At 46.8% G+C, this 72089-nt stretch overlaps 1 protein-coding gene and 1 long non-coding RNA gene across 2 annotated transcripts; both read right to left on the bottom strand.

Annotated features, from left to right (window-relative positions):
* Nucleotides 1-28292: 28292 nt before the first annotated feature.
* On the bottom strand, nucleotides 28293-65172 carry PGS1 (phosphatidylglycerophosphate synthase 1). Its single transcript, XM_073559935.1, has 10 exons — nucleotides 64917-65172; nucleotides 48167-48365; nucleotides 47857-47934; nucleotides 35810-35900; nucleotides 35485-35674; nucleotides 35077-35255; nucleotides 34352-34846; nucleotides 33511-33659; nucleotides 31482-31608; nucleotides 28293-28554 (listed from the first exon to the last, which is right to left on the bottom strand). The coding sequence occupies exons 1-9, from the start codon at nucleotides 65006-65008 to the stop codon at nucleotides 31489-31491; spliced, it is 1593 nt and encodes a 530-aa protein (XP_073416036.1). The 5' UTR covers nucleotides 65009-65172; the 3' UTR covers nucleotides 28293-28554; nucleotides 31482-31488.
* Nucleotides 39095-45626, bottom strand: LOC141072647 (uncharacterized). Its single transcript, XR_012226724.1, has 3 exons — nucleotides 39743-45626; nucleotides 39597-39671; nucleotides 39095-39461 (listed from the first exon to the last, which is right to left on the bottom strand). It is a non-coding gene; the product is annotated as an uncharacterized lncRNA (long non-coding RNA).
* Nucleotides 65173-72089: the final 6917 nt, after the last annotated feature.

The following is a 72089-nucleotide window of genomic DNA, read 5'->3' as shown; positions in this document are numbered from 1 at the left end:
GAGCTCTTTAAAGGAATATGATCAGCAGATTTTAAGACCCCAAAGTAGCTAGAATGTCAATCTGCATGAGACGCGCCCCCAGGACTGGAGCAAGACTTTGCATCGGCCGCAGGGAGCAGGTCACACGGACTGACATCTCGTGCTGGCGTCATTCCTCCTGGGGGCAGCGCATGTGTAGATGAATATTCCGGCTCTCGCAACATCACTAAAATTAGATGCCTTACCTTCAGCAGTCAGGTCATGCTGGGAGATGTAGTTTTGTCAACAGCTGAAAAGTTAAGGTAGAGAGAGATAGGGTCTGGAACCCCCAGCAATCGGCTATTATCGCTAAGCTACTGGATGAGTGAATTTTTTTTTTTTTTTTTTAGGACTTGGTCGAGCCGAAACCGAATCAAAAATCTCCAAATCCTCAAAAAAAAAAAAAAAAAAAAAGTAAAAAAAAGACTGCAACAGCCTAAAACAATGTGGCACAGAGTCCAGCACGAGATCTACCACTGCCTGCAAATCTACCCAGACACCTTGTAGGAGAAGTATGGCCTGTGGCCACCCAGACATCAGCTGAGCAGAAAAACAGAACTGAATCCGCAGTAAGATCTTACAGGCAGATCACAAATGTGACAATGTGGAATCCATAGAACAGACATATCTGCCATCTGCACCGCAGGTCAATGCTTTACACAAATTGTGGGTGAGATTTAGTTTGTCCGCACGGGACATGAATCACAAAGGAAAAGAAAATTTGTTGCAGAATTTGCAACCAAATCCTCTGCCTCTTCTGCATGTTTTACATGTGGATTTTGATGTAAAATCCACCACATATCCATCCTGTGGATATACCCTGGTAGTATAATCAAGGCTTGGCCTGTCTGTCACATACTCAGTGCCGTACAGGGAAAGTGGCAACATCAGTCCAAACCCCACAACCACCCCACCTCAGTGACGGGAAGTGGTGACAACGGAGGAAGGCTGCCTCGCCTTTACTTTCAGGTAACAGAAAAATCTGAAAACCGCAGCATTATGTATAAGATCAGACAGGACATAACCCCGGGGTTGTGCACTGGCCACAGGAGCAGTCACCCAGCTTTTCCAGACATCTGACAGCCATATTCACACACACAGCCATTGCTCCTGTCTGTCAGGGCCTGATGGGAGCAGCTCTTAGTTTTGGCAAGAAACAGACAGAATACCCCATTACCTGCCCGAGATCCAAGCCCCCAATTCCGCATCCTTTTTGCATTTTCCTAGTTAAAGTTTGGATTATATTTTTCCGCCAAATTCAGTATACCATAGTTTTTGCTCCATTTTAACACGCCTCGTTTTTTGGTTTTTTTTGCTTGATGTTTTCAGCTAACTCGTCTTCTGCAAAACTTTTATTTTTTATTATTTGCAGTTGTACAAAGTGTTTTTTTAAGCAGTTTAAGTTGGGGTATGTTTACGTGTGGCGTTTTTACAGCGTACTTTACACATTTCAGTAAAATACGCATCACTTCACAGCACCAACAAAATCCATGACATTTCTGAAATCCAGACACTGGGGTTTTTCTGTGCATATTTTGAACCCTGCTGCTTCTTTTATGCCATGTCAATTCTTTCAGCAATTTTGCTGCACTTTTCACCATTCTGGTGCAGAAATTTAAAAAAAAAAAAACACAAAAAAAAAATTGCAATGTGTGAACATACCCTGGTATGTAACTGGGCCCCATAGCTATTATCCCCACTATGACACAAGCCCCCCAAGCATTGTAAAGGTAAGAAGCCGCGGCCCCTCCTTTCTGGAATCGTACTATAAAAACCTTTTCAGAAATAACATGTCGCTGCCATAATAAAATCTGACAACAGGGGGTCCTGGAGATTACTGCCAAAATAGTAACTGCAGAGTAGAGGGTGCTTAAAATAAGAATCGTCCCCTGCAAAGTGAGCAAGAAAAAACCCTCCCCATACAAGCAATCTATAGAAATATTACGTTTGGGAATTGCAAAAAAAAAAAAAAAAAGTTTCTGGTAAGCTTGGTGTCAACCAGTTTGGGCACCACAGGGACTCCCCTCCTGCATGAGAAATGTGCCAACCTGTGCCGGAGAGAGGGGAGCGTTTCCCCTTAATAACTAGGCCCAATCATCAATGCTGAAGGACCCGACCAAGAATGTATTCCCCCAGAGCATTAGCGCTGACAGGTCCCCATGAGCACCAGTCAATTCTGGTAAAGCAGAACAGAAGGGGAAGTGGGGTTAGCACACAGCCTGTAATGTAATCGGTGAGTGTGAGTGGGCAGTCATTGGCACAGTAATGGGCCCTGGTTGCAGAAGAGGAGACCCGAGAGGTCGTCATACATTTCTTCACTGAGCTGGTTTCCACACGGGAAGTGCGCACAAAGTGTTGTCTTTCTGCGTGACTACGACTCCCATTGTAATTTTTATGTTTATGTTGCTCAGTGCTCAATATTTTGTAAGTGAAGATTGCTTCAAAGTTGCATCTAATCTCATAATCTCTCCTTAGGAGGCGTCTAAAATATTTAAAATCGACAGGTCCATGACTAGCACTTGATTAGTTTCCAAAGGTACTATTTTTTTGAAACACAGCGCCAAACCCCCTGCATAGGCAAAAAAATAAAAAACTGCCTACAGCCACCACTAGGAGGTTCTCACTGTTTACTGCCCATGTCTGCCATCCTGCAGCCACCACTAGGGAGAACTTGCTGTATACAGCTTCATACTGCTCCATGTCTGCCTTCCTGCAGCCACCACTAGTGGGAACTCACTGTATACAGCTCCATGCCTGCCTTCCTGCAGCCACCACTAGGGGAAACTCGCTGTATACCACTTCATATTGCTCCATGTCTGCCTTCCTGCAGCCACCACTAGGGGGAACTTGCTGTATACAGCTTCATACTGCTCCATGTCTGCCTTCCTGCAGCCACCACTAGGGGGAACTCGCTGTATACAGCGTCATACTGCTCCACACCTGCCTTCCTGCAGCCACCACTAGGGAGAACTTGCTGTATACAGCTTCATACTGCTCCATGCCTGCCTTCCTGCAGTCACCACCAGGGAGAACTCGCTGTATACAGCTTCATACTGCTCCATGCCTGCCTTCCTGCAGCCACCACTAGGGAGAACTTGCTGTATACAGCTTCATACTGCTCCATGCCTGCCTTCCTGCAGTCACCACCAGGGGGAACTCGCTGTATACAGCTTCATACTGCTCCATGCCTGCCTTCCTGCAGCCACCACTAGGGAGAACTTGCTGTATACAGCTTCATACTGCTCCATGCCTGCAGTCACCACCAGGGGGAACTCGCTGTATACAGCTTCATACTGCTCCACGCCTGCCTTCCTGCAGCCACCATTAGTGGGATCTCACTGTATACAGATTCATACTGCTCCATGCCTGCCTTCCTGCAGTCACCACCAGGGGGGAACTCGCTGTATACAGCTTCATACTGCTCCATGCCTGCCTTCCTGCAGCCACCACTAGGGAGAACTTGCTGTATACAGCTTCATACTGCTCCATGCCTGCCTTCCTGCAGCCACCACTAGGGAGAACTTGCTGTATACAGCTTCATACTGCTCCATGCCTGCCTTCCTGCAGTCACCACCAGGGGGGAACTCGCTGTATACAGCTTCATACTGCTCCATGCCTGCCTTCCTGCAGCCACCACTAGGGAGAACTTGCTGTATACAGCTTCATACTGCTCCATGCCTGCCTTCCTGCAGTCACCACCAGGGGGAACTCGCTGTATACAGCTTCATACTGCTCCATGCCTGCCTTCCTGCAGCCACCACTAGGGAGAACTTGCTGTATACAGCTTCATACTGCTCCATGCCTGCCTTCCTGCAGTCACCACCAGGGGGAACTCGCTGTATACAGCTTCATACTGCTCCACGCCTGCCTTCCTGCAGCCACCACTAGGGAGAACTTGCTGTATACAGCTTCATACTGCTCCATGCCTGCCTTCCTGCAGTCACCACCAGGGGGAACTCGCTGTATACAGCTTCATACTGCTCCACGCCTGCCTTCCTGCAGCCACCACTAGGGAGAACTTGCTGTATACAGCTTCATACTGCTCCATGCCTGCCTTCCTGCAGTCACCACCAGGGGGAACTCGCTGTATACAGCTTCATACTGCTCCACGTCTGCCTTCCTGCAGCCACCACTAGGGAGAACTTGCTGTATACAGCTTCATACTGCTCCATGCCCGCCTTCCTGCAGCCACCACTAGGGAGAACTCGCTGTATACAGCTTCATACTGCTCCATGCCTGCCTTCCTGCAGTCACCACCAGGGGGAACTCGCTGTATACAGCTTCATACTGCTCCATGCCTGCCTTCCTGCAGTCACCACCAGGGGGAACTCGCTGTATACAGCTTCATACTGCTGCATGCCTGCCTTCCTGCAGTCCCCACCAGGGGGAACTCGCTGTATACAGCTTCATACTGCTCCATGCCTGCCTTCCTGCAGCCACCACTAGGGAGAACTCACTGTATACAGCTTCATACTGCTCCATGCCTGCCTTCCTGCAGAAACCACTAGGGAGAACTCACTGTATACAGCTTCATACTGCTCCATGCCTGCCTTCCTGCAGTCACCATTAGTGGGAACTCACTGTATACAGCTTCATACTGCTCCATGCCTGCCTTCCTGCAGTCACCATTAGTGGGAACTCACTGTATACAGCTTCATACTGCTCCATGCCTGCCTTCCTGCAGTCACCATTAGTGGGAACTCACTGTATACAGATTCATACTGCTCCATGCCTGCCTTCCTGCAGTCACCATTAGTGGGAACTCACTGTATACAGATTCATACTGCTCCATGTCTGCCTTCCTGCACCCAATGTGTGTTCTCTGTGTGCAGGACCTTTTGCCGTTCATGCTGACGACAAAAAAAAACAAAAAACCACAGACATGTCAGCGTGTTTTGCCCACAGATGCACGGTCCAAGGAAAAAACACTGACACGTGCACAGACCCTTTCATTTGAATGGGTCTACGCGAGTACGTGTCTCCGGTACGTGTTGAAACTGCCACCACACGGACATGTGAAAGAGGCCTTAAACTGCACACAATGAACCTGACTAAATCTGGGGGTTAGAATCCACTGGCCTAGACGATAACTAGTCACACAGAGTGGGCAGTGGGGCTGGAAGTCGTGTTTCAGATTAACATACCTGCCTAAATTTGTAGAAAATCTATTCCCATGCATGGGAAGCAAACTGTCCCCATGCAACTGAAAAAAAATTGCAAAAGCTGAATGATCACTGTGGAAAAAGCATGAAGAATTTTAATAGAAAGGTAGTTTTTTGGTGCTTCAATAAAGTATTTCATATTTGAGATGAAAGACATCATCCATGTACCTGCATCAGGAGAAACAATACAAAGCTATTCATCCGATGGTGGAAACCATCAGCAAGCAGCCATTACCCTATTTTTGCATGTCCAGAAGAGAAAAAAAAAAAACTCAGGAACGGATTTGTTCTTGACAGAAAGAAGGCTGAGTCTTTGGTATATTCAAGGTCCCAAGAACAGGATGCAGCAACAAGGGGGTGTTTATTATGACCTTTTCTTTCACCTTGACTTTAGCAAGGGCACATGGGGAAAGGTTTTTTCTTTGTAATCTCAGGGCCAGATTATTTATTGCTGGATGCAAAATCTCAAATATATGTAATGTATAATCCAGTGTAACCAGAGGTAAAAAAGAGCAGCAGAGACCAACACTTCCCACCAATCTGCTCTGCAATCTCCTCTTCCCACACACAGAGCATTGCCTTCATCTCGGTTTCCCAAGTAAGGTTAAACTGTGTCTAAGAGGAAATTCAGCAGTGGTGGCTTGGCGTTCACAGGTAAGTGACTCATGTCACTTTAGTTTCCCTTTAATAAGTAAAGGGAAGATGCAGAGTTCAGTGTGAAACTAGAGGGTGGGATGAGGTGCAGCACTACAGAAAACCATCATTTCACAGAAGAGCCGCACCGCAGAATAAAGAAACTAAAAGTGGCCAGAGATGACGGCGCCGGCTTACAAATAGAGGCGAAAAACACCTGGAAACCCAAATATGTATTACACACACTCGTCTGCACTGTGCAGAAGCATTCACACCTCAGCCTGAAAGGGAGACTAAGGCTGTGTGTACACGCAAGTGGGTTTTTTTCGCGTTTAAGCGTTTTTACCGGCAAAAACGCTTACAAGAAGCATCCCATTCATTTTAATGAATTCTGCACTTTTTGTGCAAATTGTTGCATTTTTTTCCCGAGGGAAAAAAAAAACGCATTGCGCTAAAAAAAAACACAGCATGCTCATTAATTTCACAGAAAAATCCGCATTTCTAACTATATTCTATGAGACTGGGGACGCTCTGGAAAAAAATGCATAGAAAACGTGCAAAAAAACGCACGTTTTCTGGGAAGGAGTCCGGTTTTCAGTCAGGAATTTTCTGCATACGTAGGTACATAGCCTAAGACTACAACTCTCAGCCTGCACTGGACCAATGATCTCCAGCATTCCTCATCCTTTTCATAGCTGGATAGGGAGGTACCTAAAACAAGGCTGTGGAGTATGTAGAGGTAGTCTACTATGTAGTATCACTGTACAATATGGCAATCACAGAGTAAACTGCTGCTACATTAGACGGCCCGGGTGACAGCATACTGCGGCCCGTGTAGCCCAGTTTACAGCCATGAAGTTTTATATGATGACATGTCTTAGTAGGTAGGTGAAATATCAGAAATCATCACAATGTCCATGACACATCAAGTTCTGCAGTGGCAGAGGAGTGCAGAACAAGGCTGTGTGACAGGAAAGGTGTTTTGTGAGCCTCTGCGGCAGCCGAGGAGGGCGGACAAAATCAACGTACGAAACTTTGTTACATTTGACGCAAAAAAGTTCTCTCTTAGAAATGCTGGGTGTAGAAGCTCTGCGCTTCCTGCCATCAACACCTACTGTAATCCTTCTGCACCACTGCTCTCTCAGGAGGCGGCTGGATGCCTACATGACGACAATGACAGAAGCGAGAGCGGTCCTCAGGGGACAGCACACTGTGTATATTCTCGTAAGACCAAGATGTCATTAGTCTTCTGGCCACAGTCTGTTCTGGGAAGTGGGAGTTCTGCACCCTGGGGAACGACAAGATGATGAGCACTGACTGGCACTGAACCCCTGGTGTACAGGCGAGGCGCATCTGTGCTCGCACCCGGGAGCTTTCATACCACTTATTCACAGTACAGAAAAAGGAAACTATCAACAAGCAGCCAACACATCTTCTAACCTTAATAATGAGAGCAGCTGAGAGTTAAACTTTAATAAGGGATGACTTACTGATCTCTGGGGGTCCCAGTGGAGAGATTCCTACCGACCCTGGAAACAAAAGATTTGATGTGGCTCAGTGGTGGCCTATGCCATTGATTATGCACCTCTGCTATGGCGAGCAGAGTACAGCACTCGGACATATCTGGCAGGGCCATAGACCATGCTGCACTTGGGATCGGGGCCCAGCGGTTAGACACCCAACGACCAGTAAATTATTACGGATTATATATCTAGATGACGTCTTGGAGCGCTAGGAACAACCGTTTAAGGACACAGAGCTTGTTTTGGAAATTAAACAGGAGGGGTTTCTCCCACAAGCACCAGCGCTCATTTGCCGCTGCAGACAGTCAAGGTCTCGTGGCACTTGTAGGACCCCCAACCTTATGATACAGGTGTCAGTGTAACTTCTGTTATTTTGCACAGTTGGGGGATCACAAATTTTTTTATACATCCTGGTCTTTGCTGCTCAACCCTTACCACTCAAGGACATCACGGTTACCAGCAGTAACAAATGGGACAACGTTAATAGCGTGCCCCCTCAGCTATCTGCTGACACTTGTCTGCACATTCCCCATGAAAGCTGATGCTCCTTCATCTAGATCAAGGAATTTGAGAGTTTACAACTTTCACCCTTTGGCATAGAAAGAGAATGATTACCGCTCAGAGTGGACAAACTTGTCCGGCATCTTCCAGAAAAGGCGTTCTATAAAAAGCTACAGCGTGCTGGCAGGACTTACAGTAACAGCCGATTACACGGCCGCCACATTCCTGCCCGGGTTGTCCTCCTAATATGCAGCTGTGCTGTGCTATTACATAAATACACAACTACAGGAGGCGGCCTCTCAGGTTATTCCAGGCCAATGGTGAAAGCCAGCAAATAAGGAATTAGTGGAAAGAAACTCCCAGGAGTTGTCCTCTTCTTTCCCGTAGAAATATTCTCTAGGACCTGCCATCACATTTAGAGTAATCAAGATGTGACATCTGGCCACAGCCAAAGACGGTCTACTGCACTGGGGTAACACCACGTCCCTCTAAATTAATCCCTGTTAAGCAGGAAAACAGCTGTAGCACTGTGGGGGTCTTCAGTCCCAGGTTGAAGGAGAAAGTCTTAGTTACTCACCGGTTAACGGTATTTTTCTGAGTCCATGACAGCACCACCTGAGAGAGGGGATCCGCCCTTTAGGAACAGGAAACCTACAGATACAAAAAGGGTGGCACCTCTCCCACACATCAGTTGGATTACAGAGCACAAGAGGACTTTCAAGGTTAATGCATGGTTTATGTACAGTATTCTTTACAATTATAAACTTTTATCACCAGTGAGCATATACAAGAGAAGGACGTGCACACCCAAATTAAACTAAAGGGAGGGAATATACGGGTGCTGTCATGGACTCCGAAAAATACCGTTAACCGGTGAGTAACTAAGACTTTATTCGGTCGTCCATGACAGCACCACCTGAGAGATTTACAGAGAGTAATATCAGCTTTAGGGAGGGACTACAGCCTGCAGCACCCTTATACCAAAAGAGAGGTCTGTGGAAGCACCCAGGTCTAGCCTATAATGACTATAAAATGTGCTCGGAGAGGACCAAGTAGCCGCCTTACATATCTGGTCAATGGAGACTTCTGATCTTTCGGCCCATGAGGTCACCATGGCCCTGGTGGAATGCGCCCTCAGCTTCCCGGGTGGCGACCTGCCCTTTGAGGTGTATGCTATTGAAATCGCCTCTCTAATCCATCTGGCTAGTGTATTTTTCGATGCCCTACAACCTTTCCTGGGGCCTTGATGAGAGATAAATAGGGCATTATCTTTTTTCCAGGGATCGGTGACTGTCAGATATTCTATGAGGCCTCTCCTAACATCCAGGGTGTGTAGTTTCTTTTCTTTCTCGTTAGTTGGATTAGGGAGGAAGGATGGGAGAACTATTTCCTGTGTCCTATGAAAACTAGAAACTACCTTCGGCAAGTACGCTGGATCAGGTCTAAGTATTACCCTATCCTCTTTGAACTGTAAATAAGGAGGATGCCTAGATAAAGCCTGGATATCGCTTATTCTGCGGGCTGATGTTAGAGCTACCAGGAAGGCTACTTTGAGGGACAGGTTTTTTAGGGAAGCCGACGAGATAGGTTCGAATGGGGTTTCTGTCATAGCAGTGAGGACTAGGTTCAAGTCCCACGGCATGAATCTATCCTTCATTATTGGCCTGGATCTACCTGCCGCCTTAATGAACCTGCTTACCCAATAATTACCAGCGATGTTGCAGCTAAAAAGGGCCCCCAAAGCTGACACTTGTACTTTAAGGGTACTGGTAGAAAGCCCCATGTCCAGACCTTTTTGTAGGAACTCTAATATCTGAATTATAGGTGCTGAATCCCCAGCGACTACTCCTGAGTTTTGAAGGAATTTTTTCCAAATTCTAACAAATTTTCGTGGTAATGATTTTCCTACTCTTAAGTAGGGTGTTAATTAGGTCTGAGGAGAAGCCCTTCTCTTCTAATAATGACCGTTCAAACTCCACGCCGTCAGATGTAGGCCAGCCACCTGAGGATGGAAGACTGGGCCCTGGGACAGGAGATCCGGGATGTCCGGCAGAACCCAAGGATCGGACACCGACATGGTCCTGAGGTATGAGAACCATGCTCTCCTGGGCCAAAAAGGAGCGATAACTATAACCCTCGCTCTGTTCTTTCCTGATTTTCCTCATCACCAGGGGTAGAAGAGATAGGGGAGGGAAGGCGTAGGCTAGTCTGAAGTCCCACTTTATCAGGAAGGCATCTACCGCCAGAGGATTCTCTCTGGGGTTTAGGGAGCAGAATTGTTTCAATTTCCTGTTGTCTCTGGTGGCGAAGAGGTCTACCTCTGGACATCCCCACTTTTGTACAATCAGATTGAATATGGAGGTGTTTAGGGACCATTCCCCTTGCTTTAGCTGATTGCGGCTTAAAAAGTCTGCCGTGATGTTGTCTCTTCCTTTTATATGCAACGCTGTTAAAGATAGAAAGTATTGTTCTGCTAGTTGGAACAACCGCTCTGCTACAATCATCAGGGGTCTGGAACGGGTCCCGCCTTGGTGATTGATATATGCCACGGTGACCTGATTGTCGGAGAACACTCGCACGTGATGGCCCTGTAGATACACAAGGAGCTTTTTAGCCGCCTGCTCCACTGCTGTCAATTCTTTTAGGTTAGACGACATTCCTAACTGATGATGTTGCCATTGGTCCTGGACTAGTATTTCACCCATATGAGCTCCCCAACCGGAAGGACTAGCATCCGTGGTGACTATGCGGGTTACGTTATACTCCCAGGGCACCCCTTTAGACAAATTATCCTTATCTAACCACCACTCTAGGGACTCCCTTGTGTTACGGGACAAGGTTAGCTGTCCCTCCAAGTAACCCCCAAGGACTTTTTGATGTAATAAGACCTCGCTCTGTAGTTTCCTCACATGAAACTGGGCCCACTGGACTGCCGGGATACAGGCCGAGAGAGAGCCTAGAAGGGACATGGCTTTCCTGAGGGACATGGTGGGGTTATTGGAGGCGTTCAGGATCTGATAATGGAGGCGAACAAGCTTCTCCGGAGGCAGACGGCATTCCTGTTTCTCAGAATCTAGGGTTAGGCCCAAGAAATGTTGGACTCTCATTGGTTGCAACCGAGATTTTTTGACGTTCAGCAACCATCCTAACTGTTCTAGGGCAGACATTGCCTTTTGTAGCTGCTGTAAACAATGATTCGCCGTTTTGCCTACAATAAGAAAATCGTCCAGGTAGAGGATCACCAGAATGTCTGATTCACGTAGATGGGCCATGACCTCCGCTATCACTTTAGTAAATACTCGGGGAGCGACTGCCACTCCAAAGGGGAGGGCCGCTTTTTGGAAATGTCGAATTGACCCATTCAACTGAACCGCCACTCTGAGAAACCGCTGATGGCCTGCATGGATGGGTATATGGTAGTATGCGTCTTTTAAATCTAACACCACCATAAAGCAGTTTTGGAACAGCAATTTTATTGTAGATTTAATTGTTTCCATTTTAAACGGACGTATGACCAGAAACTTGTTGAGGGCCTTAAGGTTTATTATCGTCCTAAAGGAGCCGTCTGGTTTGCGGACCAGGAACAGAGGTGAGTAGAATCCCTTCCCCCATTCTCTCACTGGACCTCCATTAGGACTTTCTTGGCGCACAGGTCATGAACCTCGGCCTCCAGGGCAGCTTGTTCTGAAGTAGAAGACCTGAGTGGGGTGATTTTAAATTGATCAAGGGGGACCCTAGAAAACTCTAGTCGTAGTCCCACGGCTATTATCCCCAATATCCAGCTGCTACTAGAGATCAGAGACCAGGATGGGTAGAAGGCAGCTAGTCTCCCTCCTACCGGGGCAACTAGTCATTGGGGCAGCTTTTTCGTATCCCGAGCTAGACCTTCCTGGCGCCCCCCTCCAAACATGAATCCTGTACCTTTCCTTTTTTTCTCATCCCATCTGCTCTGATCTCTGGACGGCCTTCTCCGGAAAAAACCTTTTCTAGTAAAGGGACGTCTGTAAGAGGGGTTCGGGAGACTGGGAAATTTCTTTTTGTCATCTCCAGCCTTTTCTAACAATTCGTCCAAGACGGGGCCGAATAGGTACTCCCCCTCGCAAGGAATAGAACAGAGACGGGACCGGGCTTGAATATCTCCCGGCCAGCATTTTAACCAGAGCGCTCTTCGCGCTGCATTAGATAGACCCGCGGCTTTAGCTGCCATTCTTGCAGAGTCTGCTGAAGCATCGGCTAAAAACGCTGCGGCATTCTGAATGATCGGCAAACTTTTCCGAATAGATGTTCTTGAAGCTCCGTCTTTTAGTTCGGAATCCAGCTGATCTAGCCAGACCATCATGGATCTGGCTGTACAGGTGGCAGCTACCGCTGGTCTTAATGCGCCGGCTGACATCTCCCATGTCCCTTTAAGAAAAGAATCTGCTTTTTTTATCTAGCGGATCTTTCAAGGAGGCCATATCGTCAAATGGTATGGCGGATTTTTTAGACGCTTTGGCTACTGCTGCGTCTAGTTTCGGGGCTTTATCCCATCTGTTTACTACCGGGTTATCAAAGGGGTATCTCCGCTTAAAGGCTGGTGGCATGGTGCCCCTTTTTTCCGGTCTCTTCCATTCTCTGTCAATTAGGCTCTGGACTTTATCGTTTAATGGAAAAGCTCTGCGTTTTTTGGGGTCTAGACCCCCGAACATTATGTCCTGTGCTGAGAGTTCCCGTTTTTTGTCCGCTACCCCCATGGTGGACCGTATTGCTTTCACTAATCTGTCCATCTGATCTAAGGGGAAGCAGAACCGGCTAGAGTCTACATCCGAGGAAGACGACGAGGAGGCCGAGGAGTTATCACCTTTCCTAGGGGTGACTGAGGCCTCCGAGCCTGAACCACTAGCCTCTCTTCTCCTAGAAGGTTCACCTTGAGGTAAGGCTTTCATTTCTGCCCTGATCATCTCTCTCAGGTTTGAAGTGAAGTCAGGTGTCTCTTCCGCTACCTGTATAAACGGGGGAGAGTATAAGGGCCTGACAATCTACCCCTGGACTCCCTGTCTTTCCTGCAAAAAAAAAAAAAAAAACATAAGGGAACACTGCATCAGGGTACATTCACGGAGATCTCTTACCCATGCAGATGAAGCAGGTACCGGATCACGGAGGGAGGCAGGGGGATCCTTTCTGGAGGAACTTTCGCGGCTTTGGTCACTTGTTCGTCTCTGCTTCTTCTGCTGGCCACTCGTATGCGGTTTTGTCGTGGCCTGTTTTGGCGGGCGCTCCTGCGCCTCGTCCTGCTGGTCTATGGGGGCTTCCGTCGTATCCATCGCTGGGGCCTTCGGAAGCACCCCAGCAGCGTCCCCATCTGCCTTATATGGCCTCCTGGTGTCCGGGTCAGCAGGTACCTGGCCATAGCACCACCCACCCGGGATCCTTTCGCGCACTCCCTCCCCCATGCCCCCCCCCCCCCCCCCTTACCCAGGCCGCCGCGCGACCCCCGGACAGGCGTGCACCCGCTGCGCGCATCGGAGGCCGGCCGGCACCCGACTTCCGGTATCGGCGTTTTCGGCTCCGCCCCTTCCGCCGCTCACCAGAGCCTTGCGGGAGCACGCGCGAAGGAGCCGCGCAGCGCCCCTGCTCGGGATGCCTCCTAGCCCCACGCGCACCCCGCCATGACCGCCGCCAGGGGCCAGCATCGACCGGGAGGACCGGGCCCGGGGGAGCGCAGCAGGAAGCCCGGGGGAGCGCAGCAGGAAACCCGGGGCATACATACCAGGTGCTGGCGTTCCGGAGACGGAATCCACCGGACCCCTGCTCCACCTGCTTCGTCCACTGCCGTGGTGACCTACCCGGCCCCACCGTGGTGCTTCCAGGGACCCCGCACTGACCAAAGTAGGAGACCCCCTCGCTACCTGGGTCAGTCAGCCGGCCTGTGTATTCATGACGACTCCATGACGGACGATCTGTAGAGAGTCCTGTCCTCTAGGAACAGGAAACCAACTGATGCGTGGGAGAGGTGCCACCCTTTTTGTATCTGTAGGTTTCCTGTTCCTAAAGGGCGGATCCCCTCTCTCAGGTGGTGCTGTCATGGACGACCGAATAAATCCCACCCATCGTAATCCTAACACTTAATATGAGAATACTCTAACCCCTTCCCGACACCGGGTGTCCATGTATGAAGCGACCTCTGGAGCAGTACACAGCCAGCATTCACCTATAAGGCTGTGTGCACACGCTGCGGATTATGTGATTATGTGCGGATTAGGGAGAAATGCAAAGTACTACATCTGGGCAATAAAAATGAAAAAAGCATATATAGAATGGGAGGAATAGGGCTAAGTGACAGCACATGTGAAAAAGACTTGGGTATACTAATAGATCACAGACTGAATATGAGTCAACAGTGTGATGCAGCAGCAAAAAAGGCAAATGCAATTCTAGGATGTATTAACAGAAGCATACAGTCTAGATCACGTGAAGTCATTATTTCCCTCTACTCCTCTTTGGTCAGACCTCATCTGGAATATTGTGTCCAGTTTTGGGCACCACATTTTAAAAAAGACATCAACAAACTGGAGCAAGTTCAGAAAAGAGCGACCAGAATGGTGACCGGTCTGCAAACCCTGTCTTATGAGGAAAGGTTGCAGGATTTGGGAATGTTTAGTTTGCAAAAGAGAAGACTGAGAGGAGACTTAATAGCTGTCTACAAATATCTAAAGGGCTGTCACATTGTAGAAGGATCAACTTTATTCTCATTTGCACAAGGAAAGACTAGAAGCAATGGGATGAAACTGAATGGGAAGAGACACAGATTAGATATTAGAAAAAACTTTTTGACAGTTAGAGTGATCAATGAGTGGAACAGGCTGCCACGAGAAGTGGTGAGTTCTCCTTCAATGGAAGTCTTCAAACAGAGGCTGGACAGACATCTGACTGGGATGATTTAGCGAATCCTGCTTTGAGCAGGGGGTTGGACCAGATGGCCCAGGAGGTCCCTTCCAACTCTACGATTCTATGTGCGGATTCATCCGCGGTTTTACCTGCGGATTGCTCTGCGGTTTTGCCCTGCGGGTTTTCATCTCCTCAATAGAGGAGATGGCAAACCGCAGGAGAATCCGCAGAAAGAATTGACCTGTCAATTCTTTCTGCGGATTGAAAACCGCAAATAATCCGCGCGGAAAATTCCGCACCATCTGCACTGCGGTTTTTGATTCCCATAGGGAATCATGGTACTGTACACCGCAGCAAAAACTGCTGCGGGTCCGCTACGGAACCGCAGCAAAATCCGCAGCGGCCAAAACCACTGCGGAACCGCAGCAAAATCCGCAGCGTGTGCACACAGCCTAACAGCAGCGAGCGGCGCTTGCACCGAACCCTGCTGTTTAACCACTTTAAAGCCGATCGTAATCACTGACAAGTAATTGCACGTTCAGGTCACCTGGGGAAGGGGCTAAGGAAAAAAAAAAAAAAAAAAAAATTATCTAGTCAAGCACAACAAAATACCCATATCTGGTGTGGCTGTATTACAAAATTTTACCAATAAACCTACAACGTGGTGCCCAAAAATATAAGCCCCCACACAGCTCCAGCAACTGGAAAGATAAAAATGTTACAGGTATCCAAGTAGAAATTTAAAAAGGAGAAAAAAAAACACGACAACACTATGAAAATCTGGAATTGTACCAACTTGGAGAATCACAATGCCAGTTCATTTTTAATGCACAATAAATGCCATAAAATAAAGACCCAAAAAACAATGATGGAGTTGCTTTAATTTATTCGCACTATTTCAGTGCACTTTGTCTGGTAAACTATATTCATTGTACTAAAAACAGTAAAAACAGGGGGAGGGGGGGGGAGGGACAACTTGTTTTTCTAAAAACAAGCCCTAAAAAAAAAAAAAAATAAAGTGAGGCCTGGCCTCGGCAGGATTAGAATAAACTTTTGTGTGCCAGATCTTTAAAAATATATATATATATATATATATATATATATATATATATATATATACACATACACACACATATATATATACACACACATCAGTCACTTTACAGTCCAAGAAGATGGTGCGATGTAGCCTCTAGTAGCCCTTGAGAGAACAACCAGCAATTCAGTGCCCTTCATGTAGCGCACAATGCAAACTTTCTGCAGCCACTCATCACACTGATCGCAGCAGTCTTGGAGCCGCTGCCCGAGAGATTGCGTCTGTAGAGTCATTCTATCAATAAAGATTTTAAGGCTCGCAGCAAGTAGCACAATATAATCCACGCGAGTCTCACTGCCCCCACCGTGTCATCCCTTCTGTATCTTTTACCACAATGGACCCCAATATTAGTGCATCCTAGTAGGATTGCTGGTAATGGATGTGGTTTCCAAACATCTCCAGACATTGTTTCGGGGTTATTATCCTGTTAGATGACCCATGACTCAGACCTAGCATTCTGACACTCGGCAGCACATTTCTCCAGAATGTCTTCATAGTCCTGAGATTTCATTGTACAGATTCAAGATCCCCACCATTTGTCAGATGAAGAAAAAAAGCCCCAGAACATACCTGAGCCTGCTCCATGTGTCACAGGAGGTACAATGTTCTGTTCTTTGCTTCATTTTTGTGTCTGTGAGCATAGGGCTGATGTCACTTGCCACGAAGCTCAAGTTTTATGTCATCCATCCAAAGGGCATTTTCCCATAAGCTTTGTAGCTTGTCAATATTCATTTTGACAAATTCCAGTCTCGCTTTCTTTTATTATTTACTTTCAACAGTGGCTTCCACTTCATTTGTCTTCGATGAAGTCCACTTTGGTCAATACAGCATTGCATGGTGCGATCTGACACTGATGGACCTTCACCTTGGAGTTCACCTTTGGAAATTGTTCTGAGTGCGTTTGGTAAACAAAGAGCCATCATTCTCTTCGATTTGTCATTAGGTTTCCACGTCCGGGGAGGTCAGGTCCAGTCCCACAGACCTTACACTTCTGAATAATATGTGCAACTGTATTAACAGGAACATCATGTTAGGAGATGGTCTTACAGCCTTTACCATGATGCTTTATAATTATTTTCTCTACTCTAAGACATCTCTTCTTAGCTTTCTTTGCTCTATGGCCAGTGTGGTGCACACCATGATACCAAACAGCACATTGCCCATTTATAGGGTGAAAAGTAGTCAAACTGACTGATTACAAGTTTGTGAACACCTCTGCTAATTACAAGACACACCTAAGCTTCACAAGTCACTACTGTCAAATTATTTTCTAGGGGAGCTATCATGCAGGCCATTTTCATTAGGTGTTTTTTTTCCTTGGTTGTACCACAAATCACAAGCAAGGTCTAATTTCCATTAAATGTACTGAATATCAACTAAATAACTTAAAGTGACAGTCATCTTCAGTGACCGTTGTAGGATTACTTGCTTTACCAGAAGGGCACCAACAATTATGGTCAAAAGAACCCAGATTTGCTTCAGAATTAAATGCATATTTTGCATGTATATTCTCATGGAATAAATTCATGTCAGCATAGGCCACAGAGAACAACGGACATAAATGTTCATACACTCAAACCTCTACCTGACATGACCAATTTGTTTTTTTCCTCCCCAGGAGCCATAACTTTATTTTTCTGTCTACAGACCTATGAGGCCTTGTTTTTTGGAGATAGAATTGTACTTAGAAATGATACTCATTTGACCACTGGAAAAAAATTCCAAGTGCAGTGAAACTGAAAAAAAAATCCAATTTTGACATTGTAAAAACAATTCCCAAAAACCAATGTGTCGTAAAAATGACCTGGCAATATGATACTCCTCATCAGTACAATTACTGTGATCTCAAAGAGCTCCAGCTTTTGTTGTGCCACCAGATTCGCAACATGTTCCTTTTTGGGCTGATGGAGCCGAGTAAGGGCTTTTTTGTGAGATTACTTTTTTTTCGTTTTGGGCTAGAAATTATTTTTACATGCTTCCTACAGCATTATTTTTGTATTATTGCGGGAATTAAAAAAAAAAAATTAAAAAAAAAAAAAAATGTAATATTGGTGTTTAACTCCTTTCCTACATCGGACGCAATACGCCGATGTTGGACACCCTTCCCTTTGATGTGGGCTCCGGCACTGAGCCCACATCTTTTCCGGCACATGCAGCTGTTTTGTGAACGCGGGTCACCGATGGGTTGGCATGACAACCAGAAGTCTCCAGCAGACCTCTATGGTTGTCACTGCCGGATTGCCATGTGCGCCGCCCAGTGGTCGGCGTTCATAGCAAGAGTAATTCTGCCACATAGAGGCGATCTGATCATCACCTGTATGTAGTAGAGCCGATCGGGTCATGGCAGTTTCTAGTCTCCCATGGAGACTATTGAAGCATGCCAAAAGTGGAAGAAAAAAAAAAAAAAAAGGATTAACCTGATTGCTAAACGGCAAAAAAAAAAAAAAAAAAAAAAAAAAGTAAAAAACACCACAATTACGTTTTTTGGGTTGCCGCGACATTGCATTAAAATGCAGTAACAGGCGATCAAAAGATCGTATCTGCACCAAAATTGGTATCATTAACCCCTTTACCCCCAAGGGTGGTTTGCATGTTAATGACCGGGCCAATTTTTACAATTCTGACCACTGTCCCTTTATGAGGTAATAACTCTGAAACGCTTCCATGGGTCCCGGTGATTCTGACATTGTTTTCTCGTGGAATATTGTACTTCATGTTAGTGGTAAAATTACATTCATATAACTTGCGTTTATTTGTGAAAAAAACGTAAATTTGGCGAAAATTTTGTAATTTTCCAACTTTGAATTTTTATGCCCTTAAATTACAGAGATACAGCACACAAAAAACTTAAAGTAAACATATGTGAAATGTTATTTATTACATCAGCACAACTTGGGAACCAACATTTTTTTTTGTTAGGAAGTTATAAGGGTTAAAAGTTGACCAGCGATTTCTCATTTTTGCAACACCATTTTATTTTTAGGGACCACATCACATTTGAAGCCACTTTGAGGGGTCTATATGATAGAAAATACCCAAAAGTGACACCATTCTAAAAACTGCACCCCTCATGGTGCTCAAAACCACATTCAAGAAGTTTATTAACCCTTCAGGTGCTTCACAGGAATTTGAGTGTTAAAAAAAAAAAAAAAAAAAAAAAAAAAAAAATGAACATTTAACTTTTCACAAAAAGAGTATTTCAGGTCCAATTTTTTTTATTTTACCAAGGGTAACAGGAGAAATTGGACTGCAAAAGTTATTGTGCCATTTGTCCTGAGTATGCTGATACCTGATATGTGGGGGGGGGACCACTGTTTCTGCGCATGGCAGAGCCCAGAAGGGAAGGAGCGCAGTTTGACTTTTTCAATGCAAAATTGGCTGGAATTCAGACCAGACGCCATGTCACGTTTGGAAAGCCCCTGATGTGCCTAAACAGTGGAAACCCCCCACAAGTGACCCCATTTTGGAAACTAGACCCCACAAGGAACATATCTAGATATGTGGTGAGAACTTTGAACCCACAAGGACTTCACAGAAGTTTACAACGTACAGCCGTACAATTAAAAAAAAATCATTTTTTTTCCACAAAAAACAGGATTTTTTGTTGCTTACCGTAAAATCTGTTTCTCTGAGCCTTCATTGGGGGACACAGAAACCATGGGTGTATGCTGCTGCCACTAGGAGGCTGACACTATGCAAATAAAAAAGTTAGCTCCTCCTCCGCAGTGTACACCCCACCGACAGGAAGTAGGATGCTCAGTTAGTGAGAAAGCAGTAGGAGAAGCAATCTGTAACGAGATAAAAACAGAAAACACAAATCCATACTGTAACAATATCATACAGTAAACGGTGCTGTTCAACTTGGGAGGGTGCTGTGTCCCCCAATGAAGGCTCAGAGAAACAGATTTTACGGTAAGCAACAAAAAATCCTGTTTTCTCTATCGCCTTATTGGGGGACACAGAAACCATGGGACGTCCCAAAGCAGTCCTCAAGGGGAGGGAACAGCAAATAACCCCATCAGGACGAGGGTGACAAGGTCACCTGCGAGGTCTTCTTTACCCCGACCGGCACTTGCCGAAGCTAGGCATGGGTTGTGAGAAACCTTATGGACCTGTGGAGGACCAATGACCGTACTGCAGAGGAGCCAGACGAAGGCCCAAAAAGTACCGCCAGGAGGACACGCACTGCCCGGGCAGTGTGCGTCGTACTGAAAAGAACGCAGTCCCTCCTGGGCCGGCAACCCTACTAATGTCGACCAGAATCCGCGAGCAGACGCTGACCTGAAGGCCAGAGGACCTCTATACCTCAAGCCCGAGCTTGATAAGTACCGTTGCTGTGGCCAGGTAGCCTGATGAGAGCACGCCACGAAGGGAAATTTCGAGGCGGATGAAAGAGAGAATTTAGAGAGATGTAGAGTGGACCCTTGACCTACAGGAAGTGTACCACAGCTGCTATAGAGTCTGAGGCGCCCTAGGAGGGGTGGAGAACCTGAAAGGGAAGGCTACCAACTGAAAAGGAAAATGAACCCGTACGTTGCAAAAGCAGATATCTCCAAAGCCCTGAAGAAATCAGGACCGGGATAAGAGCTTCATGGAAAAATCATGCGATTCGCAGGAGGCAAATGCTGAACAAAGAAAAATTTCCACCTGAGAAAAAGGATGGTCTCCATCCTAGATCCCGGAAAGGCACGCTGAGGAAAAAGCGCTGAAGTACGACGAGGTTCAGCCTGAGGAAGGAAAGCGCTCGTCCTTCCGGTGACCTCCCCAATAAGTAAGCGATTGGAGCTACCCGGAAGAAACGGGAAGCTGGTGAGGGACTTGTTTGGAAATAATTTCGCTCGTGAGATCGAAAGCCAAATGAACCCCTAGAAGGGAACGATGAGGCGAAAACCCATGTTTCCATGCAAGTGGAATTTTTTGGACAGTGAGGACGATCAAATCTTCTGACTGGTCCCCAGCAAGAATGCTCTGATGAGCAAGCTAGGCCACGTGTCTATAGAACTTTGCAACACGAGTGGAGACTAAGACAGGACACTATAAAGCGGCGGATGGTTTCAAGGTTGACCTTGCCAACTACTGTGTGAATCTGCCGTGGAATCTCTGAGGGATGCACTTCTGGGACAGGAAGGACCGTAGTAGTGGGAGACTTGGAACCGTAGGGTTCGTAGTCGCAGAAGTAGAGATATACTAAGGTGCCCTCTTGCTTGGAAACGGCTGAAGGCCGTTCTGTGAGAAAATGACGAGGCCTGAGAACAGGCCACTGAGAACCTGCGAAAGAGCCAAACACTGAAAACGTACTGAATAGAACCAGGGGATAATCTGGATCTCATCGCCGCGATGTAGGCTCAGGACGGCTATAAAGAGACAACTGATTGCTCCACTAAGGAGGTAGAACGGAGACTACTGGATGACTGAGATGCAAAGGGAGATAAATCCAGCACCCCGGGATGAGTGTGGATATGGACAAAAATAGTGTAGTTGGACTTAGAAAAGTGATTAGTCGAGTAAGGAAAGTTCAAGCAAAACATGGAGTATGATAACTGTAAGAAAAGTTGGCTCTAGGTAGATCAAATAGACACCAGAAGACAACTAGGCTGACGAAAGGCAGGTCAATTTTGTATGACGATGTAAACGACCGAAACCATCCTGGACCCTCTGGAGCAGGGAGGGGATTACGGTGTGTAGACCTGCTAGCCTAAGTCTAAGACAAAACGCGCCTGAGGATAACAGTGAAAAAATACAATACTAGCCGAAGGAAGAAACGCGTTATCACCAGACTCATTCTTGGATCCAGGACTGGAACAGCTTTTTACCCCGGTCGATGCTTGCGTAGAGTTAGATCCCACTCCTGTGAGGTGGGATACTTTTTCCCGGTCACGGTCAGAAGACCCATGTCTGAGCTGCTGAAGGCGTTACTCGGCGTCTGTAAGAAGGAATAGGTAAGTTTCGACAGATAAGGAGCGTATGGTAGTTTTGTTGCTCGAAGTCCCCTAAAGCAGGCTAGAACTTATAAACTACTATTTGCCAAACATTAAAGATAGGCGGACTACACCGGCAGTAAAGATAGCTTCTGGCAAAAACTCCTGTGGTGCAACTCACACTTAGGGTACAGAACATGCCGCAGTAAAACCGCGACCATCAGTACCTGACCCGAGAGAGTCTGACCCACCTGAAGGTGGAGTATCCAGATATGTTGCTACCAAGATCCGCACTGTGGGACAAAGATCCGTTCTGTTTGGACATGGTAGTGGTTACGTTCAACTGTTAAACTACAGATGTTATTGACAATGAACTATGTAGCCGAGAGGTGTCTGACTCACCTGAAAACGACTTGTAACCGCGGCTGTAGCCTGCTATGAGCAATAAATGCCGGCACCTCACCTCAAGTGGCTTTTAGACGGGAGCTTAGGTAAAGGCTGCAAACCACCGTGAGGAACGTGAGAGAGGACGCTTCTGACTCACCAGAAAACGGAACAGTATAGCCGGATCGGTATAGTTGATGGCCTCGGGTACGTTTGAGTTACTAGAGAGACGGCGTGTATTGACTAAACATGTCTGATAGAGGACTATTCAAGTGCTCAATAAGGGATAGAGTACTGCTGCAATAGAACACGAAGAACCTGAAGGCGAGAGTGTCTGACTCACCTGAATACGGTACAGAACACAAGTACCACTGAAGCAGTCAACCCCAGACGCGTCTCCACAGTAATACAACAGTTTGAACTACTGTACCTGGTAGGTGATGCCGCCGCAGGATCTCGGCTCCTGCTTACTCACGCCCGCCGCGTCTGAAGCCTGGATAGCGGATATAGCCTAGCTGCCAGGGCAGTCTAGGCCTAGATACCTGACGACATTAGGCAGAATAACGGCTTATGTGTTGCGGTCTAGGCCGGAATACCTGATGGCATTAGGCCGAATAACTGCTTCTGGCTGCGGTCTAGGTCTGAAAACCTGGCGGCATTAGGCAGAATAACGGCTTCTGTGATGCGGTCTAGGTCTGGATACCTGACGACATTAGGCAGAATAATGGCTTCACGCGTAGTAAGCCGTGCCACGAAGTCTGTAGTAAAGTAGATTCTGACCAGTCAATTCTTAGGACTGTAGAACAGTAGGCCTGGGATCAGAAAGAGACTAAAACACTACTCTCTGAGGTGCGCCACGGTTCCAACTTCTGGACAGCGAGTTGTGGTCAGCTTCTCTATCCACTGAGCCACAGCAGACAATTGCCGGATATCACGGACTTCTATTCAGCTAGAAGTCCGGCCCAAATACTGGAGACGTGAGGAGAAAGAAGCAGCACCCTGTTCTGCTTATAGCAGTATGACTCCAGCGTCCGAAGGGGGCTGCAGAAAATTGAAGGGAGAGTGCCTGTGAGCCGTAGATATGGAGTTGCTATGACAGGACCCCAACGTCTTTATGTGAAGCAATGGCTGAGACTTGCTCTGCTGAAAATCAGGGCACCAATCCGTAATGGCCGAAAAACACAACAACCGTGTGACAAAATCAGATCTCCGACATACTGATGCACTAGAAACTGCGCGGCAGAAGATGTAATTTGAGTACTATTACGTCAGTGACTGTACAGCTCTAGAGTACAGTTACATCAGAGACCGTACGGCTCCAGAAAAACCTTCAAGTTAGTGACTGTACGGCTCCAGAGACTGTACGACCGGGTCAACTGGGGGCTCCTGGACGGTGGGAGAGGACCACAGTGGAGGAATAGGAGGAGAACGAAGTGGCCTAGAGTTAAACATGAGAACAATCCCACTAAGCGCTGCCAGAAGGTTAGGGGACAGGAGAGCAGAGGGGGGGGGGGAATCAGTCTGCAGTGCAGCTACTTACAGCAGATGTCCTGTATGAGACTTCATGGCTGTAGAGAGAGACAGGCAGGTCCCATAGCTGGATGCGGCTCCACTGTACCACAGCCGGAAAATGGCGTCTGCCAGAATACGCAGGGCAGAACGTGCGCGCTGTGAGGGCGGCCAGAGACCGGGAAGCCCACTCACAGCTAAACGCGGGGCCCGGAGGAGCAATATGGCGGCGGCTCCCGTCCACAGTCTGAGGATAGCGGGCGGAGCCTGACGCCACACAGGAAGAGGCGAGAGGAGAAACGGGCGGGAAAAAGCCCGCCCGAAGCCGAGAGGAAGGGGGGAGGAGTCAGCGCTTCCACTGGGCCCAAAATGAAGCCGGGACCTAGATTACAGCCGGCGGCCGCCGGAGCGGGAGACCGCGGAGGACATACAATAGTGCCAAACGGGTCCCCACAGTGGCGCCAGGATGCTAAAAGGTGGCGCAAACAAAGTGCCATGACGCCGCTTAGACAGGCTGTACGGGGCCCAAGGAACAGGAAGCCTCTGTGTGCCTAAACCCCCTCTCTTCCCCAAATTATCTGCAAGGCAGTGCCGAGGCCCCTGAAACCAGTCGGAAGGGTATGAACTGCGTCAGCCGCCCAAACTACTATCTCTTTGAATAAAGGGTTGTTTTTTTTTTTTGTTTTTTTTCTCCTTCTTATCCCGTTTTCTTCACCTCTTCAGTGACTGGGGAGAAAAGAGGGAAAGTACCTCCTCAATCACGAAAATCGGACGTCCAGAATCCATGTTGCGGGACGTCCGTGTCTCCTCGACCGACAGGCTCTGATGGGCGAGTGGGTGGGAGACGTAGGCAGGACCAGGTATTCTTTCTCTTGTGGGATCACCTAAACACGCGCCTGTGTTAGGGATTTTGGGGTCCTGCCGTCCAGACATATGAGGATACGGGGTGGCAGTACACGCCGTACTCATAGTGTCTGGGAGTACAGTAGTGACTGTTCACACTGTATCCCTCCGGGAACCTGAAAGAAAACGACGCACACTGAGGTAGATAAGGGTCTAGTAAAAGACCCGTGTCCACCTCCTACTGACACTAAGCTAAACTGAGCATCCTACTTCCTGTCGGTGGGGTGTACACTGCGGAGGAGGAGCTAACTTTTTTATTTGCATAGTGTCAGCCTCCTAGTGGCAGCAGCATACACCCATGGTTTCTGTGTCCCCCAATAAGGCGATAGAGAAATGATCTTTTCACCCCCAATTTTTATTTTCCCAAGGGTAACAGGACCCTAAAAGTTATTGTGCAATTTGTCCTGCGTATGATGATACCCCATATGTGGGTGTGAACGACTATTTGGGCGCATGGCAGAGCTCGGAAGGGAAGCAGCGCCATTTGACTTTTTTGGCTGGAATTGAGACCGGATGCCATGTCGCGTTTGGAAAGCCCCTGATGTGCCAAAACAGTGGAAACCCCCCACAAGTGTCCCCATTTTGGAAACTAGACCCCCCCAAGGAACTTATCTAGATGTGTGGTGAGCACTTTGAACCCCCAAGGGCTTCAAAGAAGTTTATAACGCCCGGGCATGAAAATAAAAAAAAAAATATTTTTTTCCACACACATGATCTTTTAGTCCAATTTTTTTTATTTTCCAAATGGTAACAGGAGAAATTGGACGCCAAAAGTTGTTGTCCAATTTGTCCTGAGTACGCTGATACCCCATATGTTGAAGAAAAGTACTGTATGGGCACACGTTGGAGCTCGGAAGAGAAGTAGTGACGTTTTGGAAAGCAGACTTTGATGGAATGGTCTGCGGGTGCCATGTCGCATTAGGAGAGCCTCTGATGTGCCTAAACTGTTGAAATTCCCCACAAGTGACCCCATTTTGGAAACTAGACCCCCACAGAACTTATCTAGATGTGTGGTGAGCACTTTGAACCCCCAAGTGCTTCACAGAAGTTTATAACGCCTGGGCGTGAAAATAAAAAAAATCATTTTTTTTTCCACAAAAATATTTTTGTCCCCAATTTTTTACTTTCCTAAGGGTAACACGAGAAATTGGACCCCAAAAGTTGTTTTGAAATTTGTCCTGAGTAGGCGGATACCCCATATGTGGGGGTAAAACACTGTTTGGGCGCATGGCAGAGCTTGGAAGGGAAGGAGCACCATTTGCCTTTTTCAACGCAGAACTGGCTGGAATTGAGATCAGACGCCATGTTGCGTTTGGAGAGCACCTGATGTGCCCAAACAGTGGAAACCCCCCAATTCTAACTCCAACACACCCCTAATCCTAATCTCAGCCCTAGCCCTATCGGGAAACTGGAAATAAATACATTTTTTGTAATTTTATTATTTTTCCCTAACTAAGGGGGTGATAACGGGGGGGTTTGACTATTTATGGCGGTTTTTATATTTGGCAGCTGTCACACGCTAAAAGACGCTTTTTATTGTAAAAATAGTTTTTGCATCACCACATATTGAGAGCTATAATTTTTCCGTGTTTTGACCCACCGAGTCATGTGAGGTCTTTTTTTTGCGGGACGAGTTGACGTTTTTATTTGTACCATTTTTGGGCACGTGGCATTTTTTGATCGCTTTTTATTTCGATTTTTGGGATGCAGAATGAACAAAAACCAGTGTTTCATGAATTTCTTTTGGGGGGTGCGTTTACACCGTTCTGCGTCCGTTAAAATTGATCAAGCGGTTTAATTCTTTGGGTCAGTACGGTTACAGCGTTACCTCATTTATGTCATTTTTTATGTTTTGGCGGTTTTATGCAATAAAAATAATTTTATATAAAAAATTATTTTTGCATCGCTTTATTCTGCGAGCTATAACTTTTATTTTTTCACTGATGACGCTGTGTGGTGGCTTTTTTGCGGGACAAGATGACGTTTTCAGCCGTACCATGGTTATTTATATCCGTCTTTTTGATTGCGCGTTATTGCACTTTTTGTTCGGCGGTATAATAAAGCATTATTTTTTGCTTTGTTTTTTATTTTTTAAGGGGTTTGCTAAAAGGGTTAACTAATGGGACAGATTAATAGGGCGGGTCGTTACGGACGCGGCGATAATAAAATGTGTACTTTTATTGTTTTGGTTTTTTTAGTTCCAAAAAATGAATTTGGGAATTTTTTTTTTAGCGATTTTTTTATAAATTATTTTTACACTTTATTACATTGTCCCAGGGGGGACATAACTGTCCCAGATCAGTAATTTGTCACAGGCATTGAAGCAGACTTCCTCATGCCTGCGCTTTGCAGGCAGTGAGGAAGCCAGCTCCCTGCAGGCCCCCCGAAGGTCCCCGTCGCCATATTGGATCCGGGGACCTGTAAGGAAGGAGGCCCCCGCAGCAGCGCTGCACATCGCGCTGCTGCGGGGGTCTCAGGAAAGCACGTAGGGAGCCCCCTCCCTCCTGATGCTTCCCTAAACCCCCGATACACGGCGATCGTGTTTGATCGCAGTGTGCCAGGGGTTAATGTGTCGGGGGCGGTCCGTGACCACCCCTGAGACAGTGTCGGGTGTCAGCTGTGATAATCAGCTGACACCCGGCCATGATCAGCGGCGCTCACTCCGCGAGCGCCAATGATCGCACTAGACGTACTATACAGTCCATGGGAATAGGGGCCCGGGTCCCATGGACGGTATAGTACGTCTCATAACAGAAAGGGGTTAAAAGAATCAGCTTGGTGCGCAAAAAAATTAGCCCTCGCTCAACCCGAAATCACAAAAAATTGAGTCTCGGAAAATGGCGCAATTTTTTTATTTTTTTAACAAAGTTTGGATTTTTTTTTTTTTCACCACTCAGATAAAAAAAGAACCTAGACATGTTTGGTGTCTATGAACGTGTAATGACCTGGAGAATCATAATGGCAGGTCAGTTTGAGCATTTAGTGAACATAAAACTTTTTTTTTGCAAATTCACCGCACTTGGACTTTACCTGTTTTCCAGTACACAGTATGTTAAAACCAATGGTGCCTTTCAAAAGTACAACACGTCCTGCAAAAAAAAAAATCCTCACATGGCCTTTTTGACCGAAAAATAATAAAAAAAAAAAAAGTTATGGCTCTGGGAAGGGAAGCGAAAAACAAAAGCGCAAAAACGAAAATACTTCCAGTCATGAAGGGGTTAACTTTTAATCCATTTACGATGTTTACCTATCAGGTTAAATAGTTTTATAGATCTGACGTGCATATTTTTATTTTTATTATCTTTATGGGGAAAAGAGGTGATTTGAACTTGTTTTTCTCATTTTTTAAAACTTTTTCTTTTAGTTACTGTATTTTAGTCACCTTAAGGGACTTGAACCTGCAACCGTCCGATACCACAGTATTGCTGCATGTAGTAAAAGTCATGCTCACCTTTCAAGCACAGCCACAGACTGGGCTCTAATGGAGGTCTGTGATGACAGACAGAGAGGTCTTCAAGAGACCCACGGCTGTTATAACCCATCGGTGCCCCGTGATGGGGGGGGGATGCGCCCGCCTCATAGATCGACCAGATTACCGACCTCAATCATTCTGCACTATTTCAGTGACCTCTATGACTCTTTGATGGACCCCACATAACCTCAGAGAGCGCAGACACGGATGATACTTACGGGTTCCTGGGCAGAAGACATTTTCACCAAGATTACAGGGGTGGTAGGGTGCACAACCGCCGGGGTGAGGGACTTCACAACACCAATGTGCAGAGTTACAGTTTTATTTGCTTCCATGCTTTATATACAAGTTCTATTAAATAGTTGGGCAAATTAATAAACAGTTCTTAGTGGAGGGCGCGTTACCCGGATACCTGGCATGGCTGGCGAGCCAGCGAAGGAGAAGCCACACACAGCTGTGTAATACTGGAGCAAAGACATCCTCATCAAAAGGCATCATGGTGGATCCTCTAGAGACTGCGGCCATGTCCAGAACGAATGTTTCACTGCAGAGCACCATCTGCCGACACCTGAAAACACAGAAACGTGAGAAAAGGCAAGAAATACACACAGCTGAGGGTTTGTTACAACTGCATCCAATCTGCACAATGGAACAAAACCTCAGCTTTGACAAGTTTCTTTTTGCATATAACCAGGAATTATCCCTTTCACTGACAGCAAGCAGAAGTGTGTTGGCACCGACCAAGAATTGAAACAGAGCACATAAAAGTTACAAACCATTTTTATTTTTTTTGGTAAATTAAAAACAACAACATCAATCTCTCCTAGAAGCTGTAAAGATATTTTTTGGAGTCTTTAGAAGGCCTCCATATGCTGCGATGCATCCCGTTCCTGTATCCATCAACAATCCTTGAATGACCATAGGTTGCTCTCATCACCCCTATCATTCTAAGGCCGTCATGGAAGGAATGAGCCCCCTGCAATTACATAGAAGCATAAGCCGTAATGAATGCTGTCCCCCATCGACGTGCTGGCAACCCACCCAGACAGTTGCTTTCCTGTAATGCAGATTAAGGGGAACCCGCTCTATATTTAGGCCTGAGCACAGGGGACGGAGGATGAGATGAGGGGGTTTGAATCAGAAGCTCAGCTGGTGGGAGCCCTTCGGGATTTGCATACAATCACTGATGTGAAACTGAGGGAGTTTCTGGCTTCCACCCTCCAACTTCATGGTGCAGTTACGATTACATTAATAGGAAGGATGACTTAATCGCTTCTGCTACAAGAGAAAAAAAAAAAAACTCACTTCTGTTAAGATGGAAGACACGGCAAAATCTAGAATGAGACGGCCGACTTGTCTTCATTGCAAAAGTCAAATGAGTCACGTCACCCAGAAGGGAAGAGAGGCCGGATCAATGATGGCCACGCAATCACCGCTTCCTGTTCTGGGTACGGCCTTGTGCAATGATTCTGGGTGATGGGGGGGCAAACATACAGTAATGGTAGTCTGCCGGTGACATGGGGGGGGCACACATTTAGTAATGCCAGTCTGCCTGCGACATTGGGGGGGCACACGTGCAGTAATGGCAGTCTGCTGGTGACATGAGGGGGGGGGGGCACGTGCAGTAATGCCAGCCTGCCAACGACACGGGGGGGGGGGGGGGGGACATTGTGCAGTAAGGCAAGTCTGCCAGCAACATGAGGGGGGGCACGTGCAGTAATGGCAGTCTGCTGGTGACATGGGGGAGGGTTAAGGGGCACATGTGCAGTAATGCCTGTCTGAAGATGACGTGGGGGGGGGGGGGGGGTTTACCTCACATGTGCAGTAATGCCAGTCTGCCTTGTAACTGGGAAGGGACACACATGTAGTAATGCTGGTCTCCAGGTGACCGTGTCACACATGGTCCGTACAGCGGTACACTTTCTTTAGTGTCACCCCTGCTGGACGGTCTCTGTATCCGGTGTCTAGTGCGTTTTCAGATCTTTTTAAATTCATAACATTCTGCAACTTTATATACAATGTGTTTCCTTTCATCAACATATTCAAAATCTCCGCTTGCTGTCAGTGAATTTAAAAAAAACAGTCATGTTCAGCTTTAAAAAAGGTCAGCACAAGCCTAATACTTTCTAAAGCTAAATAGGAGAATGCGCCAATTGTATCCACCCATATGTGAGCTATGAAAGGCAGTGCACATTTCTCACTAGTGCGGATAGTTTGTTACAATGTATTAGTTTCAGTAAATAAATATGCCAGGCTGCGTTGCAGACTCTTTACAGGACTGTTTAAGCTGGATCCAACTGTAAAACTCTCAGCTGTGACAGGATAGTCACCACGCTATAGAACAGAGGTCTCAAACACACGGGCCGCATGGAGCCCCTGAGGCAGTCATCTGCAGCCCGCGGTGCACCACATGTCTCACCCCCCTGAGGCAGGTAGAAGGGGAAGGCACACAGCCATCCAGGAGCGAGCGATGGCTGTGTGTTCTGTGTACACAGGACCTGTGCTGAGGTCACAGGAGGGGGAGGAGTCCAGGGGTCACATGACCAGGGGCCTCAGTGTATGCAGAACGCTGCTGTCTTTGTCTGTGCTGGTTGTCATGGTGCTGGGTAAGTTTCTGTGTGGGGTCACGAGGTGTACCGAGCGCAGCCGCGCGGGCACGAGGTGTACCGAGCGCAGCCGCGCGCGCACGAGGTGTACCGAGCGCAGCCGCGCGCGCACGAGGTGTACCGAGCGCAGCCGCGCGCGCACTTTGGCATGGGGTGGGCCCCATTTGAAAGTTCGCACCAATCGCGACCGTTTAACCCCTTAGATACCGCTATCAATTGTGACTGTATTAAGTTGAAAGGAATGCGGCCCGCCAGCTTACTTTTTTTTTTTTTTTTTTTTTACTCTGCCGAGTTTGAGACCCCTGCTATAGAGGCTACAATTTCTCACATCTATCACAGCATGGTTCTCATGACCAGAGAGATGATCATCACGGCCATATTATATGGGTGATGAGATAACGGGGTCATAGGAATTAGCCCGAATCTGATAAATGCGAAAAAACGGATTCTATTCACTAACAAGAATGGATCTTGGGCAGATTGTTACCTAAGAACTGCCGAGCTGTACCCTAGGGGGCTTTCTCTACATCACGTACGGGTCAGCACTTTACTGTACAGTGGCCATGACGTGGTATAAAGAAGTTAGCAATTTGCGTTGTGCCTAGTCTGTTCGCCAAAGCAGCCGGTCATCACTAGTCACCAAGTCTCACCAGATGACACCGAGATGCCATAGAGGACACGATCAGGCCAGTGCAAATCCAGTTGCAATTGTACATTTGTCACCAGTGGGCCCATGTAGGTCACAGCATGGTTATGAAGTGGCACATCAGAGCCATCCTTCTAGGGAATACATGAAAGATCTGCACAAATCCTCAAACTTAAGGAGCTCAGACTGATCCTCATGGATTAAGGCCAAAAAAAATTGATTTTCAACGCTGCCATCACTCACAGGATCTTCAAAAGAAATTCTTTATCAGAGGCGTCACCAGCTTCACCCAAAGCTTCACATATCGGCTGGGATGCAGGAAGGTATCAGGGGTCACGTCAGCCGATCGCTCGTACAAATGCTGCTGCTCCTGCAGAAACCAACAGAAATTGATTTTACATACCAGTACGCCATTCTTCCTGCATTAATCTTTGGGCATCATGTCTGATCACGCCTGGTTGAGGGTTACAAGATTTGCTCTGTTAACCAAGTAGGGCAGGAATGTAATTCCTGTTACTGAGCCTCCTAGGCAAGCATCTCTGCTATAGAAGAAGCCAAGACCACCACCAACATTTAAGGGGGCTGTGCCCCATTGTCAGGTGCATGGCATAGAAGTAAGGGCAGACCTGACACCGGCAGGTTTAATACATATTGTAAAGGGAATGACGGGGTACTGTGCTGTGTCTGATCATGGCCACGGTTCACTTGGGATGTAATAAGCCGATGCCAGTAAGAGCACAATGCAGGGGGTGTAAGAAGGAAGGGACATAGGCCTCGTGACAGCACATCCCACCACAGCAGTACAAGGGCATGGAGGGATTTCCTGCCTTACAGTAAATCTAAGTGAGGGGACATAAAAGGGAAAAGCAATTTCAATGTCGCTCACGTTGGCCGGTGTGGAGTTATGCAAAAAAGCCACGATTGACGTCTGACCATGGGCTAGAGGGACATTGTCCTCACTGTAACACACGGAGGAAATGGAGACTCATCCGGCAGATCCATTACTGACAGTGTTCCTGTATAAGGGGGAGCCACTTACAAAACTATGCTACAAACATGGCGATGATTTCTCAATACGAGCTGAGAACAGGGGGGAAAAAAAAAAAACTTATAAACTACTTTAGAAGTTACAGGAAAGTGAAAATAAGAACTGGCTCCGGAAAAACACGTCAGAAGGAAAAGCATCCAGGATCGCAGGATTTGTATGGTAATTGATTGTTGGGGTCCTATGTGCCCCCTGGCGTCCCTTTCAGAATTTATGGGACTGACGATCATCAGTATCGGAATTCCTGGCCGCGGCACAGACCAAGTACGTCTCACAGCAGAGGGTTTGCTACAGTTAAAAGGGGTTGTCCGTAGGAAATAACTTACGGACCAGCAGGGTTCTGACCGATTGGATGTTTGGGGAACTTTTAGCTCAGTTACAAAAGAGATAGGCAAGTTGGATGCCCGAATGCAGCTCCATTTGTTCTCTATGGGGTTGCCGGAAAAGGTGAATGCAGGTGTCGGCAGCCCTAAAGAATATAAAAGGGGCGGCGGGCGGGAGCGTGCACTGTGGCTCCATCCCAGCAGGGATTAATGTGCCCTTTTCTGCCAATCGAATCCGGTGACTAGGCGATTGCTGGACAACCCCTTTAGTCCAGTCTAGGTGATCCTCCTGTGAGATAACCCGCTAGGACAGGCTTACACATTTTATATCCGCTGATACAGTGTAGGATACAGAGCGATAGAGTGATCAGAGTTGTCCAGACTGGATATATTACTACAGCAAACTCCCAGCTGTGAACAAGATCAGGACAGTAGGGGGCTATCACACGCCTAGCACATTTATCTGCCCAAGTACAGAGATGTGCGATGGCATATTTATGCCATGGCGCTGCCTGGGATGTATGTGCAGCTTTTCGAGCAATAACTATAAAGTCTGCTTGTGGCTTCCATAGTTATGGATACAGGCCGATGAGTGAAGGAGAGAGCTGTCCTTCTGGTTTCTTGGAATGAAACATCCAAAATCCTCCTCTATAGGATTTCTTAGGCCGACAGATAAAATCACGCAGTGCACAATTAAAAAAAAAAATAAATAAATCACGAGAAGCAGCCTATGGGGAACATCAGACTTTACAGGGGCAGAGGAGAGATGTACTTGGCAGCTGTGGAGGGGATTCTCTGTGACAATGACAAACTATACGGGCCATAAAATAACAGTCGGCCGACCTGCCCACACGCCGCCCCACTGCCGGCCCACCCACCAGCCCCCTGTACAAATGCCAGTCACCAGATGGAGCTGCCTCTGCAAGTCTTTATTTTCGGTCACTAGGGCGATTTGGGCTTCCAAATCCCGGTGAACAGATCTGTACCCAAAGTTCGGAGAGCCGATGAGTGTAAGACACGGCATGTTTTTTCCCGCTGGGTACAGCCACAGACCTGCAGGGGGCATCAAACAGAAAAGATATATATAAAAAAAAAAAGGAATAATGAATTTATCATTAAACAACACAGAATAATAAGATCAGTAGCGCCCACAACACATGTACACCTGAAGGCAGTCGCCCTGCTGAGGTTTACTGGCAGGGCCTGTGTAAAGCAGGATTTACAGGCAGCGGTGTGTCAGGTTGAGCCAGTTTTACGGCACGAGACACCGGAGCTAGGCTTCTATAGAGCAGAATAAGGAGAAGGGGAACACAAGCCGGTCACATTATCCAAGATGAGCGGGTCCTGACTTGACCATCTTACTCGTACGTCTTGTGTTACCCAGAGCCTGTACGGGCACACCTGCACCAAGAGGGTGACGGTCGCTGCCAAGTGAATTTGGCACAACGTCAAACCCAAAAGGTTGGCCACAGACGAGGTATACCCAACGCTTAAAATCAGTTCTCTGGTAGCAGATATGGATTAACCCTGCATAGCTTGGATCGGCAGCCATGAGTGGGTAAAATACCCTATAGCATGTCAAACTCGTATACTCGACAAGTGAATAGTTATTACAGGGGGGGAGCACTTGGCCACACTATACAGCAAGTGTAGATGTACAGCAGATGTCGTGAAGGGGTTAAAAAACATGAAATGTTGCATTGGGATTAATACGCTTGGAAGGGAATCCAGATGACAAGTCTCACCTTTAGCGTGGAACGTCCACTGGTCTCTGAAATATTCCCGCAGTCGGACCCTCAGTCGCTGCCCTTGTCTGCAAACCTCGTTATAAAACTGATGTTCTATGTGCACATACGCTGCCGGAATGGCACCTGCGATGCCCTTTGCTCCAAAGAAGCCATTGACTTCAGGTGAGGCCAGGAGAATGTTGTAGTCAGCCCTCGTGCCCAGGACTAGGTCCATGTAACCCTGCGTAAGGTTAAAGTACCCCGAGGTCAGATGCAGCTGGTCTCCTCTCTCCGCCTCTGTCAGTAAAGTCTCTGTCACCAGCTCGTCTATCTGGATCCCAAAAGGCTTCATTTGTATCAGCGGGTAAACCCATGTATCCGCCGTCTCTGTGCCCACAGTGGGCTCCTGGCTCTGGAATCTGGCGCTGTGCAGTTCACATTGCTTGTGTCGTGCCGTCTCTATAACGCTCATCACTCTGTTCTTGGCAGCTTCGCAGTATTTGGCTTTGTCACCTGTAAAAATGATTACTAGACATCACACATGGTTGTAGAAAGTGGGCAGAAACCCAAAGATACCCACAAAAAAAAAAAAAAAAAACTGCTAATCCAATTCCAACAACCAATATGCAATGAATGGAAACCAATCCTAACACTTTTTTTTTCCCCTTTACCCCTAAACAATTATTGGAACTGTTCAATCTCCCCTCCTTGTGTTGAGCGTCTTCCTCTCAAGAGCGACTTGCCTTCATACGGGTGCTCCATTCCCTCTTCTACGCGAATCGTATCATCCGGCTCCAGTTGCAGAGAAACATCTCCGACAGCCGCCACCAACTCATCGAAGAAATCCGCCATTTCTGAGCAGCCCTGCAGCAGAATATACCTGTCCTGGCGATTGGTGAAGTAGGAGTCGCTCAGGTTCGCTCTGAAAAGGATCAAATAAATCATTAAAATAGAAAACTTAAAAGTGATCATTTTTGCATTCAAACCGATCCTGAGAATAAAGTTGAGGTTCCTGGCAGAGAGGCAGGTGGACATGCAGTCAGTATTTATTTATTTTTTTTTTATTATTTGTAATACCGTGCAACCCTCACAGGAACAAAAAAGGATTTGCCGAAACAGTTAACCCAATGTAACAGCGACTGGGGACGTACCCACTAAGGATGACATTGTCATCAAACAGATAGATCTTCATGTGCTGCAGACCGATTGTTTCGTTGAACCTCTCTGGTGCCAATAGACGCAGGAGTCCTCGAAGGTTTGGGGTGTGAAATAGAGACACACGTACTCGGTCTGGGTATTTCTGCAGCAAAGGGAGTAACATTGTGCGAGAATTCGTTTTCCCTGTAATGGTAAGGGGGGAAAAAAAAAAAAAAAAAAAAAAGTCAACTGTGATTGCTGAGGAGTACAATTCCCATCACCAAATGTCCAAAAACATGGAAAAGTTGCAACCTGAATTCCCAGGATCCCATCACTGACCTCGCGATCCTCTGGTGTAGTCCAGCAGAATGGACACTTGGAAGTTGTCAGTCCAGACCGTTCTATGCAGGGTTTCCTCTATGCAGTCCACCTAAAATCGGCAACACAAAGGGAAAATAGAATTAGACTTACCGGTAATTCGGTTTCTAGAAACCTTCCACGACAGCATAGGTTAAAAGGTCCCTCCCACCTCCCTCTCACCAGTGACTTATAACTGAACACCGTAGCACCGGTTACCTTTAGATTCTCAGAATTTGTCCAAGAATATTTTGATCCAATTGGCAATGGTGTTCTTTGCCACCTTCTTTCCTTTGTTTGGACCAGACACATGGATAAACAGGTTTTGGTCGATTCTGTAGGGTTTAGTATAAACTAAGTAGTGAAGAACTATGCGCCTTACATCCAGCGTATGAAACACCTCTTTAGGGTTCGTTGGGTTTTGACAAAACGAGGGAAGAATTATATTCTGCGACCTATAGAAGTCAGACACAACCTTCGGTAGAAAGGATGGATCAAGGGAGAGAACTATGGAATCGTCTAAAGGTTAGGTAGGGCTCTCTAATTGAAAGAGCCTTGAGCTCTCCTATACGCCTTGCTGAGGTGATTGCTACAAGGAAAGCCGCTTTAGGCTACTTTCACACATCAGGTTTTCGGCGTCAGGCGCGATCCGGCGTCGTGCCGGAATGCCGGATCCGGCAAATGTTTTGTAAAACCTGAAGTGCCGGATCCGTCTTGTTCTTGACAGACAAAACCGGATCAGTCTCATCCGGTTCATCCGTTTTTCGACGGATTACGCCGGATCCGGTTTTTAAAATTGACCCTTGTGGCCTTCCGAACGGGATTGGCTACTGGAAAACTAGATATAGCATGTTCCTACAGGCCTTCTTTGACAGGTTGTAGAGAAGAAAGTGCAGGTTGGAGAGAAGAGCAAGTACTGGCGAAGATGGATGTTGTCATTGGAAATATTACCACTAGAAGTTCTGTGACGGTTTCAGGGACAATTTTCCACTATACTTTATGTCACCTCAAGGCAGAGTACACTGGGATGACAGAGTGTGAAAGATTTGTGCCCTAAACTTGTGTACCTTCTGGACCAACAGTATATACCTTTGCCAACCAAAGTTGGCTATCTTGTCATGGTCTTACTATTTTTACCTTTAGGCCACAGGTGTGTACCTGGTTGTGTTTTATGCAAAGTATTTCACCTTTTAACAAAAGTTGTGTACATTGGTAGGAAATCACCAACAATAAACACAACTTTTTAGGTGAAATACTTTGCTTCAAACACAACCAGGAACACAACTGTGGCAAAAAGCTAAAATTTACCCACAGTTATATACCTGGTTTTGAATACCTTTTTACCTTTGAAATACCCTGTATTTAACCTTTTTTTAAAACATAGTTCGCCGCAGAAAGAAATGACAGACAACCATTGTGAAACGATGATTTAACTTTTATTTAAATTTTTTTTTTTTTTTGTAAAATGTTTTTAAAGTGCAAAAAACTTTTTTAATAAAGGTTTTAAACCCAATGGGCATTTTTATTACAAAAAACACACATTACAAATCTGTGTACTGTGGGGTGGAAATACTGCTGGAGGGGCTGCGGGACACTTCGACACTGGGTGTGTGGAGAGAGGACTGGGATCGTGGTGGGGAAGGAACAGTTAGAGGTGAAGGTGTGGAAAAAGCTACAGAATGGGTGGACATGTGGGAGGCAGAAGAGGTGGTGGGCGGTGGAGTGGAGGGTTGGGCAAGGACTGTAGGAGCAGATGATGTTGATGGAAAGTGGTACGGGGGAAGGAGTCTGGTACGGGGGAAGGAGTCTGGTACGGGGGAAGGAGTCTGGTACGGGGGAAGGAGTCTGGTACGGGGGAAGGAGTCTGGTACGGGGGAAGGAGTCTGGTACGGGGGAAGGAGTCTGGTACGGGGGAAGGAGTCTGGTACGGGGGAAGGAGTCTGGTACGGGGGAAGGAGTCTGGTACGGGGGAAGGAGTCTGGTACGGGGGAAGGAGTCTGGTACGGGGGAAGGAGTCTGGTACGGGGGAAGGAGTCTGGTACTGGTGAGGTTGCTGGTATGTAATAGGAGGGGGAGGATGGAAAGTGGCTGGAGGGGGTGCAGATGTAATAGGAGGGGGAGGATGGAAAGTGGCTGTAGGGGGTGCAGATGTAATAGGAGGGGGAGGATGGAAAGTGGCTGGAGGGGGTGCAGGTGGAGGAACTACAGTGGTGGGAGGTGGAGGTTGGGAGGTAACCTGCTGTAGAGCACCGTGGCACGAATGCATTACATGCATCTGCTGGGTAGGAGATAGTGTTGCCATGCGCTCCACAACAGACCTGAAAAAGGTGTGGTTTGGCGAAGATCTTGCTTCTGAATGCATGGTTTGCAAAAGTGTCTTCACCTCCAGAATGCTGGAGTTGATCTGCTGAAAGCCTGCGGAGATTTGCTCTGACAAGACTTTGAGACAGTTCTGGAAAGATGCATTCAGATGCAAGAACTCTTGCGCATAACTCTTTTCCTGACCCCTCTGCCGCTGCCGCCCAGTACCCGCAGGTGTACTAGAGGTGGCAGGGGCAGAAGGGTGGGGTAAAGGGAAAGCGATCTCCTCACCAGCAGCTTCATGTAATGTAGGCGGCCACGATGCTCCTGTGCTGGTGGATGGGACAGATGGGTCGAATGTGTGGGAAGGCTGGGAAGGTGCAGATGTACCGGGGCGGTCGAAGTGTCCCTCGGTGCCGGTCTCCTCAGGGATCGCCTCAGAAGGGTCCAATCGTGCAGGCTCCCGAGTGCTGCTCACCGTGCTGTGTAATAAAGAGGAAAAAAAAACAATTAAAATACTGACATGGTATGGCCCTGGCTGAAAAAAAAAAAGTTACATCTAACATTTTTTTCACATGTGGTGTGTAATATTTACCTTCTGGTGAGCATTGTTTCCCGGAGGAACGACAGGGCTTGTGCGTACTTGTACTTGCTCCTGCGTCCTCCAGATCCACTCGGGGCCCGCATCTCTTTATTGAACTCCTTCTTGAAACGATCCCTCACAGACCGCCACCGATTCACAATTCTGTTCCCTGAAACGAGAAAGGAGTGGTTAGTATACATCAGTGTTTCACAAACTCCAGTCCTCATGGTCCCCAGGGGTCATGTTTTCAGGATTTCCATAGTAAATAGAAATCCTGAACACATGATCCGTGGGGACCACGAGGACTGGAGTTCGGGAAACACTGGTTTACATCAAGCAACCGGTACTGTATATACTTACGCTCTTTAATCTGGGCCCGAGCTTCGAGGTCCTCCCAGCGGCCCACAAGGAGAGAACAGATTTCCTCCCAGAGTCGTCGGGTAACGATCAGGTCAGCGTGGCGGCGGTCAGCCATATTCCAGAGCGGCTCCCTTTCTCTGACGAGATCGATGAGGCGGTCCACATCAATCCCTCCATCCTCACCGTCAGAGTCGGGAGCACGCTGTGAAGGCTGTTAAAGAAAAAGACAAAAATAACATAATTAGCCTCCACAAAAGAAATGAAATAAAAAGTGCAAAAAAACAAAGCAAAAATATTTATACTTACACGCTGGTGACCGCCGCGTTGCTGTCGCCGACGACCCTGGGAGGCACTGCGAGGACCTCTTGGCCGAGCACCAGATTGGGAAGACTAGAGAAGAAAACAAAAAATGTTATGTCTTTGGATGTAGGCATTTGTTTGCTGTGTGTGGTCTGCAGAACATTGTTTTCTATGTGTTGTGTGTAGTGTGATGTTGTGTTTCTGCGTTTGATGCAAAAAACTTACCAATTGTGACCCCACTCCAGGTGTCTGTCCACCCCTTCCTTCTTCTTCTGGGAGCTCCTCTTCATCTTGTGATTCCTGTTTTGAAATAAAAGGCAATGAATAGACATATATTACAGAGATGATGGATTTTGGAAATAAAAACTTACCGTCAAACGCTGACGATGCGAGGGAGGGCTCCCAGAAGATGTGCTGTCCTGTTGATGGCCAGACTCCATGGCTGTGGGTATTGCTGCTGCTGTTGCCAGTGATGCCATTTCTGCTGCTGCTGCATCTCTTTGGCGGCTGTTGAATAAAGAGAAACAAAGGGCCAATGAATATCTTGATATTCCATGGCCCTAGTTTGGAGGAATGGGGGATTTGATAATTACCGTCTCTCATCTGCTGCTGGACTCCCCTCCTCAGCATGTTCCATTTGCTGCTCCATTTGGGGTGGTGCTGATGGTGCTGCTGCTGCAGATGTCTGCTGCCTTCTCCTGCTCCTGGTTCTTGGCTTGGGTGGCATGTTGGGTGTGGCTGAGGGTCCCATTGTCTTGCTTTTATATATCTCCTGTGGGCAGAGCTACTGAGCATGCTCAGACCAAAAAACCGGATCCGGCGCATTGCGGCGCTCATAGGCTTTCATTGTGTGAAAAAGGCGGACGCGCCGGATCCGGCGTGTCCGGCTTTTTCGCCGGAGACAAAAAACGTTACAGTAGACGTTTTTTCCAGACGCCGGATCGCGACACAATGCCGGATCCGGCGAAAACCGGATGAAACGCATGGCCATCCGGCGCAAATACAAGTCAATGGGGGGGGGGGGGGGGGGAACCGGATCCGGCATTGCATTTCGCCGGATCCGGTTTCTGTCAAAAGCGCCGGATCGCGCCTGACGGCGAAAACCTGGTGTGTGAAAGAGGCCTTACAGGAGAGGAGCTGAGAAGTACAAGATGATAGGGGCTCAAAGGGTGGTTGAGTGAGCCCTTTAAGCACCACATTCATGTCCCATGGTGGAATGACAGCTTGTTTTTTTGGATGTAGCCTAGTGGCTGATGTCATGAATCTTCTTATCCACCTGTGGCTGGCCAATTCGCAGTCGAACAGAGCCTAAGGCCGAGACCGGTACCTTCAGGGTGCTAGTCATTAGGCCTAACTCAAGCCCAAGCCCCCTCTAAGAAATCCAGGATACGGGAGATGTTAGGGTTTTCTGGGTCAGGCAAATTTGGCAGACACCATGAGGAAAATTTTTTCCATATTTTGTTGTATATGACATTGGTGCCCGGTTTTCGAGATTTCTGAAGGGTTTCGACTACTGCCTCCGATAGACCCTTGGCCCTCAAGATCTGGGTCTCAGTAACCAGGCCGCTAACTTCATTCCCCGAAGGTTTGTATGATGTAGGGGGCCCTGCAGGAGGAGGTTGTCCTCCAGGAGTAGGAGCAGCGGCCCGTCTACCTGGAGTTCTGTAATTAAATACCAGCTCCTCTTCGGCCATAGCGGAGCTACCAGGATGGTTTGGGTTCGATCTTATCGGATCTTCCTCAGGGTTGCGGCAAGAATTGGAACTTGCGGGAAGGCGTATGCCAGACGAAACCCCCACTTGTGGGCAAAGGCATCTACCCCCCATGGATCTGTCCCTGGGGTTCAGGGAGAAGTAGTTTCCTACTTGAGCATTTTTGCTCGATGCTAGTAGATCCACCTCCGGAAGACCCCAAGACCCCACCTGTTCACCAGCCTCTGAAAGATTCTTGCATTCAGACGCCACTCGCCAGGCTGGATACATCTTCTGCTCAGGAAGTCTGCCTGAAGATTGGAGGTCCCCTTTAGGTGGACTGCTGTTAGTGAAAGAAGGTTCCTTTCGGCCCAAGAAAATATTTGGCCTGAGAGGTCCTCTAGGCTGCTGGATCTTGTGCAACCCTGGTGCCTGAGGTGAGCCATTGTCATCACGTTGTCAGAGTAGACCTTGATATGATGGCCTTGGACTAGATGTCTCACAGCCAGGAGAGCTTCTTCCACTGCTTTCAGCTCTCTGATGTTTGAAGATCTTGAACTCACTTCCCGATTCCACAACCCCTGGAATGGCTGCCGGGACACTACGGCTCCCCAGCCTCTCTTGCTGGCATCTGATGTTACCGTGACCAAGGGGATCTGGGACCAGCTGACTCCTCTGCGCAGATTTTTGTGGTCCATACACCATGCTAGTGAAGCTTTCACTTTCCCTGGGGTCTGGACTCTTGTTCAGGCAGATGTGGTCCCTGTTCGTTTCCTAAGATATGGGACTGGAGAATTCTGGGATGGGCCTGCGCCCAAGGCACCGACTGGATGCAGGAGGTCACTTGATCCTAGTACGGACATAGCTGACCTGAGGGTCAGGGACCTCTGTTTCCTGAAACTCGAGATCTTTGATATTATAGACCTCTGATGTTCCTCCGGAAGAAAGGACATCTGTTCTCTTGAGTCTAAGAGGACTCTTAAGAGTTTTATTTTCTGAGAGGGTTGGATCTGTGATTTTTTTTTTACATTCGGGATCCACCCCAGAGATCGGAGAATGCCCAGAGTTTGAGTCACCTGGTTTTCCAGGGTCTGCTAGAATGTTCCTATTATCAATAGGTCGTCCAGGTTGGGTACAATGCATATACCCTGGCTTCTGATGTGGGACACAGTTTCCGCCATAATTTTGGAAAATACTCGAGGGGCATAGGATATCCCAAAAAGTACATTGTACTGATAGTGCCTGATCTCTGGACCCTGACAGATTGCAAACCTTAGATACTTCCTGTGAGAAGGATGTGTGGGAACGTCGAAATAGGCATCCTTCAGGTCTATGGTTGCCATGAAGTAAGACGGCCCTATCAAGGGAATGGCGGTCTTTACCGACTCCATTTTGAATCTGCGGTATGCTGTGTGTCGGTTGAGGCCTTTCAAGTTTATTATCCTTGCCTCTCCTGTGGGCTTCTTTACTAGAAACAGCCTGGAATAATGCCCCTTTCCCTGCTCTCCCACAGGGACCTGAGAAATGGCACAAGATTGGAGAAGGAGCTGAATGGCTGATTCCAGTATTAAAGCCTCCCAAGGTGGTGGGGAGATGACTCTTATACCCCGCGGGGGGGGGGGAGGGATTCGAATTCTAGAAGAAGGCCCTCCTTGATCACACTGAGGACCCAGGGGCTGTTGGAAATTAACTGCCAAGAGTGAAGAAAATTCGAAATCCTTCCCCCCACCGGGGACGAGTCATTGTTTTTCCTGCTGCTGTTACTGCTGCTGCTGGGGGACCAGGATGTTCTTGCCTCTCCCCTTAGCATAGCTCCATCTTCCCCATCCCTTTCGGCTGGGATGACTGGTTCTGGGGGGGGCATGGAAAAAAAAAAAAAAAAAAAACCCACACACTTCTTTGGGACTTTCTGCTCAGGAAGCATTTTCTTATTGTCTGTGGCCTTTTCAAGGATTTCATTCAAGGCTGGGCCAAAGACATGTTCACCTTTCAAGGGTAAAGAACAGAGCTTAACATTGGAGGTAACATCCCCGCTCCATGTTTTAAGCTAGAGGGCTCGTCTGACAGAATTAGACTGTACCATAGACCTGGCAGAATTAGACTGTACCATAGACCTGGCAGAGGTACGGATTATCTCCATAGACGCATCCGCTAAGAAGCCTGTAGCCCTCTGTAGTATGGGGAGTTAAGGAGGTCGCCCCTTGAGGTCTCTCGAGAAATGATTCTCCAGCTCCTCTATCCACTGGAAGAGAGATCTAGAAACGCATGTGGAAGCAATTCCTGATTTTAAGGCAGAGGTTTCCCAGGCCTTTCTTATGAGGCTCTCTGCCTTATGGTCCATCGGATCCCTAAGCTGGGATATATCGTCAAATGGAAGGACTGTTTTTTTCCACTACTCTTGCCACTTGGACCTCAACTTTCGGGATGTCCCATTTAAACGCATCTCCCTCCAGTGGGAATCTATGCCCGAGGTCCGATGGAGCCGAATAGCGCTTTTCTGGGTACTCCCATTCTTGGGAGATCATATCCACTATGCCCCTATGTACTGGGAAACCTGTTTATTTGGGCCCTTCAAACCCGCACCGACCAGCTCCTCCACGTATTCTGCGGAAAAGAGGCATCTCCTAGCTTTAGCCAATTTAGAGGTTCCTGGTTCCTCCCATTTTTCAGAACCTAAATTGTAGGAATGTTCTGACTCAGAGTCCGAGTCCTCTATTTGAATTTTCTGCTTCTTTGTGGGAGGTGAGCTCACAGTTGGAGGAAGTGGAGGGGGAGAAAGGGCGGCTAGGGAGGTCTGAACCTGTTGCGTGACCAGGCTGCGGATTTCATCAATGACGGGTGCTCAGACCCGAATACCCCGTCCATACATGCCTGACACAATTTTTTCCTCCAATTTGAGGAAATTTTTGCGCTACATATGGCACATTTAGCCAGTTTGCTGGTGGTATTGGTGCTTTTCTGGGCAGACTTTTCTCCAAAAAAAGGAGGAGGAGAGAAGTATTTTGAGGACCTCTATACCCGGATCGCACCACTAGGACCCACACCAGATAACACTCACTATGGCTGGGGCAGCGCTGGGATCTGCAGACGCAGGGCAGGAAGAACCGTTCATGCTGACGGGATTTTTTTGTCTTACCTGTCGGCTTCTTACGGCGGGTTAATAAGGGGTTAACTCCGCCCTCAGCATTTGTTTGTTCTGTTTTTCCCCCTCCTCCTCCTGGGGTCCGGGGCAGGCACAGCACCGCTGGCGGCTGAGTGGGGGCCGCCCTGGCCGGAAGTAGTCATAGACTTATACCCCGGAAGTGACCCTCGCATGACGTCACTTCCGGGTCGCCAACAGCCACGCTGTAGGAGGAGAGACCAGAGAGCTGCGGGAGGCCGCCGGTCGGGGATCACTGTCCCACTTTACCACCCGAGGGAGCGCAGGTGGGCCAGGAAGGTCCCAAATTTAAGAGGAGACGGGAGCAGTATGGAGGAGGGAAGGCAGAGCCGCCGACCACCACTGCCCGGCTATAGGATTCATCAGGTACACTGCAGCAGCCGGCCACACAGCATACCTCTAACCTCTTCATGCTCCATGGGGGACAGGAAAGACACTGGTGAGAGGGAGGTGGGAGGGACCTTTTAACCTCTTGTGCTTCCTGTCCCCCATTAGAGCGTGGAGACAACCTCCTATGCTGTCGTCGTGGAAGGTTGCTAGAGAAATTTATATAAAGCTTCAGAGACTGGGAGTTCTGTGGAAACTGTTTGGGTAAGAATACAAGGACAGAACAATGGAAAGGACACCATTGTAGGCATTTACTACAGGCCGCCTGTGCAAGCTGAAGATATGGATGAACTCTTTATGCATCAAATGGCCAAGTTCTCCAAAAAATATGACATAGTTGTCATGGGAGATTTCAACTATCCAGACATTTGTTGGGAATCTCTCTCAGGCAAAACTAACAGGTCAAGGAAATTCTTATCCTCTCTTGCTGACAACTTTATCTTCCAAAAGGTAAGGGAGAAAACAAGGGGAACTGCTACCTTGGATCTAATCCTTATAAACAGGGAGGAAATGGTTGAGGAGGTAAAAGTGGCTGGGACCCTAGGAGGTAGCGACCATGCTATTTTAGAATTTTGGATAACTAGAGGCGGAAGACCTGTGAAAACTCAGACGTCAAGGTTAGATTTCAGAAAGGCAGATTTTAAGGGATTCAGAAAGAGAATTGGAGGGATCCAATGGCTGGATATCCTTAAAGACAAAAATGTCCAGGAAGGATGGGAAATCTTGAAAAATGAAATTCTCAAAGCACAGTTGTTTACAATTCCGAAAAGAGGGAAGAATAGGAAGCATTTAAGGAAACCAGGATGGATGAACACAGAACTTAAGCACATGCTAAAAAGGAAGAAAAAAATGTTTATATAATGGAAAGAGGGAGGCATATCTAAAGAAGAATATAATGCTGTCTGCAGAACCTGCAGGGCACAAATCAGATTAGCTAAAGCTGAAAATGAATTGAGGCTTGCAAGAGATGTCAAAAGCAATAATAAAGGATTTTGGGGATATGTCAAAAGTAAAAGAAAAGTCAAAGATGCTATAGGATTTTTACAGGATGAAAATGATGAAATGGTAAGACAGGATGTTGAGAAGGCTGAACTTTTAAATTCCTATTTTGCATCTGTTTTCTCTCAGAAAGGAAATGTAACATCAACTGTTATTCACTGTCCTATTAAGGGAATAGAAGAATCCAGGATATCTATAAACAGAAAGATAGTGAGGAAACACTTAGCTAACCTAAATGAATTCAAGTCTCCAGGTCCAGATGAATTACACCCCAGAGTACTGAAGGAGATAGCAGAAGAAATTTTTGAACCCCTCTCCATAATCTTTGAAAATTCTTGGAGAACAGGAGAAGTGCCAGAAGACTGGAGAAGAGCAAATGTTGTTCCTATCTTCAAAAAGGGGAAGAAGGTGGACCCAGGCAACTATAGGCCAGTGAGTCTGACTTCTATACCAGGAAAGATCTTTGAACAAATTATTAAACATGTATGTCAATACCTGGATAAGAATGAAGTGATTAAACAGAGTCAGCATGGGTTTGTAACTAATAAGTCATGTCAGACTAACTTAATTTCCTTCTATGACGGTATCACTGATTGGGTGGATCAAAGAAATGCTGTAGATATAGTATATCTTGACTTCAGCAAAGCATTTGACAAAGTCTCTCATACAATCCTTATTGAAAAAATGACTAAGTATGGAATGGACAAGGCAACTGTTAGGTGGATTCATAACTGGCTTAGTGATCGGACCCAAAGAGTGGTCGTAAATGGCTGCACATCCAGTTGGAAGAATGTCTCAAGTGGGGTACCACAGGGCTCTGTCCTGGGCCCTGTATTGTTCAACATCTTTATCAACGATTTAGATGAAGGAATTGAGGGTAAACTGATTAAATTTGCTGATGACACAAAGCTAGGAGGGATAGCTAATACTAGAGAAGAGAGAGAGAGGATTCAAAAAGATTTAAATAAACTGGAGAAGTGGGCAGCAACTAACAGAATGGTTTTTAACAGGGAGAAATGCAAAGTACTACATCTGGGCAATAAAAATGAAAAAAGCATATATAGAATGGGAGGAATAGGGCTAAGTGACAGCACATGTGAAAAAGACTTGGGTATACTAATAGATCACAGACTGAATATGAGTCAACAGTGTGATGCAGCAGCAAAAAAGGCAAATGCAATTCTAGGATGTATTAACAGAAGCATACAGTCTAGATCACGTGAAGTCATTATTTCCCTCTACTCCTCTTTGGTCAGACCTCATCTGGAATATTGTGTCCAGTTTTGGGCACCACATTTTAAAAAAAAAAAAGACATCAACAAACTGGAGCAAGTTCTGAAAAGAGCGACCAGAATGGTGACCGGTCTGCAAACCCTGTCTTATGAGGAAAGGTTGCAGGATTTGGGAATGTTTAGTCTGCAAAAGAGAAGACTGAGAGGAGACTTAATAGCTGTCTACAAATATCTAAAGGGCTGTCACATTGTAGAAGGATCAACCTTATTCTCATTTGCACAAGGAAAGACTAGAAGCAATGGGATGAAACTGAATGGGAGGAGACACATTAGATATTAGAAAAAACTTTTTGACAGTTCGAGTGATCAATGAGTGGAACAGGCTGCCACGAGAAGTGGTGAGTTCTCCTTCAATGGAAGTCTTCAAACAGAGGTTGGACAGACATCTGACTGGGATGATTTAGCGAATCCTGATTTGAGCAGGGGGTTGGACCAGATGGCCCAGGAGGTCCCTTCCAACTCTACGATTCTATGATTCTATGAAAGGCAGAGACGAACACAAAAGTTGTCAGCTGCGCGTAAGGCTCATTCAGACGTCTGAGAACATTGGTCTGAAATCGGATGGCAATGCACGGACTGGTCGCGCTCTCCCGACATGAGAAATACATGAAGCGGTCACGCTCAGGTCAGGAGACCCGCGGCCAGGTGGTCCGATCTTGGACGTCTGAATTTACCCTTAGACAGGTTTTACTCAGGTGAATTGTGTGCAGGATGTGAATGACTTCTATATTCATCTGGTGGATAGGGGGGAAAAAAAAAAAAAAAAAATATATAAAAAAATTAATGCCAGATCTGTCCCCACCAAAATCGGGACAAGGTCTCCCAGTCCTAATATTAGGAAGACGATTTCTTAAAAAGGAGTGGAAGGTGAAAAAGTAGAGTTGGCAAATCAGATCACAGCTTGAAAGTAATGAAAAATTAAAACAAAATAAAAAAGCATAAGAAAAGCTGCTCACCAGTTCTTCCTCCAGAACTCCTGTGCCCAGATATAGAGACGCCATCGTGATTCGCTTCTTAGCAGTTTTCATCTGAGACTGAAGAAAACATGAAATCAGCATCTTACAAATGCATGAATCACACTGGGGGTGATTTAGTACACAGATTGTGACCTAGTCGCACTAGGTAGGACTAGAACCTCACAAACCCGTTCCTCACCAGCACACTTACATTAGGAAATCTACGCTATCCTATGTAAGCCATCAGTATCAGATCTGAGGAGGGGGGGGTGAAGTATTTTCCATCAGCTTGCTCTCATCGGCCACTTACTTTCATCACCTGGTAGAACTCGGCCGGGCTGGTGAGAATCCTCACACTCGAACCTGAGATGCCAAATTCCGGCACCAGGTTCCCCACCCATTGAAAGCGATGGGCTCCCCGTGGACAAATGCAACCTAAAGGGGGGGGCTGTGTCTTGGCTGGTGGGATGGAAGGAGCCACGAGTGGGGCCAGAAGAAACAAGGGCGTCCTAGAAAAAAGAATAAAAAAAAAAAAAATATATATAAATATAGATAATGAATTCAACTTTCAAGGACGTTTTCCATAAAGCATTTTTTCGGCAGAGTGACCTGAAGCACTTGGACTTTCAAACTAGCTACAAATGGGAACCCCCATTATACACTAGAAAGGAGGTCTGGGCCATACAGATCTCGCTCTGCACAACTTCCATATCTCCTCCACCCAAAAAGGCACAGATGTTAACATAACTATGGATTTGCTAATATGTGAAGGTCCCGACAGTCCCTAAAGAACCTTCATACACATCAATGTAAAGACCTCTGACATGGAAAGTATGCAATGCTGCATTTCCCCTGCGGAGCCGTTGCAGTGAAATTAAACACTGATCACAGCCGTAGGTCTCAGGGTAAACCATCTTATTTTCGGAGGTGCCTTCTAAGGCCACTTTCACATTTGCGTTTAAGGCCGCAGCGACGGCCTGCGCATGGCCGCCGCTAAGCCCCGCCCCTCCTCCGGTAGCTCCGCCTATCGGCGCATGACGCTGCATGCGTCCCCTATCTTTAGCACTGAGGACGCAGGCCGTGTGCAGTATGCGTTTGGTGGCGCATGCGTCCTTTTGACGGTGCGCCGACCAGCGCCAAACGCAACCTGTAGCAATTTGGCTGTACTCGCGGCACCGTCAAAAGGACGCATGCGCCGCCAAAACGCATACTGCGCACGGCCTGCGTCCCCAGTGCTAAAGATAGGGGACGCAGGATGCATGCAGCGTCATGCGCCGGTAGGCGGAGCTACCGGAGGAGGCGCGCAGGGGCGGGGCTTAGCGACGGCCGTGCGCAGGCCGTCACTGCGGCCATAAACGCAAATGTGAAAGTGGCCTAAATCAGACATGCTCTCTAACTACCCCAGTGAAGGGGTCAAACCGTGGGCAGATCATGACCATCACATGGAGGTTTTGCAGAAATTTCCATTGGAATCTTTTGGAGCAGGAATTTTGGAGATGCCGAATAAGAGTCACAATATAAAAATATTATCTATGACGACAATATCGGGAAGTCCCGTAGTTTTTTCTTTTTTCACCAGCGTGGTCTCTTACAGGATCATTACCAGTTTCACAGAAAGGAGGAACCAAAAAAAGTATTCGTTTGGATATTCCTCTCCGCAGAAGGGAAATGGATGAAAGCATGACAGGCTGAAAGCAAACAGCAGTGGTCTCCAATTTGTGGCTTTCTAATGAATCACATGGAGACGTTACCGCCTACATGTATACAGTATGATCAAGGGGCATTCAGTAACAGGCTGGTATCGGGGGTACCCGACTTTGTACTAAAGTAAAGAAAAGAGAACAAGGCGATTGTTGTAGTCCTGTATTTTAATGACGCTGCAGGATGGGTAAAGTGTGTGGGGGATGCAAGCAGGGCTGTGGAGTCGGTGCTCATTTTGAAGCAGTCGGTATAAAATGGACCGACTCCTAAAATATATAAATTGGGTACAGTAATTCAATGCAGAATGTGCTGAATATTTTTTCATAGGAATCTGGGAAAGTTATGAAATGTCCTATAAATGGCTGTTCTATTCCTGATCTAAGGCTACATTCACACACAGCGTTTTTGCTGAGTTTTTTTTGAGGATACGTTTTTCAGCTGCAAAAGCAGATCAGCTTTTTAAAAAACTGCATCACCTGAAAGGTTTTTGAGTTCATAGATGTTTTCAATAGCAAAAGCAGATTAGAAAAACGCCACACAAACTGACATGCTCATTCAGCCCAAAAACGGATCCTCACAAAACAACGTGTCTGAATGTCATATCTTGAAACCCATTGACTTTGCTGGGATGCCCAGAGTCACTGCATTTTACTGCAAAAAACGGATCTGCAAAAACGCTGTGTGTGAATCATGGCCGCAGCCAGCGAGGAGCGGAGGGGCGGGCAGCTGCCCCCCGCCCCCCCCAGAATCAGGGGCACGCACCTATCAAAACTTAATTGTATGCTGCAGTGCTCCAGTCCTGTACCGGCTCCAGACTGCAGGGGGCAATCTCCCCTCCTCTGTCCTGTCTTCTGCAGTCTTCACCAGAGAGAGGAGGTGGAGGGGTGCCTGCCCTGCACAGGATCCGATTCCTGGGCCCCGAGCTGGAGAAATTGAGAAAGTTGTGCACACGCTGCAGCTGGCAATAAGAGACAGTCTGCAAGAGGGACAAGCTGGAAATCTGATTGGAAAAGTGAGGAAATCGGTTATTGTTGCCAGAACCCCCAAAATTGATTCCATCTTGAAGAGACATGCTGGAAAGAGGCAATTGTCAATCAAGCCACTCGGTGGGGCAGCACTTATTTAATGACTGAGCGATTGCATGAACTAAACGGTTTCTTATAGATATGGCGTACCCTCAGGTAACCCTAAATGAAGGTCAATGGACACAGGTGGCTTAAGTGAAGGAATTGCTTAATCACCCATCTACCGTAACTAAAAAATTACAAGCTGAGGATTTAACTCATGGCATTTTCATAAGGAAGTGGAAGAACTTGCTATTTTGCCTGTCCCAAAGAGGAGGTTTAATCGCAGATGGCATTTCTGCTTCAATGAAACGGAGAGAGACACAGCTATTGGAAAAAAAAAATTTTCTGGCAGCTGTTTATGTGGACCCAAGTCACCGTATACTGCTTGGTGATCAACAGCTTACTAAAGGAAAAAGGAAAAGAAGCTCTGACTGAGGTAGCACTTAGGATGAGTGGCCTACAGGAGGACTACCAGGCGCAAGGAGACTTGGGTCCTGACAGTGCTACTGCTGCCATATCTTCTTCCTCATCAGATGAGGCGTTTGATAAGTATTTGTATGACATGGAGCAGGCAAAGTGTTGCCGCAAGGAAAAAGATTTCACTCCGTCTCCTATAGCAAGCAGATTGACCATATTTCAGCAAAATGTTTCACTTGCTCTCAAAGAAATAGAAAAATTCAACCATTCATCAAAACTGACTGTGCATGAGGCAATTCCTTTATACCCGGAAATTGTTAGAGATGTTGCCCATGTGGTTACGGCTTTGCCTCCAACCCAAATTAGTGTAGAGAGGTTGTTCTCTGGCCTTAAAATTATTGTGTCAGATTTGAGGTCATCTATGAAGGAGGATCTGATGGAGGCAATTCTATTTCTTAGAACAAATTCATAGACTGCACAAATGCTATTATGTTTTTGTTGAAAACTGTTTTTTGCCACTTACATAGGTTATTACATTGCGGGAAAAAAAATAAAAATTATAATATATATATATATATATATATATATATATATATATATATATATATATATATATATATATATATATATATATACACACACATATATACACTAGATGGTGGCCCGAGTCTCGCATCGGGTATTCTAGAGTCTCTTAAAATAAAAAATGGTGATATACTCACCTCCCGACGGCCCCCGGACTCTTTCTCTCCTCTCACCACGCTTCCGGCATCTTTCGGTCCCAGTAATGCTTAGCGCGAAACACCGCTGATGACGTCTCGCTCTCGCAAGAGTGACGTCATCTCTGGCCCTTCTCACTAAGCATTACTGGGACCGGAAGATGCCAGGAGCGTGGTGAGAGGAGGGACAGAGTCCGGGGGGTCGTCGGAAGGGGAGTATATAACTATTTTTTTATTTTAACAGAGACTCTAGACTACCCGATGCGATAGAATCGGGCCACCATCTAGTGTATTATACTCCTGTTGCACCCGGAGCTGCTGTCACCGTTCTGCTGTTACCTAATGTATTGTACTCCAGTTACACCCAGATCAGAAGTCACTGTTCTGCTATTATCTAATGTATTGTACTCCAGAATATATACAGGACTGTGCCTGTGTAATGAGCAACGCAGCAGTGATGCCTTTAACGGCTGTAATGTGCCTGTACAATAAGCAATGCAGCCGTGTTGCCATGACGACTAAGCAACTGTCGCTGATTGGTCGCGGCAGTTAGGCCGCGACCAATCAGCGAAGTGGGATTTCCATTACTGACAGACACAATTATATAGTAGATACACACTATATGTAATCGATATTACATAGTGTATTACATAGTTACAATTTATTACAGTTTGTGTTCTAAAGTTGTATTCCAATAAATATATATGTTCTAGCTAAATATCTTTATTGTATCATAAAAAAAATGATTAAATGTCTGATGTTCACATTGTACTACAATAAACTTTTCACTTAAATATAAGCAATATATGTGGAAGTCGGAGTCGTAGAGTCGGTTTAAGGGAAATTGAGGAGTCGGAGTCGCAGATTTGGCTTACCGACTCCACAGCCCTGGATGCAAGGACAGGCCATGGTGACCTGCGACACCCCGATCAGCCGATTAAGGTGAAACACACTTGGGGCGGCATTTGCAGCCACTAAACTCACCTTTCCTGGCCCAAAATTGCACTTGGAGGTTACGACGTCACAAAACCAAAAGAGCCCGATACATACGAAATGGGCAAGGTTAGAAGAACTGATAATTTGGGTACATTTATCATCTTCCCCTACACACTCTGGAAAATGAAGTAATAAAATACACCTAAAGTACATGTTAAAAGTTTCCTTTCATGGGGAAAGGGAATGAGAAATGGGAACCATTCATAATGATTTCTGGAAGACTGTTGTTTCAACAGTGTGATTCATGACAAAGAAGAATCACCGACAGCTCAGAAATGAAGATTCCCAGAAACTGGGTGTTTGCTAATGCCAGGGTCGGGGCAACAGAACTGAGTCATGGCCCAGGAACAGCTTCCTCTAATTACAAGTGTGCGCAGACTACACAAAAACCTCCTCCAACTGCGGCCCTAAAAGTTTACACCAAGGACTAAAATCTAAACACAGCGTGGGATATACCAGACACATTCACCACAGAAAAGGCCACGCACGCTAGTCTTCGGTTTATGGAAGCAGAGGACGGTACTGAGGACCTGACACCAGACTGTTATGGGTCCCTCCAATGGGAACCCCACTGATCGCCAAAACAGGGGCTATGGTGTGCAAAACCACAGCAAGGGGAGCCGAATTATGCCTGCGCCACTCCAATCACACCTATAACAATGATGAAGACAGCCACGAGCGGTGTCCTCCTCAGCATCACAGACAAAAACGGAGTTGCCTGACCTGTGGCATTCTACAACTCCTACTGGCAGCAATATGGGGCCAGAGGAAATTTAGGGTAACAATCCCCCCATTTTAGCAATCAATTGGATTACTTTTTTTTTTAAAGTTAGAATAACGCTTTCGGTGAAAGATGACTAGTCCTTTCTCCGATGTCATTGATTGTATGACAGTAATGGCCAATATGAAGGAAAACGTATATATCGCTGGTATAGCATAAAGATCGTTCACCTGCTACCGAATGTGTATGGTCACTTAAGAGAGAATCAGGAAAAAGTTGGGAAGAGGCCACAGCCCGACGCACCACTAAGCAGCCATCAGCCTGGCACCGATCTCTCGTAATGTGGACCTCAGAGCAAATCTCATTTACATCTATGGGTTTAAGCACATGTGGCGATCAGATCACAGGTGGTGCCTTGATCTTCAGGACCATAATGTGTGAATAAACACTTTCTTGGTCATAAAAAATTTAATAAAAAAAATGGAGGGGCTACAATGTTTTTCTAGTCTCCCCCTCCCCAATATAGACCTGTCCCTGGAGATCAGCAACGCTCAGGAGGCAGGGGCATAAGCCGCTATGAGCTAGCCTGCCCTTTAACGTTTGTTGCTGATGGAACAGCTCATCAGCCTCAGGTTAAGGTAAAAACCAACAGATTTTCACTTCACCCCAGTGCCAGGAATGGGGTCAGTAAATTGCTCTGACGTCACTAGATTAACACTAGGAATGATGTTACAGTCTTCTGACCTTCCCATTAACGTGTGGATGGACAGGCAGACACAGACACCTCTGCTATACCAGCCACGTAACGTGGCGAGCCTCGCTGCACACGTTGTAGGTGAACTTGAAACCCAAGAATAAACCCCGATTGCACCATGGAGAGTATGTCCCAGGAAACAAGTCTTTTCCTAAAAATATTCTTACACCACGGTTTGTGTCAGAAGATGGAAACTGGGTTTTTATTACAAAAGCTCCCGGTTGCGTAATAGCAAAACGGTTTCTAAGCTTTACTCAAGATGTCAGGATACTGGAAGATTAGCTCATTATTCCTCATCTTAAGTTAATTACGAAATCTCAAGCCCTTTCCAAACCATATGGGCGACTCTGCGGGCCGTCTTACCGGATTAATCACTTGTATCAGTAGTTAAAATTTGCATTGGGAATAGGGTAAAAACCATGGTAGGCCAAGGCTTCCTGATAATGTTGAGGGCTGCGAGAAGCGGAGGGGTATCCTACTGTAATATACACTGCTCAAAAAAAAAAATAAAGGGAACACTTAGACTATAACTCCAAGTAGATCAAACTTCTGTGAAATCAAACTGTCCACTTAGGAAGCAACACTGATTGACAATCAATCACACATGCTGTAATGCAAATGGAATAGACAACAGATGGAAATTATTGGCAATTATCAAGACACACTCAATAAAGGAGTGGTTCTGCAGGTGGGGACCACAGACCATATCTCAGTACCAATGCTTTCTGGCTGATGTTTTGGTCACTTTTGAATGTTGGTTTTGCTTTCACACTCGTGGTAGCATGAGACGGACTGAGGTAGTGGTCCTGCTGCTGTGTTGTTGCCCTCCTACGGCCCCCTCCACGTCTCCTGGTGTACTGGCCTGTCTTCTGGTAGCATCTCCAGCCTCTGGACACTACGCTGACAGACACAGCAAACCTTCTTGCCACAGCTCGCATTGATGTGCCATCCTGGATGAGCTGCACTACCTGAGCCACTTGTGTGGGTTATAGAGTCCATCTCATGCTACCACGAGTGTGAAAGCACAACCAACAATCAAAAGTGACCAAAACATCAGCCAGAAAGCATTGGTACTGAGATATGGTCTGTGGTCCCCACCTGCAAAACCACTCCTTTATTGAGGGTGTCTTGATAATTGCCAATAATTTCCATCTGTTTTCTATTCCATTTGCACAATAGCATGTGAAATTGATGGTCAGTGTCGCTTCCTAAGAGGACAGTTTGATTTCAAAGAAGTTTGATTTACTTGGAGTTAAACAGAACATAAGTGTTCCCTTTATTTTTTTGAGCAGTGTAGGTGTGGGGTGTAGGGCACTCGCCTGTGTCCCCTATTACTCCACATCTCATACGTATATAGCACAGAACCGGCTGGCTCCAGGAAAGCTTTCCGAGCCTGAAGTCAACACGACCCTTACTGGCAGAGAGATCCTTTTCTCGCACGGAGGGAGCTCTGGTATTCTTCAAGAGGCAGATTTAAGATTTCAGAGAAATGGGCTACAAGTGGGGTGGCGATTATTAGTATAACCAAGAAGGGAGGACCACAGCAATAACCTGGGATAATAACCACATGATACAGAGTCACTTTAAAGGTATGTGCACACGTTGCGGATTTGGCCCTGCGGATCCGCAACAGGTTTCCAAGCGATGTACAGTACCATGTAAACCTAAGGAAAACAAAAACCGCTGAGCACATGCTGTGGAAAATTCCACGCAGAAATGCAGCAGTTTATTTTCCGCAGCATGTCAATTCTTTTTGCGGATTCCACAGCGTTTTTACACGTATTCCATTATAGGAATCTGCAGGTGTAAGAACGCAGGCGAAATCCGCACTAAATCCATAGGTAAAACGCAGGTCATTTTACCTGCGGATTCTGCACAGGATTCCACGACGTGTGCACATATCAGTAGACACAGGGTCACAAAAAAAAAAAAAAAAAATGCAGACTTTACCCACCAAACATTTACTACATACGTCATTCGTGTTTTGCAAATACATCACTGATCCTGAGTTACATCCTGTATTATATCCCAGAGCTGCACTCACTATTCTGCTGGTGCAGTCACTGTGTACATACATTCCATTACTTATCCTGAGTTACACATCCTGTATTATACTCCAGAGCTGCACTCACTATTCTGCTGGTGGAGTCACTGAGTACATACATTACTTATCCTATACTGATCCTGAGCTACATCCTGTATTACACCCCAGAGCTGCACTCACTATTCTGCTGGTGCAGTCACTGTGTACATACATTACTTATCCTGTACTGATCCTGAGTTACATCCTGTATTATACCCCAGAGCTGCACTCACTATTCTGCTGGTGCAGTCACTGTGTACACACATTACTTATCCTGTACTGATCCTGAGTTACATCCTGTATTAAACTCCAGAGCTGCACTCACTATTCTGCTGGTGCAGTCACTGTGTATACATTACTGAATCGGAGTTACATCCTGTATAATACTCCTCCTGAACTCATTATTCTGACCATTACTTCACTCACTTTTACAAAACCAATTTAGCCCTTGAAGGGGTTTACCACGGTTGGCGAAGGGAAGAGATACATCTATATAATGTTACTTAGGAAACCAATTCTCAGCCAGAATCGGAAGTAATTATGCTTAGAGGTAAGGTTTAGAGGTAAGACATTATTTTGTAACAACCCCTCTTCTCTACCAAGTTTAGAAAAAAGTTCTGAAAAACCTTTTTTTGAAAAAAGTAGTTTTAATGCCAGAGACCCTCTCATTCAGCACATGACTGCTGACTAGGGGGGGGGGGGGGTCCTCCCTGTATAAGGTGTACATACCCAGGTACCAGGCAATGAGTAATCAAAGACATGGCAAACATGGCTGCCATGTGGTTCTACCATAATCCCTGCCTAGCAATGCCCATAACAGGGTACGAGACATAACATGTCAGCAGTTAGTTGGTAGTTCCCAGTCTTCCCCAGAAACACCACTATCACCTGCAGGTACTACGATCGCACTAGGACAATGGGGAGTGACTAGGGGACGGTAGGTACTGCGCCGATTCCAGGCAGTGAACAGACATTATAATGACAGTTCAGGGAATCACCTGGGTTCTGCGGGTGGCGCACACCTACCATTGTGTCCCTTAAGTATATTGGCACGAGATCTTACAAGACAAAGCAAACCAGTTTCAGAATGAATCATGGATCCCATTTACTATAAATCTGATACTTATCAGAAGAACACACAGATAACACACCAGAGCTGCCGTGACCTATCCATGCTCAATAATGGAAAGCACCCACCCCTCCCTAGTGGGCACAAATGTTCTCACCAAAGCCATTAGATCTCACCCTACAAAAGCCCAGTGTGCCATACAGGAGGTCAGCTGCTGAGATGACCCTGCACAGCTTCTAGAAAAATGGCGTTAACCTGCAGATGGCCGAGGACAGCAATTGACACTTCCCGTTAGCGGCCATGCTACACCTGGCATTTTTGGTGCAGGCTGGTGCGGTTTTTACCTACACTGTGGACACCATGAGAACACAGCCCAACGTGACCATACACATTAGATGCAATCTACCCCATACAGCTGGGCTTCACAGACTCTTGTAGATAAGTGGCTGCTAGAAACACATGGCCCCGCTGATGTCAGGATCATAGTGGGGTGAGGAGGTTTAGCCCTCTGCACCTTTCTCCCTTTACCAGCGTCCCGCGGATCCAGTCACCGTTTCCATTCCTCGCAGCATTTGCTGACCATACGGTTGTTTTTCTGCTATGTATAATGGGATACCCACAGCTTGGAAGAACTTATACTTGGAAGAACTGTACAAATACCGCAGAAATAATTCAATACAGATAGAGCAGACCTCAGTGTACATCTCCAGCTTCTGCCATAGTGACAACCGGGACTGCAGTTTTTTTAATCCGCTAAACATGGCATAGACATAAGGGTCCGTAGTCAGTTCAGCAGCAGCCAGTGGTAGCGCCATCTCTGTGTCCAGTCACAGTCATCCTCCGGCTGCCAGATTAGTCAGTGGCAGAACTTTGTGTTACCATGAGGTAATGTCAGACATGGAGGGGGCTTTTCTGACAATAACAATCCACATTCCTGGAGGTGCGGGACAAGGTGTCGTCACTCCATCCAACGCTTTAATGTGCTGACGTATGCTGGCTATCATTCCCGAGATTTCACATAACTAACGAGTGAGATCAGTGCCAAGAGGAGGAAACGCATATTTACATTTTCTTCATAAAAGGGATTATCTGGAATTCTTGACAGAACATATAGATAAAAAAAAGTCGAGATGACAGTGACCAGGGTTGTGGCTGATGGACTCAGTCTTGCGAATTGATTCATGTGAACTCTACCAGCGCCTCGTCGCCATTATTTAATCGGCACGTGACCCAATGGCTCCTCCATGACAATGAGGGACAATTCTGCTGTATTATATCTTAGGCTGTGTGCACATTGCAGAATACCCTGCGGATTTTTCAGCGCGGATTTGGCTAAATCCGCAGGTCAAATGACCTGTGTTTTACCTGCGGATTTAGCGAGGATTAGCCTGCGGTTTGTCCCTGTGTTTTGACACCTATCATGGAGCAGGTGTCAAAACGCTGCGGATTCCACACAAAGAATTAACATGCTGCAGATTTTAATCCGCACGGAAAAAAACCACAGCATATGCACTGCGTTTTTCATTGCAGGTTGACTTTAATGGTTCTGTACAACGCAGTAGATTCTGCAGCGGATCCGCAGGGACGGATCCGCAGGGACAAATCCGCTGCAGAATCCGCAATGTGTGCACACACCCTTAGGAAGGTTTGTCTTTCTGGCCACGGCACAGTGTCTAGGTCTCATCGGGCATAAAGGTAGCCAAAAGGTTCTTAGCGGACACTTTCCCTATTAATGTGTATGCTCGCTGAGCGTGCATGTGTTCTCCATTGGTAGCAGAGAATAATTTTCACAGTAACATGATGAAACCAAATATGCCCGATCCTCTCCTACTCCTCGCCCATTTATTGGGTGAGCCCCATTATGGACTAGTTGGTCGGCCAATTTCTAATTTCTACAGGATCATGTTTTCGTTTTTTGCTGAGTTACCTGTATGTGTTTGAGCATGGCAAAAAGAGACCTCCGTCACCACTCACTTCAGCATTAGGAGTCGAGAGGCCCCCGGTGACACCACATGCCGGAAATGGTGCCCGGTACCCGAGATCCCGCTGCCCCTCACTTCCCAATGTGTACGTGAACTGTGCCGTATAACCCTTTTATGAAGGGAGCAACAGCTTTCGTCTTGCATGAACCCATGACCCAGACAGATTTGTCAACTTGGGGGTTCAATCTATTTCCAGCTTTTTCATAAAACATGAGAGATGGCAGAACGCTTACTCATAAGTTTCTCTGCCTCCGCCGATGTGTCGTCTCTTTCCTATGCACAGTAATAAATGCTGACCTCAATAACTCGATATGGTACAAACGCTGAGAGTAGTAGTGTAACGATCCCTTCATGTGTCTCGTCAGCAGTGTACAGCATGGCCAGGATGTGCAGCTATGAGTGTGCCATGTGCGCAGATCTGACACGGATCTGTAGGCAGCTGTGAGGTGACCTGCCGTATCCAGGATGTGCACATAACATTATTAGGCCTCACATAAGATGGGTATCTACACACATGGCACGTTGCCACCAACACCCATTACTACAGGGCACACCGTTCCCAGAAGATGTCCCAGATCACAGGAGGAGGCGACTGGAATCTCAAGGATAACCGTCTGGCCATGGCTCACCCTGCAGGATATGAGGGCAGCTGACCACACTGATTCACTGCTGGGAAATATTACTACACTAAACCTCAAAGCGTGAGATCACCTGAGCATCGGCTGACCCCTAACCCGAGAGCCGGATGGACCACTGAGAGGAATAGCTGTGTCTACAAGTTAGTCCAGACAGGAAGTCAATAAACCTGGTTATAGTCTGTAATGATATCCGCGGGCACAAAGGGCGACCATGACCAACATCACCATATGGATGAAATCCCGGAAGCTGAAGGCACCTTATCCCATCAAAGCTGGGAAGGACTGATACTGTGCAATCTGGGAGCCAAATCAAGTGGCCCAGCAAGAAGAACCTCAAGAGATCAATTGGCTCCTGGGATTTCTCTCGCCTGGCACCAATTCCATTCCCTCCTGCAAGAAAGGGAAGCCGTAAAGTCAGCCACCCATGTCAGGCCCTTTCCCAGTAAGTAGTGTCTATAAGTTTCACATGAAAACATTGATGGGCAGACGCCTCCACAATGGTGAGGGGCTGCAAGTAATGGAATCAAGGCAGAAATGCTCATACACAGCCACACCTCTCAGACTGTCCTCATTTGAAGGGATTAGTTCCTAGAAAACTTCAGTCCCTTCTCTGTTGAAGTAATGGAGGGCAAGACCAGGAAAAAAAAAAAAAAAAAAAAAAAAAAAGGAAGCGAGTTTCTGCTAACACCTCACAGCCTCGCTAAAATCATCCTATCCTCCTATCCATCATATAGGTCAGAAAGCTAAAACAAAGGCGCCAATCTGTAATGGGCCAAGCCAAGCTCAGCAGTGACTTCTAAAGACCTCCATACACATGAGAGAAGAGTCAGCATGACAGAACAACCAACTTATGTGTATGGGAGCGGACAGCCGACAGAGGACTCTGGTATAAGGCGTTTCACCCATCTGCAGTCTGTGAATGTCAGTTCTGTGGAGCAGCTAAAGGTCTCCTGACCAGAACTGAACAGCATCCTATATGCATACAAGACCACAGAATGGGTCAGGAGGTCTGATGCTGGTCTGAGCTGTAGTTTATACTTGGGCTGTGAATGTTGGCCATGTGAAACAACCAGCTTTAAAGGGTTATTCTCTCCTATCTTCAGGAGTGTTCCTTTGCCTCCTGAGGAAAGAAAGGGAGCTCCTGAAATCTGACAGTTCAGGTAGGGTCAGTGCATTATATAAAGATCCTGAAGCATTGGAGGGGCACTGAAGTGGTCAGATCCAGCGAGCTTCAGAGCTGCACTTACAAGCTCTATAGAAGAGAACTTGTAAGCTCCACAATCCTTGCCAGCATTGATTGACTGCAGAGGTGGTCAGCACAAACCTAGGCATCGAGCAGAAAACTATAGAATTAAAGAGCCCTCTATTCTTGACAACATAGAGGTCTTCTAATAAGGGGTAATTTGCAGACTTGCTTGCTTTTACAGGCACTTTGCAAGTTCACCCATATGACAGGGGGTTTTCAACCTGTAACTCCCTCTGCTGCCCTGTTCAAGCTTGCTAGGAAGTGTGTAGTCACAACTGACTGGAGACCTGTGGTCTATGGTATACGCCATCACATTATGTACAAAATGCCAGAGAGATAACCTCATCACTGGCCCCACATCATTCAAACCGGCTGCCACTAGTCCAGTGTGTAAGAGGTCGGAGGCGAGAAGGATCAGGCTGCTGAATTCTGCCATGATCTTTGTTTTCTGAGAGGTAACCTACGGCCAGATGATTCTGTCCCCGACCCGCTCATTGAAAACACAGGAGATCAGGGCAGATTTCAAAATCGCACCCCAGCTCATTGTCCTTAGCATTAAAGAAGTTGCACAGTTAGTCAAGAAAGTCTGCAGGTACTATGTGACTGCAGACTTCTGGGTCCTCACAGTGCGCGCTGTCAGGATTCTCCGATGCCAGGAGAGAGAGAGCTGCAGTCACCACACACACGCAATATGCATACACCTGGCCACATTCTGACTAGGCCTCGCTTAATACAAGCGAGCTGAGTGAGGCCCCACGACAGAATAAGGCCAGGAACATGAACAGCGCATATTTGTGGTCACTCGCACTCACCACTGAAGTAAGAGTGACTGCAGACTTTCAGGACAAACCTGGACAACAACTTTAAATAAAAGTTCAAATGTAACCACTGGGGGAAGAATTTATGTGGAATAATTTACTTAAGACCCTGGCAGAGCATTGAGTTTGTAGGACACTGTTTAACTTCCACACTTTGCTCAGCCATTGAGCTGCTCAGGCATTGTGCGATCTCACACCTAGGTCAGTCACATAGGCATTGTTCAATTTCACACCTTTGTTGGCGAATGTTTACTTTTTATGCATCACTGATTTAATGAAACTGTACTAATCCAAACTGCAATCTCAGGTGACCAAGACAGTAATCCTGGGGAAGGGGAAATTAAAAAAAATAAATAAATGGGTTTCATGTACTGCTGTACTACCTTTTTTTCAACAACATGCTAAGCACAAAGTACTGATGACAAAAAAAAAAAACTAATGTGTGTGCATGAGATTTCTGAAGTCTCATAGGCTTTGCTGGAAAAAGCAGCTGAAAATTAGCATTAAAAAAATGCATCAAAAATGCCTGGTGTGAACTTAGCCTAATACGTTGCATTTTTTTCTTTTACCGCATGATAATACGCACCAAATAATTATGCGATAGCGACCCAGAGACAGGAGCTATGGACATATGGGGGGTGAGGGGAACAGAATGGTTTTTAACAGGCAAAAATGCAAAGTACTACATCTTGGCAATAAAAATGAAAAAAGCATATACAGAATGGGAGGAATAGGGCTAAGCAACAGCACATGTGAAAAAGACTTGGGTACACTAATAGATCACAGACTGAATATGGGTCAACAGTGTGATGCAGCAGCAAAAAAGACAAATGCAATTCTAGGATGTATTAACAGAAGCATACAGTCTAGATCACGTGAAGTCATTATTGCCCTCTACTCCTCTTTGGTCAGACCTCATCTGGAATATTGTGTCCAGTTTTGAGCGCCACATTTTAAAAAAGACATCAACAAACTGGATCAAATTCAGAAAAGAGCGACCAGAATGGTGACCGGTCTGCAAACCCTGTCTTATGAGGAAAGGTTGCAGGATTTGGGAATATTTAGCCTGCAGAAGAGAAGACTTAATAGCTGTCTACTAATATCTAAAGGGCTGTCATATTTTAGAAGGATCTTTATTCTCATTTGCACAAGGAAAGACTAGAAGCAATGGGATGAAACTGAATGGGAGGAGACACAGATTAGATATTAGAAAAAACTTTTTGACAGTTAGAGTGATCAATGAGTGGAACAGGCTGCCACGAGACGTGGCGAGTTCTCCTTCAATAGAAGTCTTCAAACAGAGGTGAGGGGACAGGAGCCTCCAGACAGGACATATGGGGGGGAGGGGGGGGAAGTAGAGGGGACAGGAGCCTCCAGGCAGGACATATGGGGGGGGGGGGGGTTATTCTCTTCTATCTTCAGGAGTGTTCCTTTGCCTCCTGAGGAAAGAAAGGGAACTCCTGAAATCTGACAGTTCAGGTAGGGTCAGTGCATTATATAAAGATCCTGAAGCATTGGAGGGGCACTGAAGTAGTCAGATCCAGTGAGCTTCAGAGCTGCACTTACAAGCTCTATAGAAGAGAACTTGTAAGCTCCACAATCCTTGCCAGCATTGATTGACTGCAGAGGTGGTCAGCACTAACCTAGGCATCGAGCAGAAAACTATAGAATTAAAGAGCCCTCTATTCTTGACAACATAGAGGTCTTCTAATAAGGGGTAATTTACTTGCTTGCTTTTACAGGCACTTTGCAAGTTCACATATGGGGGGGGGACGGGACAGGAGCCTCCAGACAGGACATATGGGGGGGGGGGACAGGAGCCTCCAGACAGGACATATGGGGGGGGGGGACAGGAGCCTCCAGACAGGACATATGGGGGGGGGGGGGGGAGGACAGGAGCCTCCAGACAGGACATATGGGGGGGAGGTGAGGGGACAGGAGCCTCCAGACAGGACATATGGGGGGGGAGGTCAGGAGCCTCCAGACAGGACATATGGAGGGGAGGTGAGGGGACAGGAGCCTCCAGACAGGACATATGGGGGGGGGGGACAGGAGCCTCCAGACAGGACATATGGGGGGGGGGGGGAGGACAGGAGCCTCCAGACAGGACATATGGGGGGGGGGGGGAGGACAGGAGCCTCCAGACAGGACATATGGGGGGGGGGGGGGAGAGGACAGGAGCCTCCAGACAGGACATATGGGGGGGAGGTGAGGGGACAGGAGCCTCCAGACAGGACATATGGGGGGGGAGGTCAGGAGCCTCCAGACAGGACATATGGAGGGGAGGTGAGGGGACAGGAGCCTCCAGACAGGACATATGGGGGGGGAGGTGAGGGGACAGGAGCCTCCAGACAGGACATATGGGGGGGGAGGTGAGGGGACAGGAGCCTCCAGACAGGACATATGGGGGGGGAGGTGAGGGGACAGGAGCCTCCAGACAGGACATATGGGGGGGGAGGTGAGGGGACAGGAGCCTCCAGACAGGACATATGGGGGGGGAGGTGAGGGGACAGGAGCCTCCAGACAGGACATATGGGGGGGGAGGTGAGGAGCCTCCAGACAGGACATATGGGGGGGGAGGTGAGGGGACAGGAGCCTCCAGACAGGACATATGGGGGGGGAGGTCAGGAGCCTCCAGACAGGACATATGGGGGGGAGGTGAGGGGGCAGGAGCCTCCAGACAGGACATATGGGGGGGGAGGTGAGGGGACAGGAGCCTCCAGACAGGACATATGGGGGGGGGGGGGGGGTGAGGGAACCATAGACTTCAGACAGGACATATGAGGGTGTGACATCGTCCGTCCTCTACTGCCCGTTTTCTATGTCCTCGCAGTGTCCCTCGCCCGTACCTGCCCGTACGGTCCCGGTCACAGAGACGAGCCAAGAGAGCCAGAAGCCCTGGACCGCGGATCCGGCGCCATAACACTGAGGGCGCCGCCATCTTTCCAGGAAGTGTAAGCCGGTCAGCCCCGCCCCTCGTGAGGAGACTCGGTATTACGGAGAGCCGGGGAGATAACGTGGCGGCCGTTGTACTTATGCGCTCATTTCATGAAGTACGGTACCGTCATCTTCACAGGCTGCCATGTGCGCGAGGACTCGGAGGCATAGCAGCCAATCAGGGCGCTGCTTTAAATCATGAGGAAACTATAACCTGGATTCTGATTGGTTACTAAGAGCATCTTCTATGGCTTAAAGAGTTGCTTAGAGCAACCAATCAGAGTAAACTTTACATTTTTCCATTGCTGGTTACAAGATGAAAGCTGCAATCTAATTCGCTCTGTGTGTGTGCAGCTGCCATTTTTTTCTAGACTTGTTTTGCAATTGGTGCTGCCATTTTTTGGGGCGTTCTTTACGCCTTGAGTAACTTGTAGCCAACGCAATGAATAATAAGGTTAAAAAATATTAGTGACCATAATACATAATAAATCCCTAACTCACAAACCAGTCAGCAGAAGTGACTTTAAATGACGCCCTACTGATCTCCATGGCGACAGTTAATCGTATATCTCTGATAGAGCCGGCGCTGTTTGTGTCATGGCTGCCAAGTGTGTTTCAACCCTATTCACACTCTAAGGGCTCATACTCATATGCGAGAAACTGAGACGAGTCTCGCACGTCAATATCGGGCACTGCCGCCGGCACTCGGATCGGAGCGTTCAGCACCATGTATTTCTATGCAGCTGAACGCTCCGGTTCCAAGTGCCGGCGGCAGTGCCCGATATTGACGTGCGAGACTCGTCTGAGTTTCTCGCATATGAGTATGAGCCCTAAGGGATCTTCATAGATTTTTTCCCCCAAAGGTCCGCCTCGGAGGTGTGCCACAGATTATTTAGTAACTACCTGTCAGATATGCAGTAACAACAGCCCATGCAGCTGCTATGGGCCCCAGGAGAACAAGGGCCCAGTCAATTAGCTAGAACGAATGCCCTTCTCTACCGGCACAATGGGAAAATGGCGCAAATCATGGCAGGAGGATAGAGCACTATGCCCATGGCATTATTCGGCCCCCTAATGTGGTATGATATGATTGGTGGGGGTCTGACCCCAGGGACCTGCACCGATACTAAAAATGAAGTGGCCCTGTTGCTTTGCATCCTCTTCAGTGTTTTACCTAACCACCCGCTGTGCAGGGTAACTGCAGCATGGTGAATAGGGCCGGCTCCTTTACCTTGCACAGCCAGGTGGACCGGAGAGCAGCTCTGTAGGTTACAGATGCACTGGTGGCTTCTTCACTCGATCTTTAAGGGTTCCAGAGTTGTTAGAATCCTAGCATCACCTATCACTGTACCCCTTTAAGAATGGGCCCCTTGATGTGTAATTTGACCAATCCGGGGCTCTAATGCAGAAAATGACGGTGATCAACCATCATTTATAATACTGGTGTCATTATAAGACCGTTTGAGCCCCCATGCAGTGGTGTAACTTGAAGCTTATGGACCCCAATGCAAAAGCTCTAATAGGGCCCCCAATGACCACAAGTTTTTAAGAGCGTTGGTGTTTTTTAAATAGGAAAATGGTTTTTGGGGACCCCTAGGCTCCACGGCCTGGATGTGATTGCTACCCCTGCACCTATTGTAGTTACGCCACCGCCCCCAAGGCTTTGATTGAAATGCAACTGTTGGACCCCACCTGTAGATATCACCCAGTGGGCCCTATTTTGCGATATAACCACCAACAGTCAGATACTAAATAATCAAAGAGTGTATAGGCCTCATCAAACAACTCCCCATATCACAGCTTCATGGACCCCTGTGAGTGTGACATGTGGGAAGTGAGATATTGGTATAAACTGCCCTTAGCCGCGAACATTTTATATGGAAACTGAGTTATCCTTCACAGGGATTGTCAGGCAATAAATGTAGCTTGATGGAAGTCCGCCCACACCGATCGGCTGAACCTGGAATTAATATTCCCATTAGAATGGAGCCACAGTGCTCGGCTCAACCGCCGCTCCATTCATTCCCTATGGGGCTGCGCTCGACTTTTTCCGGCACACCTATAAAGAATGAATGAAGAGGCCTTAGGACATTTGACTTGCTGCTCCATTTTGTAACGAGGATAAGAGTTGAAAATTCTCGATTATTTGATCAGTGCTCATCCTAGCGGTGGGACACCACCGATAAGCAAGATATTCCCCATCCTACAGATAAGTAATAACCAGCTTTATGGCACCTACCACTTCTGCCTTAGGAACGTTGATGACTGTACCTTGATAGGTGCGTCATGAGCGCCTCTCACCGCTCAATGTGGACGTGGTGGTGCCGGAGTACCCTTCAGTTTCCCATTAATATCTGTTTTTGGGAAAGCTAGTGGAAGCTACCTGTCACCCAGCTTTCACCAGCTCCTGAATGACCAACCAGAAGAATTGCCCATCCGATAGGCGATATAATGGAGTCTTGGCTGTGTTACCTAGCTTTCTCAGGAACAGAGAGACCTCTAAAATAAAAGGAATACATTTCGGACAAAGTTCAGCTCACTCCCCATGCTGACGGGTTCATAGATCACGAGGTAATGCAATCAGGAGAACGATTTCCAGCACCAACGATCACGTTTAGAAGACAAAATACAGATTACTGGTTAATGACTATACATTTTAGTCATTGCGTAAGTAGCACATATCTGAGCACTTAAGCTTCCCGACATCATTCCTGGGCAATACAAAATCACATGGACTCATGTGAATACTAATGAATGGGTTTCCCAAGAATGGAAAAAGATACAGCATTAAATATACAAAGAGTTTTGTGCAAAAACCGTCCGCGAAAACAAGAAGTCAAAAAAAGAAAAGTGACATAAAAAAAAACCCTGCAAACGATAAATCGGTCCCTGTCCTTTTTTTTTGTCCTTAACTGTTTTTGCGACTTTTTAGTGGGAAAACGTTTGTCATAAAAATGCTTCAAAATGGGTCATGCACCTAAGATGACTCCTGGGTGAGACTGGAGTAGAGTTGCATCAAATTCTGCAACTTTTCTTTTTTTTAACTCGCATTTCTTAGATCAGTCTAAAACATCTAGAAAAGCTGCACTGATGTAAAAATCAGAAAACAAGCTAAACCACAAAAGAGAACTTGGGAAAAAAAACAAAGTGCAAATTATGAATTAGTCGCAAATCCAGAAGTCACTAATTCAGAGGTACTTGCACACAAAAAATGGCAGAAATGCAATGATGACATGAGTCCGAATTCTTTATTTTTAGTTGTTTTACTGGCTTATATAGCACAATTAATTCCGCAGCGCGTTACAGACATTATTGGCACTGTCCCCAATTGGGGGCTCACAAACTAGATTCCCTATCACTATGTCTTTGGGGTGTGGGAGGAACCCAGATGAAACCCACACATACATGCGGAGAACATACAAACTCCTTGTAGATGTCATTCATGGTGGGATTTGAACCCAGAGCTCCAGAGCTGCAAGGCTGCAGTGCTAACCACTGAGCCGCCTCCATGCGGCCACCACGTTCTTTAATTTTGTCTCTTCTCTATCACTTTTTGCTACTTGTCGCGATCGCAGTACCCTGGGGTTCACAATGCGACAACCTATTCAATTGTGTTGTGCTTTGAATTTTGGCCGCTCAATTTGTGGCAGCCAAAGTCACTATATGGGCCCAGCCGTAAAGCTGCTAATTGCCTCGTTAGTATTCATCTTTGTCACACCGGATCCTTTCATGTTGCCAATGAAGGAATGTCCGGCAGACATAAAATGCACATTATGCTGCGACCGAGGGACATTTGTGATATGAAACATGACAGTAAGGCTACTTTCACACTAGCGTCGTGCGACGCACGTCGCCCTGCGTCGGGGCGACGTAGCGTCGCACGTTGTGAAAGTTTTGCCCAAAGGGGGCAGCGGATGCAGTTTTTCAACGCATTCGCTGCCCCATTGTAATGTCCGGGGAGGAGGGGGCGGAGTTTCGGCGGCGCATGCGCGGTCAAAAATGGCGTACACGACGCACCAAAAAACGTTACATGTAACGTTTTTGTGTGCGTCGCAGCCGCCAAAACACGACGCATCCGTGTGGCAATGCGTCGCTAATGTAAGTCAATGGAGAATAAATGCATCCTGCGGGCAACTTTGCATTATGCGTTTTTTCGCCAAAACAACGCATTGCGACGTGTGTCGCACGACGCTAGTGTGAAAGTAGCCTAATCTGTACTTTTAATAGAAAACACCGTGTGCACAACTAAAGGGGTGCCACGGTAGGTTCCCAAACCATATATATAGCAAATGAAAACCTGGCACTCAACTTAGTGCTGTGAAGATAATTTATTGTAGTACCAAATCAAACGTTTCGGTCAGTTAGACCTTCATCAGTTACGTGCTAAAGGTAGCTTTTATATGTAGCTTTTGAAGTAATGGAGGGCGCTTTAGTAATGTCCCGTGTCAGACAGCCAGTATTAGTAAGATGCTCAAAGGCAAAATGTATAAGGCTCTATCTTCATGGATAGCGGGGAGAAAGCGCAAGCCTGGTCCTCCTGGACACGATATCCACCAAACGTTTGATTTGGTACTACAATAAATTATCTTCACAGCACTAAGTTGGGTGCCAGGTTTTCATTTGCTATAGTAATCTGTACTTTGTGTCTTCTCCCAAAACTTCTTGGTGCTGGAAATCTTTTTCTTGTGCCGTCTGATTAACAAAAAGCGAATAGACTTAGATTTACTGTGGGGATTTTTTTAAATGTCCCCCACCTGGTGAGTCTTCTACGTGTTCAAGGTTGGACTGGCGCACAGGAGAACAGGAAAATCCTCCGGTGGGCCGCTGTGCAACACCACCCCCTTATATGTGAAACGCATGTTTTTAGATATTTGCATCGTATATAAATGCTGCTATGTACTGGTTCCAGTAACTTAATACCCATTGCCTGAGGCATCTCCCAGAACACTGTGCCCTTGGGTGATGAATGCCTGAAATCCTGTTCTGAAGTCATCAACATTACTCTAACCCCCGGGTGATTTTTGTATTTTTTCATTACAATTTTTGTTCCTCCTTTTCTCCCAAGAGGCGAATCTTTTTTATTTTTTTTCCATCAACATAACTGTAGGAAGGCATGATTTATTGTGGGACAAATTGTAGTTTTGAATGACAACATTTACTTTACCGCATAATGTACCGAAAAAAAACAACAACAAAAAATCTATGTGGGATGAAATGGTGTGAAAATTAATGCAATTCTATTGGGGTTTTTTTTGGACGGGGGTTGTTTTTTTATGATGCTCATTCTGCAGTAAAAAAGAGCTGATAACTTCTTATCCTACGATTTGGTGCTATTATGGTTATACTAAATTTATATCATTTTTTACTACTTAAAGAAAAGAAAATTTGGCTTCAGTCACCATATTCTGAGAATCATATTTTTTTTTTATTTTTCTGCAGATAGCATTGTATGAGATGTTGCCTTTTGTGGTACAAGTCGTCTTTTTATTGGTACCATTTTGGGGTTAATAAAACATTTTGATCTCTTTTTACCATTACCTAAAAGAAGAGAGTCTGGCATTTTGATCTTTTCTTTCCATTTTTGGCTTTCAACATAAGAAAGAAATATTATTCTACATTTTATTAGTTTGGACAATTACACAAATACGTTAATATACACTCACTGGCCACTTTATTAGGTACACCATGCTAGTAAGGGGTTGGACCCCCTTTTGCCTTCAGAACTGCCTCAATTCTTCGTGGCAGAGATTCAACAAGGTGCTGGAAGCATTCCTCAGAGATTTTGGACCATATTGACATGATGGCATCACACAGTTGGCGCAGATTTGTCGGCTGCACATCCCTGATGCGAATCTCCCGTTCCACCACATCCCAAAGATGCTCTATTGGATTGAGATCTGGTGACTGAGGAGGCCATTTGAGTACAGTAAACTCATTGTCATGTTCAAGAAACCAATCTGAGATGATTCGAGCTTTATGACATGGCGCATTATCCTGCTGAAAGTAGCCATCAGATGTTGGGTACATTGTGGTCATAAAGGGATGGACATGGTCAGCAACAATACTCAGGTAGGCTGTGGCGTTGCAACGATGCTCAATTGGTACCAAGGGGCCCAAAGAGTGCCCAGAAAAAATTCCCCACACCATGACACCACCACCACCAGCCTGAACCGTTGATACAAGGCAGGATGGATCCATGCTTTCATGTTGTTTACGCCAAATTCTGACCCTACCATCCGAATGTCGCAGCAGAAATCGAGACTCATCAGACCAGGCAACGTTTTTCCAATCTTCTACTGTCCAATTTCGATGAGCTTGTGCAAATTGTAGCCTCAGTTTCCTGTTCTTAGCTGAGAGGAGTGGTACCCAGTGTGGTCTTCTGCTGCTGTAGCCCATCTGCCTCAAAGTTCGACGCACTGTGCGTTCAGAGATGCTCTTCTGCCTACCTTGGTTGTAACGGGTGGCAATTTGAGTCACTGTTGCCTTTCTATCAGCTCGAACCAGTCTGCCCATTCTCCTCTGACCTCTGGCATCAACATGGCATTTCCGGCCACAGAACTGCCGCTCACTGGATTTTTTTTCTTTTTCGGACCATTCTCTGTAAACCCTAGAGATGGTTGTGCGTGAAAATCCCAGTAGATCAGCAGTTTCTGAAATTCTCAGACCAGCCCTTCTGGCACCAACAATCATGCCACGTTCAAAGGCACTCAAATCACCTTTCTTCCCCATACTGATGCTCGGTTTGAACTGCAGGAGATTGTCTTGACCATGTCTACATGCCTAAATGCAATGAGTTGCCGCCATGTGATTGGCTGATTAGAAATTAAGTCTTAACACACAGTTGGACAGGTGTACCTAATAAAGTGGCCAGTGAGTGTATATATATTTTTTCAGTGATTGGTGTCTCAATTTGGAAACTGCTGCTGGTACAACCTATTGCATGGTACCACGCCGTACGCACCACACTCACATTCACACTCACAGTCACTCACACTCATACACACTCACGCAGCCTCTTGCGCGGTACCACCAGTGGAACACCGTTGTGAACACGCTGCCACCGGGATCAGCCAAATGATTCACTG

Source organism: Dendrobates tinctorius, unplaced genomic scaffold (genome assembly GCF_039654945.1).
Source record: "Dendrobates tinctorius isolate UK_male_01 unplaced genomic scaffold, ASM3965494v1 ptg000014l, whole genome shotgun sequence".
NCBI classification, from domain to species: domain Eukaryota; kingdom Metazoa; phylum Chordata; class Amphibia; order Anura; family Dendrobatidae; genus Dendrobates; species Dendrobates tinctorius.
Note: the sequence above shows the minus strand (reverse complement) of the source record. Positions and strands in the feature narration are given on the sequence as shown.

Bases quoted from the DNA above. Each gene is read 5' to 3' on its own strand.
- PGS1 (XM_073559935.1), bottom strand. From the start codon at position 65,008: ATGGCGGCGCCCTCAGTGTTATGGCGCCGGATCCGCGGTCCAGGGCTT. The intron at 35,901-47,856 runs GTGAGCAGCTTT...TGCCGATTTTAG, and splicing joins GAGTTCTGGAGGAAGAACTG to GTGGACTGCATAGAGGAAAC. The intron at 35,675-35,809 runs GTCAGTGATGGG...TTACCATTACAG, and splicing joins CTACACCAGAGGATCGCGAG to GGAAAACGAATTCTCGCACA.